Source organism: Silene latifolia, chromosome 10 (genome assembly GCF_048544455.1).
Source record: "Silene latifolia isolate original U9 population chromosome 10, ASM4854445v1, whole genome shotgun sequence".
Classification (NCBI taxonomy): domain Eukaryota; kingdom Viridiplantae; phylum Streptophyta; class Magnoliopsida; order Caryophyllales; family Caryophyllaceae; genus Silene; species Silene latifolia.
The window spans coordinates 162,165,034-162,230,550 of NC_133535.1; the positions used below are offsets into that span (position 1 = coordinate 162,165,034).

The 65,517-nt window shown below is 37.2% G+C and overlaps 2 protein-coding genes and 1 non-coding gene across 3 annotated transcripts; 2 read left to right on the forward strand and 1 right to left on the reverse strand.

Moving 5' to 3' along the window:
• The first annotated feature begins 18,035 nt into the window (after positions 1 to 18,035).
• On the forward strand, positions 18,036 to 18,740 carry LOC141606939 (cold-regulated 413 plasma membrane protein 4-like). The gene is made up of 3 exons (XM_074426322.1): positions 18,036 to 18,198; positions 18,308 to 18,378; positions 18,502 to 18,740. Exons 1-3 carry the CDS (start codon positions 18,071 to 18,073, stop codon positions 18,738 to 18,740), a joined length of 438 nt encoding a protein of 145 aa, XP_074282423.1. The 5' UTR covers positions 18,036 to 18,070.
• A 12,169-nt stretch (positions 18,741 to 30,909) lies between these two features.
• Positions 30,910 to 40,537, forward strand: LOC141606940 (uncharacterized). Its single transcript, XM_074426323.1, has 3 exons — positions 30,910 to 32,990; positions 33,097 to 33,119; positions 37,512 to 40,537. Exons 1-3 carry the CDS (start codon positions 30,957 to 30,959, stop codon positions 39,985 to 39,987), a joined length of 4,533 nt encoding a protein of 1,510 aa, XP_074282424.1. The 5' UTR covers positions 30,910 to 30,956; the 3' UTR covers positions 39,988 to 40,537.
• A 12,948-nt stretch (positions 40,538 to 53,485) lies between these two features.
• On the reverse strand, positions 53,486 to 53,592 carry LOC141609569 (small nucleolar RNA R71). Its single transcript, XR_012527492.1, has one exon. It is a non-coding gene; the product is annotated as a small nucleolar RNA R71 (small nucleolar RNA).
• Positions 53,593 to 65,517: the final 11,925 nt, after the last annotated feature.

Below are 65,517 nucleotides of genomic sequence, written 5' to 3' on the forward strand. Positions count from 1 at the left end.
CTCAACTTTGGCCCTCTCGGCCACTAGCAGCTTCTCAGCTTCCTCCTCACGCTTTCGGGCAGCAAGGAGATCCAGCTTAGCCTTCCCGGCTTCCCCCTTCGCAGCGGAAAGATCAAGCTTAAGCCGTTCGATCAATGGCCCAGTTTGGGCCATGGCCTTTTCTTGCTCCATAATGTGGGAGCCGGCTAGTTGAGTCCACTTCGCCAGCCTCTTGTAGATTCTCGTACCCTATGCCACAAGCTCGGTGGGGGGAATCTTCTGAAGCAAGGAGTCAGCGGTGGCACTTCTATCACCCGCCTTCTCAGGCTGCTTCTCTAATTGCCGCTCAGTGAGAACGGCAACTGCCGACGGCGGATCTACAAAAAATTTACACAGAGCATCCATGTCAACATGCATTGACACGTCAGAGAGTCTGTCATCGGGAATGTCCAACGAACCAGCTAAGTCTGAACCGCAAGTTAGATCCGTACCAGTCTGGACCCTCTTAAATGGAGGGCCGGCAGAGTCATTCTTCTCCCCGGCAACGGTGGAAGCAGACGGTGGCACTTTTTTCTTCTTTGGAGGAGGAGGGCCCTTGGCGACGGTCACCATCTCCTCAGTGATATCGACGACCTCCACATGTTCCTTCTGGACCGCTGGGGTTGAAGAGGGAGTTGGGACTGACGCCGTCGCCGACCTGGACGCTGCCTTCGGTTTCCTCTTCGGCATGCCTCCGAGAACCCGTGCTTGAGCCACCGCCGGATCCAGTGCCTTCAGCTGCTGATCCATGAGGTCAGTGGGAGCCGGTCTGCGATCACGAGTCTGGGCCGTAGGGTGCAAATTGACAACGTTCTTGTCCTTATCAAGCCCTATTCTCCCAAGGATATCCTCAGACAGATCCGGGCCAAAATGATCTGCAAAGGAAACGAAGCAAGAGTTAAGTAGTAGAAACAAATCAAAAGTTCAAAAAGACAGATTCACTAAAAGCAGAGATAGGCCTCACACCGACCCCACTCACCCTGTTCCAGGGCCGGTATGAGGCCGACATGGCAGAGCAGCTCATCCTGAAGAATGATCTGCGTCGGGGGCATCCATCCCTTCGGCGTCCCGTTCTTCTCAGCCTCAAACAGCGTCATCGCCTGTTTCTCATCCGCACTGAGATAGACTTTGGCGGCGTCCATTTTAAGGCGTTTCCGGGAGACCCATTTCTCACGCTCCCCATCGCTCTCACACCGTAAATTGACACGGTGTTGGAAGGACCGGGGCAGCGGATAATCCGCCGGCACTTCGACATACACCCACCGTCCCTTCCAGTCCTTGCAGGAAGAAAGCTTATCAACGGAGACGTAACCAGACTCCGTCTGCACGCTGTACCACCCCACTCGCCCAGCGGCTGACGGTTTAAGGTGATGAATTCGACGGAATAAGTTAACCGTAGGGGCCACCCCTTTGAAGAGACAGAGCCACACGAACCCAACTATAGTCCTCATGGCCAACGGATGTAGTTGGGCCACGGCGACGTTCATGGCTTTGATTATGGCCATAACGTATTCGTTCAAAGGAAACCGGAGCCCATACTCCAAGTGTCTGATGTATACGCCTATATGGCCCTTGGGAGGGCAACAGACCGCCTGACCCTCCTCAGGAATAACAATTTTGTACCCCTCACCGAAGTCAAAGTGGCCCTCGAAAAAAGTTTCCCCGGAACAGCTGGCGAACTTGTTGGTCCAAGCACGATCAGGCCCGCTCTTACAGGCGTCGCCGTGATCCAAGACATACGGCCTCCCCACATTAGGACGAGCCCTTTCGGCATCATCGTCGTCATCATCAACATCATCATCATCCTCCCAATCCTCCAAAGCTTTTGGATCGACTTCGGGAGAAGGGGACCTAGGGCCCCCAGACCTTATCGGGATGGCGTCTAGTATCTCCTCCTCATCATGACGCGACGGGGAACCCCCCGGCGCAGAAGTGCTAGTCCCGGCGTCAGCAGCAGACATGGTAGCAATAATTACGTAACAAAATAAGAGATTGAGAAAAATTTGTTTGCTTACCTTGAAGAAAAGCACTAGCCGAGGTAACAACTCTGAAGATTAGAAGAAAAAGAAGCCCTTGAAAGTTTAGAGAGAAGAAAATTTTGGAGAAAATGAAATTGGTGGCCAATTTCAGGGACTAACTGCCCTATTTATAGGGGAAAGCCGATGAAGAAGGACCAATCAGGGCACAGCCCATGAAGCGTCGACCAATCGAAAGAAACACGTGTCAGACATGCAACCACGGAATGTCAATCGTTGCAACAGTTAAACGTCAATCAACGCAACAGTGACCAAGCGTCTTCAACACACCCATTCATATCTCCTTGCCTATTCATCTTCCTCAGCAAATTCCTAAGTATCTGTTCTCCGCCGGCCACATGATCAACCAAGCTAGGTAGCGCCGGCCGGGGGCAATAAAAAACAACCGGCACTCTCAACCCTGGTCTCGGCCAGCGTCACTTCCTTTTTTTCCACATCGGATGTCTTTTACACATCCATGTGGAGGGGGGATATGGTACGGCCTAAGCAGAACCAAGCCGAGATAGAAGAAGCCGGGGCAGAAAAATTTTTTACTTACGCAGAATATACGCTCAACATACATCGGAGCCCATACCACGGCATAGACTACGCTGTGGGCAAATTGATGGGGCATATTCTGCACCCGCTGACCGAGTCACCATTTTGAGCAAGGTCAAAGATATCCACAGTAAGTCAACACCTTGGACGGCCTAGCCGACTCAGCTACGCCGGCCTATCACCTGGGTCTCGGTCAGGCAACCAGCCAGCCGGGGCACATATCTGCGTACTCATATCCAAGACCCCTCGGCCGACCTGCCATGGGTCCATCGGCCGAGGGTAGAACGGTCTTTCCGCCTGCTAGCCACTTGGCCACTTGGCCACTACGTGACAAAAGGTGAAAGTCTATAAATACTCCTCAACCCTCATTGAGGAAAGGATCCACAATTTTACCTAAGAACCACTATTCATCTGGTAATATCTTCCTTATCTCTCTACAAAATATACTTCGCCAAGTAACAACAACTTATCTCTTCAAGTTTACTGACTTGAGCGTCGGAGTGAGTTCGCTCGGCCCAAAGCCGAGCCCTCAGTTTGTTCATTGTTTCAGGAGACCGCAAGGAGGATTCAATCAAAGACGTCATTCTACAAGCACGGGTGGTAACAAATAAGCTCGCTGAATTACACCGGAACATATATTTAAGTGATATTTCTAATTTTTATATAAAAAATTATACATTTCATTTGATTTGTGATAACAAATGCTATCATTAGAGTATCGATTTCATATAATTTGTTAATATAAAAAATTGTGTACTTCTTAGTATGTTATATGTTCCACATTAAAACATAATCTAGTGTGATGAATATACTACATATATAAATAATAAAATTGTCCCACATCGAAAGATTAACATAAGAGGGTTATATGTTCCACATTAAAACATAATCTAGTGTGATGAATATACTACATATATAAATAATAAAATTGTCCCACATCGAAAGATTAACACAAGAGGCCGGGGTGATCCCATGATTATAAATAGGAGCCATCCTGGAAAAGATATTATATATAATGTATAAATATACGTGTAAATGATAATAAATCTATACTCTAATGGTAACAATTTTTTTACCACGAATCTAAATATATAATTTTCATAGTTTTTTTAAAGATACTTTTTGGTCAAATGAAATGAAAAAGCTTTTATTTAAAAATTATAAACTATCACTTGAGTATAACATAGGAAATACGTGTTATAATAATTAAAACATTCTCCACATTATTTTTAATATCATATTATGGAGATAATGATATAAACTCCTAAGAACTCTCTAAGATAATATTTCAGAGACTCAAAAGATTTTGGATTGATATCTAAGTTCAAAGGATGCCTTCTATTTATAATCATAAGTCCACCCACCTTTTGTTAATCCTTCAATGTGGGGCATATAACATACTTATGGGTGCCTGGTTGGCTAATATGGAATTGAATGGAATGGATTGAATCAATTCAAATGTTTGGTTGGGTGAATTTGGAGGAGTTGGATACTCAATAGATTCGAACTCCATCTCAACCCCTTGAAAACTCACATCCACCTTCTCCCCTTTAATAAACTTCATTCCTTCCCTTTACTTATTTAGATTGAATCAAATAACTTTGAGATGAAATGAAGTTGGAATCTCATACATCTATGATATCATACTCCGTTCCATTTCATTCCTTCATCTCGAACCAAACGACTCCTAAGAAATATATTATCTTTAATATATGCAAATAATATGAAATCCATACTCCAATAATAACAATTTTTTTACCATGAATCTAATTATATTATTTTCATAATTTTTTTTTACCATATCATATGATCACCCCATTTTATAGTAATTTTCGATGTAGGAAAATTTTACTCTTTATACATTATATATTAACAACACCTAAATTATTAATGTGGACAAATAACACACTAAGAAGTAAGAAGTACACCATCTTTTTTCGGACCTAGTTTGACATCCAACCCGATTAATACTATACTATGTTCATATTTTTTTTCTTTTTTTTTATCAATTAAAATATGTGCAGATGATAAGAAATCTTTACTCTAATGATAGCATTTTTTTTTATCACAAATCTAATTATATAATTTTCATAATTTTTTAACGATACTTTTGCAAATGAAATGTAAAAAATATAAAAAATATATATTATAATAATTAAAATATCCTCCACATTATTTTTTAAGTCAAAGTCATCTCCAGTTGTCAGCAATTTTGGTTGGTTTAAGACCTTTTAAGTTTAATTAGAAAGGTTTATAATGATAATGATATGACTACTAGTTTGGTTAGTTGCTCCTGTTAGGTAGAATAGTAGTATTGACTATAATCTTTATTGTTAAATAAAGTTTATGTAAGTTGCGTACACTCAATCCGTTTTGACTCAGGAACCCGTCAAGCTGACATTAGCATGTAAATTATTTTTTTGGTTGTCCATCAATTATGTAAGGAGTAATAAGGACTAATCCCCCCTACTACTAAGAGAATAAAAATTCTCTTAGTTTTCCCGCCTAAAGAAACTTCTTAATTGGGCCTATTTTTCTGGATACTACTAACACAACAAGATTTGATGGATTGTAAATTGTGGACCTTATACGTAGCCCACTTTTTCTATCTCATCTATCAAAGTATAAGTTATTAATAGCCCATAATTTTGGACTCTACATGTTATATTATAAGCTAGATGAGTGAATTTGATTTCGTATAAATTTAAATTTATATTATATTTATATGTTACCTCTTTTGGAAGAAATCATAATTATTTATTATGTAAATTTTTGTTTTAGTAATATGGACTATTTTTTGAAGGATGTAAAAACACTTATGTATTTTCTATTAGAAATAAAAAAGTAAAAACATTATTTTAATAATTCGTAAATTGTCCTTTTCGACGTGAGGAATAGTTTTTACTGCTTTTCGTTTAAAGGTCAATACGCTTTTTAATAAAATTATACAACTAACTTAATAATTGTACTATTAATGTCATAAATTAGTTGCATGTAACGGTATAAAATTATTGTGTTATTTTTAATAGTAAAAAAATAACTTAACTTAAAATGTCTTCTTATGGTAGTAATTTTTTTTTCAACCTCTTATTAATATTATATTTAGTAGATTATAACATTAAATTAAAAGTATACTTCATTTATACAAATAATTTAATTGATAATATCTCTTTATAAAATAAATCTAAAAAGTACCGTGCTATAGCACGGGAACTACACTAGTTAAACAAAATATGCACTACATCACCATCACCATTACCATTATCATTGTACGTTCGGAACAATGAGGAATACAAAATTAACTTGCCTACTGATTTTCTCCTTTATCCTTTTCAATACAAGATGGTATAGATGCAACGGGAACTCACCCAACAATAACTCAACCTTGAGGTGTAAGTCTTCTGAAAGAGCGGCCCTCCTAGCCTTCAAGCATATTCTCACCTATTTCGACATAGATGTTTCATCTTCGTGGGAAGGTTTATTTAAAAATCACTCTTTTATTCTAGAATTTGTGGTATGAGACCATCTTATTCTGGAATTTGTGGAGCTATATTAGCAATGTTCTACTACGACTAAAAAGTATTTTAATAGAAGGGAAGTTATATTAGGAGGCGTTTGTTTCGTGTACGGGTATGGGTTTGGAATCAGGAATCATACCCGGTGGTATGAGTTTGGAACTTGATTACTCGTACCTTGTGTTTGTTTCAATTTTGGGTGGTGTTTTAGCAGGATTTTCCTGATGGGATCCGGCTTAATTATATAGTGATCAGGGTATCTAGTTCTATAAGATTAGGATGGTATGAATAAATGACAAAGAAGGAAATAAGCTTAAAGAATAACGTTTTTATTATTGTTTTGATTGACCGGACACAATGTTGTATGAATATCTGATTGCTCAAGAGTAAAAGATAAAGTATAGATAAAATTAATTAATAATGAATAATCCCTTTACAATTGTTAAATTCTCCTCTTTATAGTACTCTACTGCCCTCCCAACGTTACAATGAATAACGTTATAAATGTATAACGTTCTCCCCAAAGGTAGGAGTTGTTGCCGGAATAATAGGGCATGCTTCCTATTAGTTCGCTTGACCCGTTCTCAACTCAACCAATCCTTAGCCTTTTCTCTTCTTTCCGTCCAGATTCATGGATTAAATAGTTTTAGGTTTGGACTTGGTCTTCCTTGAGAATAGGGCATGGTTATCTGGCTTATGCAATCGCATTTCTTGCTTATCTGCTTAATCCAGGCTGTTTTTAGTACTCCTGCAAGCTATGATATACTGACTATCAGGCTTCTTCTCCAGGAATTAGTAGTCTTCTTGCCACAATATTCTTCAACGACTAAATAGTGGTCGATTTGTCCTGGTTCTTGTCTTGATCAATCGCTTTGTTGAGTCGGGCCAGGTTATGGTCGGACCAGGCTAAAGCAACGGGCCTAACAATTGCCCCTTGACATTTTACCCGTCTTTGGATCCGGCCAGGGGTGAGATGTCAAATTTACCGGGTTAACTAATTAAGGAGAATCATATTCATTTAGTGACTCTTAGACTCCTATTTACCGTTGAACACCTGCAACGGCTACGTGACATCATGCTTGTGATTTTATAATTCCTAGGTTTTTCATGCCGTTATTCACTTCTCTATAAATACGGTATTTAGGGCAAGATCAATTTTCCTCCACTTTCTTTCTTTGAATATTCTTCTGAAACTCTTCTAAAATTCTTCCTGAATTTCTTCCTTCTTCTTAGTAATCTTGTTCATTACTTTGCATATTCTCGACGATTTCAATAAATCAAACAACCTAAAAATATGGGAGCCAAAAAACGCCCGCTTCCCAGAGAGTCTGCTCTCTTTGTTGAGCCTGAACCCACAGATATTCAAGAGGAGGAGGTAAGGGAAATTGATCCTCCTGCTCGGGCTGTGGCTTTCAAGTATCAGGATTCTGTATTCACTGCCCTTCAATCTTTGGATCCTTACTTTCCTGAAGAGAACTTGTTGAAAACAAATTATGACAAGGTATTAAGGGAGAAGAAAATAATTCTGAATCGACCGAGGTATGGATTCCTCGAGTCTTGTCCAGATTAGGGCTAATCTGGGTATCACCTGTTGGTTCTCAGTATTTTTGAATGGGCATTCAAAGCGGTATAAGTTACCTTTTACTCCCTTAATGATTGACACCATCCGTGCTATGGAAGTGTCACCTTTTCAAATTATGCCGATGGTTTGGAAACTTGTTCATTCCATAGAAAATTTATGCGCTAAACACAATCTTGTGATTACTCTCAATGATATTAAGGCATTATATCATTTTAAAAATCCTTCTGTTGGTCGTTTTAATTTGAGAATTAAGTCAAAGATGACTCCATTAATTACTAACCTGGATTCTGGAGATGACAAGAGTTGGGCAAAGACTTTCCTGTTTATCCGGACTGAGACTCTGGGATCAGGCTTTGATTACCTGAGATATCCTCCTTTGGAGAGTGGTAGGTTTCCTGTATTTTTATTTTGCAGTTATATTGAGCGAGAGTGAGGTATATAAATCTTACCTGTATATTTTGTTTCTGTAATGTTTGTAGCTCCTGATTGGAATCACGATTCTCTGGATGAAGAGGCTATTGCAAGGATAGATGCTTTCCTTGCCATTCCCGAGGAAGAGAGGACACAGCCACTGCTTGGCGGGGAATTGTTGCCCCGGTATATGAAGACCAAGCCGATCTGGGGTCGAGTACCCAAAGGCAAGCCTAGTTCTCTTTGCTCTTTCTGTCGTCTTACGCATGCTTTTATTTTGGTTTGTTGTCTTCTTGTCGCTTTTTGGTTTGATATTTACGTATATTTTTTATGTATCCAGTGTTTAGGTCTTCTGCTAGGTTGGCTAGCTTTTCTGCCAAGGATTTGAAGGCTGGGGTGGCTAGGATTCTTTGAACAGTCCAAGAGCCGGAAACTAGTGGGAGTGACAAGACTTTGGATATCCCGATTTCGATGTCCACCTCCTCAAGATCCGCCCGGGATAGTGTCGCGGAGGTCATACAAGCTCAAAAAGAAAGAGGGAGGATGATATTCGGAAGAGGAGGAAGGAGGGAAACACCTATCCTTTCGGCTCGGCCAATTAGGAGTATAAGGCAGGTGCCTGCTAGGATTGATGATATGGATGATGCCCGGGCTCGGATAGATGAGTTTTCTGCGAGGATGAGCGACCAACTGTTGTCTGCTAGTACCCTTGATTCATCTACCAGGGTGGTTTCTATTCTGACTTCTCTTGTAACAAGGGCTGCTGAACTCGCTTCCCAGGCTAGAGAGGTTAGTTGTAGAGGGATCTGGTTATAGTTTATATGCTTTTTGTTTTACCTTGTATTTGCCTAATTGATTTTGTATGTACGCGGGGGGTTGGATCTTTGTCTCTTTGCACGCTTGTCGGCTTAGGGACGCCAGGCCAAGGTTACCAGCTTGGAGGAAAAGCTGGATAGGCTAAACCATGACCTACACTCATCCAGGGGTAATGAAGTGGTGCTCCAATCTCGATTGACGGCTAAGGAGTCAACCAGGGTGCTATAGTTTGTGAGGTGGGCTGCGAAGAATCTTTGAGAAGGTCTGTCAGTGGAGTTGGAGGTGAGAAGCGAGCAATGCGGATCAATTGAAAAAGAATGAAGAGCTTGCTGCAAAAGGAGTTAGTGGAGGCGAGGTTGGGATGCGGCTCGGTACTTCTTCCGGAAAGGGTCGGGTTGATGCTATGAGGGACCCGAGAATCGACCGGCTGATTGGAATCCGGACCGAGATGAGACGACTCTGATGCTCGATATCCGACTTGGCCAATATGGGTCAAGAAGAAGAAGTGGATTCTCCTCCTTCCAAGGCAAAGTCCGGTGATCGGAGATGGTGGATGGTTGTGAGTCGATTCTTGGCTCAAAAATAACTTAGTTTTGTTTTTCTTTTGGGTTTTGGTCTATCCAGGGGGAATGTCCCTGGAATGAATATTTAGAGTATATCAGAAACTTTTTTGGCTCATCCAGGGGGGGTGTCCCTGGAATGGATGGTTATTGGGTAGGGCCAATTATTTTGGGTGAATAAATATTTGGTCTTTGTTTTGCTTCTTTTTGTATTTTGACAAAGTACTTTTGTGATGTTAGACGTGTCTTGGATCTGGCCGATTATACGATCGATCGAAGCCAATTTTTTCGATCGGATCGGCGATTATTCGATTGATCAGGCCGCTTATTCGACTGATCAGGCGTTTAATGTGTTATGGGTGGGGTTGTTGCACTGTCTGGAGGGCTTATGTCCCTTGCACATGCCTGGAGGGCTTATGACCCATTTATGTCATACTGATCTAGGAATAGATTTTCCAGGTTTGTATGTTATGTTGAGCTCAATATTTAAAGGCCTATTTTGCAACTGAATTTTGGATATCAGTTGGATATTTGGTGGGGGTGGCCCCCAATCTTTAAGATTTGTTTTTAAATAAGATGCAATATGTAAAACAAGTGTTGAAGATTTCACTAAGTAATTATGAGAGTATAGGTAAGTACTTGGGCACATAATTGGAAGAAATCATATACGGCATTTATTCATATGATTGCAAGTATCATACATGTAGTTTTCAGGCAAGAAGTATTTAAAGTGAAAAGTTATACCTGGATTGTGCAAATATATTCTATATGTGAAATAGTTTTAAGTGTGTAATATTCCAAGCTCTTGGGATCATTTCTCCGTCCAGGGTTTGTAGTCTATAAGCTCCCTGGCCGACTATTGAATCAATCAGATAGGGGCCTTCCCAGGTTGGGGCCAATTTGCCAAAGATTCTTCTCTTTTGTGTTTTGGAATACTTTCCTGAGAACGAGGTCTCCTATCCTGAACACCCTGGCTTTGACAGTCTTGTTGTAGCTTCTCGCAACTCTTTGTTTGGTATCTGCTAATCTGATGCTTGCTGCATCTCTTAGCTCTTCTGTTAAGTCCAGGCTATCCTCCATTAGAGGTATGTTGTTTGTTGTTGTGTTCGAGGCTACATCCGGCTGATGGAATGTCCACCTCGGCCAGATATCGCTTCACATCCATAGACCAAGGAATAGGGGTTTGGCCAGTGGATGTTTTAGGCGTGGTTCTCACAGCCCAAAGGACCAGGGGAGCTCTTCACCCATCTACCTTTTCTTCTTTCCAGCTTTTTCTTTATGCACCGATCACCACTTTGTTCTTGGATTACTTTGACCACCGTTGGCTTTTGGATATCCTGGCGTGGATGTTACCGTTTGATGTTCCATTGGGCACGGAAAATTTCTTGTTCTTTTTCCCACAAATTGTGTGCCATTGTCGCATACTATTTCGGAGGGGATGCCATATCTACATATGATATTATGTTTGATGAATGCTATGACATCTTTCTCCTTGACTTGCCTGTATGAATCAACTTCTATCCACTTGGAGAAGTAGTCAGTCATTGCTAGCATGAAAACTTTCTGTCCGGGTGCTTGAGGTAATTTTCCTACTATATCCATGCCCCACTTCATAAATGGCCAGGGTGCGGATATGGAATGTAGTTCTTCGATGGTGATGGATATATGGTCCGTGAATCGACGGGCCTTGCATTTAGAGCTAAAATCCAGGCAATCGGCTCTTAAGGTGGGCCAATAATATCCTGTTACGAGTACTTTGCTTGCCAGGCTTCTTCCACCTTTGTGATTTCCACAAATATCCTTCATGGATTTCGATAATATCTGCTCGCTTCCCCGTGGTTCCAGGCATCCGAGGTAAGGTCCGACTGCGATTTCTTAAAAAGCACGTTGTCAATAATAGTATACGAAGCAGCTTTTATTTTCAGTGCTTTGGCATCTTGCTTATTTAAGGGTAGGATTCCCTGTTGTAGCCAGTCATAGTAAGGTTTTGTCCAAGAATTAGCAATGTAGATTGGGAAACTTTCATCTTGTTTGTTTATTGCAGGTTCTAATAAATGCACAATGGGTATTTTGTCAAAATCAAGGGGACTAAAGTTGGACCCTAGGCCGGCTAAGGCATCGGCCTGGGTATTTAAGTCCCTGGAAATTTGGTCAATATTAAAGTTTTTAAACTTTGATTTTAGCATTTGAACAATATCTAGATAAAGCATCATTTTGGGGTCTTTTGCAGTATATATGCCATTTACCTGGTTGGAGACGAGAAGGGAATCAGTGCGTACCTTTAAATTTTGCACACCAAGATCAATACATACCTTTAACCCGGCTATCAGGGCTTCATATTCTGCCTCATTGTTGGTGGCCTCAAATGCACAGCTTATAGCCTGTACTATCTTATCCCCCTGTGGTGATTTTAGTACTACACCTAGGCCTGTGCCCCTTGTGTTGGCTGCTCCATCGACAAATAGGGTCCATTCTAGGTCTGTTTGGTCGTTGTCGGTTTTATTTACTTCTTTTATTAGGTCGGGTTCTAGGGTCGGACTAAAATCAGCCACAAAATCTGCTAGTGCTTGTGACTTAATTGTTGTCCTTGGTTCAAATGTTATATTGTATGTGCTTAGTTTGGTGACCATTTGCACATTCGTCCGGACAATTCTGGTCTCCTAAGTACAGATTTAATAGGAAGATTTGTTCTGACTATTATAGGGTGACTTTCAAAATATGGTCTTAATTTTGTGCAACTCATTATTAAAGCTAAAACATATTTTTCTAGTAGGCCATACCTGATCTCTGCATCCAATGAGACTTTTACTTACATAATAGATGGTCTTTGTTGTCCGTCCTTCTTTGACCAGACCAGGACTCGCACCGATTTTCTGTGGTGATCGAAAGTATATTGTCAGGGGTTCATCTTTGACCGGTTTAGCCAGCAAGGGTGGAGAGGATAGGTATATTTTCAGGTCTTCAAAGGCAGCCTGATGATCAGGGGTCCATTGAAAGTCCTTGTTCTTCCTTAGTAGGTTATAGAATGATTTGCATCTTTCTGATGATCTTGAAATGAATCTGTTCAGGGCCGCTATTCTTCCAGTCAGCTTTTGTATGTCCTTGACTGTCTTTGGTGGTTCTAGTTCCAGGATAGCTTTGATCTGTTCAGGGCTGGCTTCTATTCCTCTCTTTGTCACCATGTAGCCCAGGAATTTGCCTCTTTGAGACTCAAAGTGGCATTTTTGTGGGTTGAGCTTCATATTGAATTTTTCCAATATTTGAAAGGCTACTTCCAGGTCTTTGACATGGTCTTCTGCCTTTTTTGATTTGACTACCATGTCATCTATATAGACTTCCATGGTGTCTCCTATCTGGTCTTTGAACATCATGTTGACTAGCCTCTGGTAGGTTGCACCTGCATTTTTTAATCCAAAGGGCATAGCAAAAAGATAAACAATATATACCTCTTTCGGTGATGAAAGTCTGTGCTTTCTGATGGTCTGCTGGATGCATTTTTATTTGATTGAATCCATGGAGGCATCCATGAATGTCAACATTTCGTGGCTGCGCAGTGGCATCTACCATTGCATCGATGTGTGGTAAGGGAAATGGATCTTTTGGGCAGGCTTTGTTTAAGTCAAGATAATCTACGCAGACTCTCCATTTGCCATTTTTCTTTTGGACGACTACCACGTTTGCAAGCCGGTCGGGGTACATCACTTCCCGATCATTCCCATGTCCGAGGCTTGTCAACTTCTTGGTTGATAATTTCGTGCCTTTCTGCGGCAAATTTTCTTCTCTTTTTCTTTGTACAGGCTTAAAGGATTTGTCAATGTTCAACTTATGAGTAATAACATCAGCATCTATACCAGTCATATCAAAATGTGACCAAGCAAAACAAGACATTTTAGTTTTAAGAAAGTGACCAGATTTGGTCCGATTGAGTCGGGTGCATCCGACCCTACAAGTACTTTCTGTCGGGAATTCAGGGTCTAATATGACTTCTCCTGTTTCCATCTGTGTTTGTGCTATGTATTCTTCCCCGACAGTGACTTTAATTGCTATGCAAGAGACTTACCTGACTTTGAGGGTTTCAAAGCCTGAGTGTAACATTCCTGAGCGATCCTTTGTTCTCCTCTGATGGTGGTTATCCCCCATTCTATTGGAATTTTCACGCATTGATGGTATGTTGATGGGATTGCTTTGACATTGTGGATCCATGGTCTGCCCAGGATTACATTATACGAGGATAAGCAATCCATTACTCCAAATCTTTCATATGAAGCCACGCCCTCCACATAGGTAGGCGGTGATTTCTCCCAGTGTTTTTTTTTGTTTCTCCGCTGAATCCAACCAGGACGCTGGATTTCTTTATGATCTTGCTTTCGTCTATCTTCATAGCTTTAAGGACGTCAAGCATCACCAGGTTGATTGAGCTTCCTCCATCTATCGGGATTCTTGATACTTTGGTCGTGCTTGGATTTGCATTGTGATTACCAGTGTCATGGTGTAGACCGATATTCCTTGCGGATCCGAGTCATCAAAGGTGATAGCAGGCAATGACACGGGCTTGGGGGAGGTTGAAGTCCGGATTCCCTGGATATCCTCTTTCTTTCGCAGAGCTGGTCGGACCACGATTTCGATCCTCCATTTATGAACTTGACTTCATAGATGGGGGAGGAGGAGGAGGATCTCTGCTTTCCTCGGATCTCTCTTATTTTGTCCTTCATCTTTATTCTTTGATCGGGATTATATCTTTCAAGTAGCCTTTCTTTAGAAGATATGCCACTTGTTTCTGAGTGAATGCATTCTTCTGTGGTGTGTCCGATGTCTTGATGGAAGTCACACCATCTTGTTGGATCTTTCCTGGGGTTGTCGGATTTCTTTGGCCATCCGACCGTATCTCCCAGTTTCCCAGTGCGTTTGATTAATCCTGCAGTATTAATAGAGAAGTTATATTCAGGAATAGTTGGGAGGCTAGAAAGGTTACCTTTATGCTCTTGTGTCATATTGACTTGGATCGTTCGGGCCTGGAATAGGGTGCTTTGATCCGGGGATTGCCTCCTTTCTGGTATGAACTTTTCCTGTTGGTGTGTCCATAGCCTTGCTTTCCTCCGGATGAGTTCGTCCTGAAGTTGAGATCTTCTTCTAATCTGACATGCTCTAAGGCGATGGATTGGACAGTGGCAAAGGTTGGACATGCTTTCTTGGTTAGATCTGCATAGATGTCACTCAGCGGGACTCCTTGTCTGAATGCTTCTACTGCTGTTTCTTCATCGCATCTTGGAATGGCCACTTTTTCTTTGACAAATCTGGCCAGGAATTCCTTGAGAGATTCTTCAGGAAGCTGCTTTATCCTGAACAGGTTGCTTGGTCTCTTGGCCATATCTCTGCTACTTGCGAATTGTTGATTGAAGGCATTGATCAATTCTGCAAAATTCTTGATACCTCCATTTGGGAGATTGATGAACCATTGTAATGCGCCCCGATCGGGGTTGTGCCAAAGCCTTTGCACATACGGACTTGCACGAGTTCACTGGGTATTGAGGCAACCAACATTTTTTGTTTGAATATGGCAACATGATTTTGTGAATCGAAGTTCCATCATAGGTTCTCATGGATGGGACAATAAATTTCTTGGGTAGATCAATCTTTGCAATTTCATCTGCAAAGGGTGAATCCGCAAAGTCATCAACTTCTACTTGACCACACGTGCCGTACTCCGGGTATATTTTCTATTTTGTTGTGGAGTTTTTGGATTTCCTGAAGCATAGCCATCATTATTGCGGCTTCAGTTTTGTTTGTCTCATCATTGGGAATAGTTGGAGTGCTTGGATAATGTATCCTTCTCCGGGTTCCAAATTAGAGAAGTCTATGTTTTTGATGATGGAGGAGAATGGGGTTCCTGGTTCGAATCGGTCCTGGAGCCCGGCCCGATTTTCCAATTTCTTCTTCGAGCTAGACTCGATTCCTTCACCTATTGATTTACCTTGACTGAGCTTTTCTCTTGGATTGTTTCCAATTCCTTGATTTTGGCCGGAGCGTAGCTAATTGTTGTTCGTGAGTGAGTTCCACCATTTTTGTGTGTGAATATTAATTGAAAGATAATAAGGAGAATTTTATTGGTTGAAGAACTAGATGCCCCACGGTGGGCGCCAATTGTTTTAGCAGGATTTTCCTGATGGGATCCGGCTTAATTATATAGTGATCAGGGTATCTAGTTCTATAAGATTAGGATGGTATGAATAAATGACAAAGAAGGAAATAAGCTTAAAGAATAACGTTTTTATTATTGTTTTGATTGACCGGACACAATGTTGTATGAATATCTGATTGCTCAAGAGTAAAAGATAAAGTATAGATAAAATTAATTAATAATGAATAATCCCTTTACAATTGTTAAATTCTCCTCTTTATAGTACTCTACTGCCCTCCCAACGTTACAATGAATAACGTTATAAATGTATAACGTTCTCCCCAAAGGTAGGAGTTGTTGCCGGAATAATAGGGCATGCTTCCTATTAGTTCGCTTGACCCGTTCTCAACTCAACCAATCCTTAGCCTTTTCTCTTCTTTCCGTCCAGATTCATGGATTAAATAGTTTTAGGTTTGGACTTGGTCTTCCTTGAGAATAGGGCATGGTTATCTGGCTTATGCAATCGCATTTCTTGCTTATCTGCTTAATCCAGGCTGTTTTTAGTACTCCTGCAAGCTATGATATACTGACTATCAGGCTTCTTCTCCAGGAATTAGTAGTCTTCTTGCCACAATATTCTTCAACAGCTAAATAGTGGTCAGATTTGTCCGGTTCTTGTCTTGATCAATCAGCTTTGTTGAGTCAGGCCAGGTTATGGTCAGACCAGGCTAAACTGGGCCTAACAGGTGGTATGAGTTTGAAACTCAATCAAGGTTAAAATGCATAAAATAAAATACTTCAAATAATAGTTTTTAATATTATAAAATCATGAAAATAATTATTTAATGAAAAAGTATATAAAAAATTGGATTTACAATATGCCATATTTTGTTTTCAGATATTTGTTCATTCTAATTTGATACCCATGGGTATCAATCTCATACCCACCTCCCTCCTTGGGTATGAGAAACCCATACGTCATGGGTTTGAGGTATGTGTATAAAATCCTTGTATTTGTGAAACAAACACTTGGTATGGGTTTGACTCATTCCAAACCCATACCTCATACTTTTTTGTGTGAACCAAACACCCCCTTATTTCCTAAGAGACTTATTATTTGATTTATTTGATGAAAATGTTCTCCTGTATGAACAAATTGTAGTTACCGATTTCAATTAGATGAAAATCAAAATAAATTAAACGAGAAGATGGAATCAATCAATGTAAGTTTGCGTCGGATAGGAGAGACCGAACAATGAGAAATATTTTTCGTCCAAAAAGTATATGAATGTGAATTATTAAGGTGGGTATACTATTAGGAGTCTTTTGGTTACCCACTAAAAAACACAGGAAGTACAATTCATGTGAATTGCAAAATGGGTAACTTGTTTGGTTACCCCAATTCACATGAATTGGAACTTCCCATGAATTCTAATTCCTCCATAATCGAGGAAGTTGCTTACCTAGGTCCCCTAGGTGAGTGAGAATGCCTACATGAATTGCAATTCCTATATGCAAGTATGCAACCAAACAACATTTTCTAATTCACATGAATTCTAACTTCATGTGATCTTTCACTTCCTAGGCAATGGAAATTCATGCATACAACCAAACGACTCCTCAGTTTTAGCATACCACTCTATCCTTTCATCATTGTCAAAGTGGGGATATTATTAGTTTTAGCTTAAATATATATATATATATATATATATATATATATATATATATATATATATATATATATATATATATATATATATATATATATATATATAGGTCGAGATCCTATGAGAACTACCCATATAATGAGAACCGTGAGAACCACTCACAGCCTTTAGATCTTAAACAAATGAATGCCTGAGATCCTACCAATGTCATTTAAACAAATTTCGTCCAACCCTGTGTCATTTAACCAAATTACGTTCATTCTCTCTCCAATTAATCTCTATATCCCCATCATCAAACTGCTTCCTAGAATCGAACTATACTTCACTGTACATCAAAATTCAATGAGGTTTGTTTAATTTCTCTTAATTTCCCTTAATTTTGAATTTATGTATTTCGAATTTGTTAATTCGTCAACAAATTAGGGTTGACGAATTGTTGATTCGAGTTTGTACACATATAATTGGGGTTTTGAATTGAAATTGGTGTTGTAGATTAAGAAATTGGGTTGCGAATGAGTTAATCTTTTGTTGTTGGCTCTGTGCCTTCTCATGATTTCATTATCCAACTAGTATATGATCTGAAAATTATGCGCAGTTGCAGCTAGGCAGCTAGCTTGTTAGTATTAAAAGCGGACTGCCCTCTGTCTGGCTGTCCTCTGGAATTTGATAATTTCCGTGATCAAATGATTACTAAACTTTGTTAACTTAAGATGGAGTACAAGAGAACAAGTTATGCACTCTGCTAATATTATTAGCTAGTCATTTCTCTTGCTGTAGATTAATTAAGTGTCCAATTATTGAGCATTGTCCATGTCTCATGCATGTTGCAGTTATTTGCTGATATTGGATCGCACAAATTGGAAGACGAATATTCTGACAGGATTGTTGGTGCCTTACCTCTTCTTTAGTCTTGCATTGGTGTTGTTTGCCTTCTTCAGGTACGGGTTTTGGTTCACCTTAGAATTCCTACTTTCCTAGTAATCAGAAGCTAGCTACATTCTACTCGAATAATTTCTGTAATCCCGTATTGGTTGCTTTGAAATGCAGGGGACAGCTCGGAATGTGGGTTGCTTTCATAGCAGTTGTACTGCGCCTTTTCTTCCCACGTCAATTCCCTGGTATGCATCTTCCCGTCCACATTTCTAGTCATCTTAGGCTAGGCTAAGTGAGATTGCGAGTTTTGAACTAGATGGACCATATCACTTTGAGTATGCCTGAGACTTATTATCTTTGTGCTGCAGAATGGCTAGAATTGCCAGGTGCGATAATTCTGATAATAGTGGTGGCTCCTGATTGGATTGCCGACACTCTTCGAGATAACGTGGTTGGGGCAACAGTGTGTTTAGTGATTGGGTGTTACTTGTTGCAAGAGCACCTTCGAGCTTCTGGTGGATTCAGGAATTCATTCACAAGGGCAAATGGCATATCAAACTCATTCGACATTGTTCTTTTAATGGTTTTTCCAGGGATTGTATGCTAATAATGTTCGACAGTGACTCTGAGACCGACCTTGAGAGATGGTTGTGGGTGAGATGCAGGTCCAGTAAGGATCTCAGCTTATCAAGATCAGGTATTGGGCCCGAAAGAGAGTTGCTAATGAGATCCAATAGGACTGGAAGTTGATTCAAGATTCTTGAGCTCTGTCGGTATCTGTCCCGGATAAGTCGTCGTGACTCAAGTTCAAGCTCAATAAGTTGCCACAATTCCCAACTACGGGTATACTTCCCGACGAATTGTTGGCGGATAAATCAAGAAACTGTAAAGACTTTAACTTGCTTATCCAAGCAGGAATGCTACCATCTAAGTGATTATTTCCCATGTCGAGGTTAAATAACAGCTTCAAATTCTCATTCTTATTCCATCGTTCTTTGCAATTCTAACTTGGCTCTCCTGTCTGCTTCATATGTAAAAAAAGAATCCAAAAATATTTTGCTGTCACTTTCTTGATGTCGTTGCTTTTCGAATAAAACACCCGAGCTCTTAATTCTTCTACGTTTTACTTATTTTGAAAGCCAATTAGCTCAAACGGAAGAGCATTGTGCAAATCACAAGATGTGAGTCCGACTCCCATATTGGCCATGAAATATCAAATCTTTCTTTTACTCTTAAGAATGAAAAATAGTGTAATTGGTAATCCCATTTAATTCAAGTATGGCATATATGGTAATAATTTTGGTATATATAATAGTCTTTGAAATGTTTGTATTAAACTTTTGATAATTGCAAAGCTATTTCACGAGCTCAATGCCATTGTTGCTGCTCGCCAGCGCCATTGCCCGAATATGATTATATCCTACTAAATAATTGTATTGTATTGCTTGCATCATGAAATGTTCCTATCGTTGGATTTGCGATTTAATAGGCTATATGGGACTCAAACCCATACCTTTGTGCACAATTTGCACATTGCTCTACCATTGAGCTAATAGCCTTTAAAATACGCCATACAAATACGATTATGAAATAACGGGCGTTTCATATTATGGCAGCCTAAATAACTGATATAAGGACACTGAAATGTTTCTCACATAGTAAGATATGTAAGAGATACATAAAATGCCTTGTAGTTACATAAAAAGACCGGTAAATACATTAAATCTCTTCCACCGTCATTTCCCTTATTTTATGTATATAGAACCTTATTTCATGCACATAGGATCTATTCATGCCCATATAAAATTAATGTCCTTAACTAACAGTAATTAGTATCATAATATAACCAACTAATGCAACTGAAGAACTTTTTAATGCACATAGAACCTTTTTTCATGCACATAGAACCTTATTTCATGCACATATAATTTTATTTCGTGCACATAGAACACTTATTTCATGCGCATATAATTTTATTTCATGCACATAGAACCTTATTTCATGCACATAGAATCTTATTTCATGCCCATAAAATTAACGTCCTTAACCAAAAGTAATTAGTATCATAATATAACCAACTGTAACTGAACAACTTTTTCATGCATATAGAACCTTATTTCATGCATATATAACCTTATTTCATGCACATATAATTTTATTTATGCCCATTTAACACTTATTTCATGCACATAGAACCTTATTTCATGAACATAGAACCTTATTTCATGCACATAGAATCTTATTTCATGAAAATAAAATGTCTTAAAAAAACTACTCCATAAAAGAGCAACTCAAAAAATACTTGGAAGAAACTCAAATCACAACTGAACTGATGCTGGAAGTTTACTTATTGTATTGCTTGTTAAATGTTAATTTCAATACAGACTACCGGTAATTAGCTAATCACAAGCGAATGAACGTCAAATTAGCCAAAGACGGAATTAGGGGAAAATGTGAAACCACAAGGAAAAAAATACGTTGTTAAGCATTACCTTCCCTTCAAATCCGAAAGGACTTCATCAGCTTCTTCTTTGTCTTGAAAGAAACAAAACCATAACCAGATGATTTTCTTAAAGTATCCTAAAATATGACTTCAGCTAAAACAGGATCGCTGCGACTTGTTTGAAAAATCCTTTCAGGTCTTTGGCTCTTGCTTCAAATGGTAAATTTGCTACAAATAGTTTGTATACAACAGGCGGTCTTGATTTCACAAGGGTGTGAGTTTTCTTCTTCTTTGGCTTAGCATATGAAATCTTTAGAGTTCAACCTTCGTATTCCTGAGAAAAAAAATCGGTACTTTCATACAAGAATCATGGTAAACCACGAAGAACAGAATCTAGAAAGAATCCAATTGTCATAGACTAAATAGTTTAATATTCGGCCAATCCATCTCATACAACACAATACAAGAAGAGATTTTACCGATGCTCTCGTTAATTAAAGTTTCATCAGCAATATGAAGAAACTCAAGACCTACCAAAAGTTACATCCCTTGAAAGCCGTTAATCTCCAAATGGTTGAGGCCTAATAGATGGTTTTATACCTAATTAATATGCAGAATACTCTTTTACTAGTCCCATATCGTTCGGACCATAATATCATATACATCAAAGATCTTAATTTTCTATTCTAATTTGAAGCATGAAAATTACAAAAAATGAGGAAAAACAAAGAACAAGGGGAAATAGAGAAATTACCTAAATGTAGATGAAATTACAGAGAACGAAGAAGGAAACAAGGTTGAAGATGGTCGAGTAATGTGCTTAAAATCCTATATATGGCGGTAGATCGTCGAAAATACTTTCATTGAATGAAAACATCTTGCAACATTTCATAACTCTGAAATTGGATGCAGAAATAAAAGTTGAAATAAACAAACAGGCAACAAATGTAAAAAGTGAAACCTGAGATGTAAGTCTGTATGTCATCAAATCGAAAGACCCGTCAGGAGGAATAAAAGATATTGTTCTGTCATTCTCAAAGCGGGCCAAACGCACGCACCTGAAGGTGAGATTCAGCTGTTATAACTTAGAATAGACAGATCGAACAGATGTCTTACTAAAATGGCTTTTGTTTTACGAAGAAATTCAATGGTGCAGTCCTAAAAATTCAAGAAGCCAATATCAAATGAAACAATGAGACATACTGATGAAACTTGATATCCTCCATATCAATGGCTTTGCCTCTCGTTGTTTGACCTTGAGTTTCCAAAAGAAGTCTGTCATTTGGGCCAAGTTTACATTCGGGCATACCACTGCATCAAATATAAGTGGTTCAATATATCCGGCCTGTCCTATGATCTAATTAAAAAAAATTCCTGTACCGAAATGATTGAAAGGAGATGAAGAAGATGAAGAATGAGTAGTGAGTGTACCGAAATGATAAGTTTGGGTTCAATTTCTTTGAAATTAGGTAAAATTTGGGGAAAATAATTACAAAAATGACAAATTAGGGTGGTGATCGTCTCACCGGCAATTTCTGTCGCCGTCGGCAGATGAGAACGATGATTGGCAATTGGAAATGGAGCATAGAGATGCCACTAATCGTAGAGAGAAAGAAAATGAGGAGTGAGAATGTGTTTTGGTAAAATGGTTTTGCTGGGGGTACTTGTAACACCCCGGCCCAAACCGGGTCGGGAGCGGTTACTTAAGATAGCTTACCAGGCTGTGTACATGGCCCACAGATCAACACGGGTCCTTTACAGCGCATTTTGTCCTCACTCATGCGCATCCTGGAAACCTTCCCAGGAGGTCACCCATCCTAAGACTACTCCCAATCAAGCACGCTTAACTTTGGAGTTCTTTCGCATGGATGACCATAAAAGAAAGTGCACTTTGCTGATATGAGTAGTATTTCCAATCCCTTTAAGCACTAGTCATTTAAGCCTATCACTGGACCTCTTCAATTACCGTGGGGTGTTACAGTCACCCCCACTTGAAGAACGCAACGTCCTCGTTGCACCTGGGAGCATAACCGCTAACCCAGAATCCTCCCCCGCTAAGTGTGTGATCACAATGGAGCGTATAACCACTGCCTCCAGGAGCATATAACAACTGCCTCCGATCACCACACGGTCGCAGGGTTGCTCTGATACCACTTGTAACACCCCGGCCCAAACCGGGTCGGGAGCGGTTACTTAAGATAGCTTACCAGGCTGTGTACATGGCCCACAGATCAACACGGGTCCTTTACAGCGCATTTTGTCCTCACTCATGCGCATCCCGGAAACCTTCCCAGGAGGTCACCCATCCTAAGACTACTCCCAGTCAAGCACGCTTAACTTTGGAGTTCTTTCGCATGGATGATCATAAAAGAAAGTGTACTTTGTTGATATGAGTAGTACTTCCAATCCCTTTAAGCACTAGTCATTTAAGCCTATCACTGGACCTCTTCAATTACCGTGGGGTGTTACAGTAGTTCTCATGGTTCTCATTATCTTGATGGTTCTCATAGGATCCCGAATCTATCTATCTATATATATATATATATATATATATATATATATATATATATATATATATATATATATATATATATATATATATATATATATATATATATAGAGAAGGGTTCTTATAAGGCCCTTGCATCTTATGAGTCCCTAAGTCCTTATAAGGACCTTAGGATGGAAGGGATGGAGGGATGAGATTACATCTTGATGGAGGGCCACAAATATCCCTCACTAATCTCCCTCACTAATCCTGTATAACTCTTTCTTAATTTGTATAACTCCTTCCTCATTCTAATTCTCCCAACTCACTCACTCACTCATTATTCATTCTCCCACATTCTCTCATCCCTCTTTCTCTCTCATTTTCCTCTCATTCTCTCATCAAAACAAAAAAAAAACCCAAAGAAAAACAAACTAAAAAAAACCAAAAAAAAACCAAAATTATCGTGACTTCTTCAATTCATTTTACTACTACTCGTAGTTGATTCACACATGATAAATTGATATGGATTAATTTATTGTGGGTCTATTCCTTCTTGAATAAATCTAAGATAGAAGTTTGGCTCAACTCCTAATACGTCTCAATATCAATGATTGTCACAAATCCTCCATCAAAAACCAAAAAATAAACACAAGTCCTCCACCAAAAACCAAAAAATAACAACAAATCCTACACAAATCCTCCACCACCGTCCTCCTTCTCGGTGACCACCACCACCGTCCTCCATTCGAACCGCCACCGCCACACTGACGACGCACCAACACCGCGATAACAACCGTCCTCCCTCCTTTTTTTGTGTATTTCAGATCTGGGTATGGTAGGTTGTTGGTCGATTGTTGTTGGTTGTTGCGGCCGATGGTGTTGTTTATGGCGGCCGATGGTGTTGTTTTTGGAGTGTGTTTATTTGTGTTGGTTTTGTTGCTTTATTTTTTTTTATTTTTATTAATTTCAGATTTCGTAAATATTATTTTTTTGTTTTTGATTTTTTTTTGTTTTTTCAGTATTTTTTTTAGTATTTGTGTGATTTGGTTTTATTATTGTTATTTGTTTTTTTGTTATTGTTATTGTTATTTGATTTTTTTATTATAGTTATTTGGTTTTTGTCATTGTTATTTGGTTTTTTTATTGTAGATCTAGTTTTGGGCAGTTTTAGGGTTTTTCTTCTTTTTAATTTTCAGATCTATATAGGAAATTAATTTTTTTTTTAAGTTTCATATTTTGGGTTAAAGTTATACAATAATCAAAATAGAGTTATACTATTAATGTCTAAAGTTATACATTGTATAAATTGAAGTTACACAAATTTGTTATTTGATTTTTTGGACTAAAGTTATACATCTTGTCTATTAAAGTTATACACTGCGTGCACTAGAGTTATACACACGATATTTAAATTTGGTTTTGTTATTTGGTTTTTTTTTTTAGATTTTAGATTTGGTTTTTTGTGATTGTTATTTGGTTTTTTGTTTTGTTATTGTTATTCAAGTTTTTTTATTTGTTTGATTTTATTTGTGTTATGTTTTGATTTTATTTTTTTTATTGTTTGGTTTTTTTACTATTTACGACTAAAGTTATACATTTTATGACTAAAGTTATACATTTTATGACTAGAGTTATACATTAAATGCCTAGAGTGATACATTATATGCATAGAGTTATACATATTATTTTTTTTGTTTTTTTGTTGTTATTTTTTTTTTTGACTAGAGTTATACATCAAATGCCTAGAGTTATACATTGTATGTCTAGAGTTATACAGATTGTGACTAGAGTTTTACATCTTTTGACTAGAATTATAAATACTGTGACTAGAGTTATACTTTAAATGCCTAGAGTGATACATTATATGCATAGAGTTCTACATTATATCCCTAGAGTTATACATTATATGCTAAAAGTCATGGTTTTTTTCTGTAATTATCCAATGTTTGGACTAAAGTTATACAACTTCGGACTAAAATTATACAATTTTGGACTAAAGTTTTACAAATATGGACTAAAGTTATACATATGAAGGACTAGAGTTATACAAAAATGGACTAAAGTTATACAATTATGGACTAAAGTTATACAATTTTGGACTAAAGTTATACATTTGGACAAAAGTTATAAGTTTGTTGGATTAAAGTTGGATTTTGGACTAAAGTTATACATATGAAGGACTAAAGTTATACAAATAAGGACTAAAGTTGGTTTTTGTTATTATTTTTTTTTTTTTTTTTTTATATTTTTCATATTTATTGTTTGATTTTTTTACTATTTACGACTAAAGTTATACATTTTATGACTAAAGTTATACATTTTATGACTAAAGTTATACATTTTATAACCAAAGTTATACAAAAAAAAACTAAAGTTATACAAAAATTGGACTAAAGTTATACAAAAAATTGACTAGAGTTATACAAACTGTGATTAGAGTTATACAGTGTGACTAGAGTTATACGTTGAATCACTAGAGTTATACAAACTGTGACTAGAGTTATACGTTGAATCACTAGAGTTATACAAACTGTGACTAGAGTTATACATTTTATGACTAAAGTTATACATTTTATGACTGAAGTTATACTCTTATGTAATAAAGTTATACAAAACGAGATTTAAAACACGAAATCTTAAAAAAAAAAGTATAACAAGAAGAGATTTAAGAAAATGACTAAAAAATGATAACTAAAGTTATACAAGAATGGACCAAAGTTGTTCAAAAATGAACTAAAGTTATACAAGAATGGACCAAAGTTATACAAAAATGGACTAGAGTTCTACATCAAAGGCCTAGAGTTATTTTTTTTTTTTGACTAGAGTTATACATCAAAGGCCTAGAGTTATACATTGTATGTCTAGAGTTATACAGATTGTGACTAGAGTTTTACATCTTTTGACTAGAATTATAAATATTCTGACTAGAGTTATACATTAAATGCCTAGAGTTATACATTATATGCGTAGAGTTATACATCATATGCATAGAGTTATACATTATATGACTAAAGTTATACAATTTTAGTCCATATTTGTATAACTTTAGTCCATTTTTGTATAACTTTAGTCATATAATGTATAACTCTATGCATATGATGTATAACTCTAGGCATATAATGTATAACTCTACGGATTTAATGTATAACTCTAGGCCTTTGATGTATAACTCTAGTCAAAAAAAAAAATAACTCTAGGCCTTTGATGTATAACTCTAGTCCATTTTTGTATAACTTTGGTCCATTATTGTATAACTTTGGTTCATTTTTGTATAACTTTGGTTCATTTTTGTATAACTCTGGTTCATTTTTGTATAACTTTAGTCCAATTTTTTGTGTAACTTTAGTCCAATTTTTGTATAACTTTAGTCTTTTTTTGTATAACTTTGGTCATAAAATGTATAACTTTAGTCGTAAATAGTAAAAAAATCAAACAATAAATATGAAAAATATGAAAAAAAAAATAATAACAAAAACCAAAAAAACTCATAATAACAAAAACAAAAAACCAAATAACAATAATAAAACCAAAAAACCAACAACCCAACCAAACCCGAAATCTAAAATAAACCAAATAACAAGTTTTAAAACCCGAAATCTTAAAAAAAAGTATAACAAGAAGAGATTTGAGAAAATGAATAAAAAAGGAGAAGTAACAAAATAAAAGAAAATAAAAGACAACAACAAAAAATGAATTGAAAAAACAACTCAAAACATGAAAATAAAGACCAAACGAAAAAAAAAAAAAAAAAAAAAAAAAAAAAAAAAAAAAAAAAAAAAAAAAAAAAAAAAAAAAAAAAGACGGGGGCCGTGCGGTGGCGGCGGTAGCGGCGGTGGTGGGCGGTGAGTTGGTGTCGGGTGGGATAGTGGTGGGTGGTGGTGAATGAGGAAGAGAAGAATGAATGATTTATTTGGGTTTTTTGATTTAATTGGATTTTTTGGGTTTTTTGATTTAATTGGATTTTTTGGGTTTTATTTATTGATTTAATTGGATTTTTTGGGTTTTTTGATTTAATTGGATTTTTTGGGTTTTATTTATTTATTTGGGTTTTGGGTTTTTTATTTATTTGGATTTTTTGGGTTTTTATTTTTTGGGGTTTTAGAGAGAAGATGAGTTGTGTGATATATGAGAGAAATGGATGAGAGGAAAAGAAGTTATAGTGAATTAGTGATTAATTAGAAGGATTAGTGAATGAGGAGAGAATGAGTGATATTAGTACATAAACACACTTTTGGAGGTTGATCTTGGCCATCCATCTCCCTCCATCCAATGGCTCACAATAGGACTTATGGACTTATTTTATCTATGGACCTTAGTTGATCCTTCCTCTATATATATATATATATATATATATATATATATATATATATATATATATATATATATATATAGAGTGAAGTTCAAATGAGTCCACCTAAATATTTGAGTCCCTAAGTCCTAATCTAAGCCATTGATCTTCTAAGATTGATGGTTGAGATTTTGAAATTTTACGATGAAAACTTTAATGTTTTATAAATGAAACTTTAATTTATGAATGTAATTTTAATTCTTTAGAATTATAACTTTAATATTTAAGGTTATTTTATAAATAAAAATTTAAAATTATGTTATAAAATTTTATTTTAAATATATAAAATTGATTTTTGAGTGTAATTTTAGTGTTACGAGTGAAATTTTAATGCTAAATTTTGAAACTTTAATTTTTTTAGACAATTTTTAATATAAAAATTTGAATTTATTTAATTTTAGTAATTTATAAATGTAACTTTAATATTTTACGAGAGAAACTTTAATACAAAAAATTGAAACTTTAACTTTTTTAGTCAGTTTTTAATATAAAAAATTTGAATTTATTTAATTTTGCTAATTTATAAATGTAACTTTAATGTTTTACAAGTAAAACTTTAATACTAAAATTTGAAACTTCAATTTTTTTTACATATTTTTTAATAAAAAAAATTTAAATTTCATTTATTTTACTGATTTCTAAATTTTATGTAAATATTGTCATTTCATAGATGTAACTTTAATGTTTCACAATTGTAACTTTAATCATAATTTTTGAAACTTTATTTTCTTTTAGGATTGTAACTTTATACTAACTTGAATTTATGCAACGTAATTTCATTGGTTTATGAAATTTTAACGTAATTTCAATGGTTTATGAAATTTTATTCTCTTAGAAATGTAACTTAGTCCATGTCTTGTGAAACTTTAGTCCATATGAGTGAAATAAATTTTAGTGATTATCAAGTGAAACTTTAGTCAACATTGGTGAAACTTTAGTCAATATCTTTGAAACGTTAATCAATATCACCACGTTATTACCACCAAAATGACCCCGCTGCGACCTCTCCTCCACCACAACCAAACCACGTTATAAATGTAACACAAACCACAACCACCAATCTCCCCAACCACCACCACCCCATGTTGGATCTGAAAAAAAATGAAGAAAATAAAAAATAAAAATAAAGGAGAGACGGCAGCCCTCACCAACCGCCACCAACGACGACCAATGACTTAATCCACCAACAACGCCGTTACATATGACAAATCTGAAAAAATAAAAAAAAAAGGAAAACGAAGCCCAGACCCCGTGACTACCCTGCTAGGCTGCTACCACCACCGTATCTAAAGAAAAAAAAGCACGCTGAAAAAAAAACCGAAAAGGCGGCAGAAGCCCTCCCCAACTGCCACCAACCCTAACGGCCAACAACAAGGCGCCTATATCGACACATTTAAAAAAAACGAAAGGAGAAAGGAAGTGGCGGCAGATCTTAACAAAAAAAAAGAATGGGGAGAGGCGGCTGATTGGCGGCAGAAGAGGAGTATTGGCGGCGGGTCTGGTGGTGTCATCAGTGCTGCCGGGGTTGTTGAATAAAGGTGGGAGGAGAGGAGCTGCTGTCGTGTGTGTTGGTGGGCGGTGAAGGTGGCTGAGGTGACGGATGGAGGCGGTGGTGGTGTCGGGAATATGGCTGAGGGAGGCACGGTGAGAGAGGGAGTCACGGTGAGAGAGGGAGGCTGTGGTGGTCGACGGCAGATGGCGACTGTGGCGGACGACAGGTGGCGGCTGGCAGATTTTGAGAGAGACGTGGCAATATAGAATGATGAGAAGGAGAGAGATGTGATTTTTGTTTTAGGGTTTGTGAGATTGATTGGGTAACTAGGGTTTGGGTGCCTTTTATAGCTTAGTTTTTTGTTTTGTTTTAATCTTAGCCATTGAATTTTCAAGATCTAAGGGTGTAAAATAGGACTTAGGGACTCATCTATAGAGGGTGGACTTAGTTGATCCTAATTATATATATATATATATATATATATATATATATATATATATAGAGAGAGAGAGAGAGAGAGAGAGAGAGAGAGAGAAGGACGAAGACCGTTTACCAAAATTCATTACTTTCTATATTTATATGGCACAATCTATAAAAAATAAATATTAGACGTGTTTTCAGCAGGCACACACAACTTAAAGTCATCATATATTTCAAGTCAAGTCTTCGTCAAATATTTTTAAGTCAAAGTCGTCTCCAGTGACCACTTATTGGAATTTTGGTTGATGAGAAACGATAATGATAATAAAGAACAAGAGTTAGCTCGAGTGGTAATAGATAAAAAGTTTTCCTACTCCAACGGTGATGTCGATTCTAAAGAAAGGGTAATCATAATGATATGAGTTCATAACAATATTTCACTATATATTGCTTCTCCATCCCACTTTTATTGTCTTTATTTTCTCCTTTCAAAATTAATCCCAATTAAATTGTCCTCTTTACGAGTTCTTCAATCGGACAAAGTTTAGTCGTTAAAGAAAGTTTAGGCATACATTCATAAAATGTTTTTTTTTTCTTTTTCAAAATGACCGTCGTTCCGAGATTTACGATTTTAGAAAAACATATTGTGGCTTAATAAACTCGTGAATAAGAGATATATGAGCCACATAAATTATTTTTGAGAAAAGTAGCGACATTTGGGAAAAGAAATGTAAACCTTAACCATATCATGAGAATCAGTGGTGGTCGAGTTTCCTTACACACACACACCCCCCGCGAGTTCCAATAATCCTTCCTCCGGAAAGAATTATCCGTGTAATGAATGTATGAAAATATCACAGTATGAATACATTTCTAACCTTGAATAGGCTTTGAATTTTGTCATTTGTAATGGCTAACGAGTCACACAAATTTTGAAATTCTAATACTACGCAAAATACATAGTGAAATTCTCTCCTGGTCTGGTGCTCGTGATTTTTTTCCATTTAAGAATTTTTCCACGAATAAATCTTTGTGTCATGTCTTCTTTTATTATTCTTTACTTTTAATTTATCTCTTTTACTTTATAATAAAACCTTGTAAAGGTATGACCACAATACCATCATAATAGGATGATATTAGTTAACCTCACCATAATCAACCCTGACCGGAATACCCTGAAATAGCCTGGGCGGATTCCAGGCTGCGTAAAAATCGGTCAAAACAACTCCCTATTCCATTCACAATCTCTTACATTCTTTAATCCTAGTGCCAAAAATAAATGCGACAATTCCTAAGGTTTGGAAGCTGTAAGATATTTACTCGTACAAAAGAAATATTAAAATTTTTAGCTCCAATGCGTTAGGATGAACAAATGTAATCCACTAATTTTTCAAGAAAACGAAGGTTTTGTTGCCACATTTTCCTGGCACCCGCCACCAACAACAGACGACGACTTTCATACTTTCATACTTGCAACGTGTAATTTTGGTTTGTTTTATATATACTCCCTCCTTTTAAATGAATTTTATACATTTAACTAAAATCTACTCCGTAATTCATTTAGGTGGGGATTATGCGTTTAACTAAAATCTAATTCATCTATTCAATTACCACTGTTTCTTCATACCAATGGGAAACGTAGTAATAACATCTCTTCTCATTTTCACATTTATATTTTTCAATACAAGATGGTGTAGCTGCAAGGGGAATTCACGTAACAGCTCAATCCTAAAGTGTAAACCTTCTGAAAGAGCGGCCTTGCTCAACTTCAAGCACAACCTCACCTATTTCGACAAACACGTTTCATCTTCTTGGAAAGGTGTGGAATGCTGCAATTGGAGTCGGGTGGGTTGTGATAACACAACTGGCCATATTCTCAAGCTCCATCTTAATGGAGATGACTCTAATAACTTACTTAAAATGGAGAAGCTTGAATCCACGGTGTATTTGCTTGAGCTGAGACAATTGGAGAGCTTGGACCTGAGCTACAATGATTTCAGTTATAGCTCAATTCCGATATTCATGGGTTCGATGAAGCAACTCAGGTATCTCAATCTCTCATCTTCATCTATTGGTGGGTTAGTTCCGTATGAATTAAGGAACCTTACTAACCTACTAGTCCTTGACCTTTCTCAAAACAACTTATCGGGCGCAATTCCGGCATCTCTAGGAAAGCTATCTAATTTAAAGAGCCTAGATATTTCCGATAATAACTTGAGTGGAGAAATATCCTACTTTAGTAACCTCTCAAGCTTGAAAGACCTAGACATGTCTGAGACCATGCTTACGCTCAATCTGTCTTCTGATTGGGTGCCTCCTTTCCAACTTCAAACATTCGCAGCCAATAACATCAACGGAGAAATTCCTCCATGGCTTCAAACTCAAAAGAATCTATCACTTCTCAGTTTGTCAGATGCAAATATCTCAGGGATCATGCCAAGATGGTTTCATACAATGCAACAACTTTACTTTGTGGATCTTTCTAACAACAATCTTAGTGGTCAAATCCCCAATTCTTTGTGCCAACTTATATCGTTGAATTTTCTAGATATTAATAATAATAGTTTATCAGGCAAAATTCCAAATTGTTTCACCAATTTTTCTCGTCTTTCATTGTTACGTCTCTCGTACAACAAGCTCGAAGGACATATTCCCTGCTTCAATAATCGTGATTCCTACTATTCTTATTTCGGCATGGGATTTTATTTGCATTTGAACGACAACATGTTGAGCGGAGAGATCCCTTCATGCTTGAGCAATCTCACAAGTCTGGTTGTTTTAGACGTTGGCAGAAATCAGCTCTCTGGCAAAATGCTCAAATGGTTTAGTGCTGAAAAATTTAATGAACTACAAATACTGAAGCTTAGAGGAAACAAGTTTACTGACACTATTCCTAGACAGATATGCTGCTTGCCTCATCTCCAAATCATGGATCTTGGACATAACCATTTTACGGGATCCATTCCTAATTGCTTGAGTAACCTTACAGCCATGACTTCACCTAATGCATCGCAAATTACCGATACAATTGATCCTATTAGTGAGGTATTCCAAGGAATAGAACGTTCGTATACGAGCACGCTATCATATTTGGTGGATATAGATCTCTCCTTCAATAACTTGGTGGGTAGCATCCCCGATGACATGACAAAGATCTCTGGCTTGTTGAGCCTCAATTTGTCGTATAATCAGTTGTCAGGAACCATTCCTCAGAATATTGGGGGTTTGGAGTCATTGATATCACTAGACCTGTCAAAGAATAAACTCACGGGTAGTATCCCAACAAGCATGAGTGAACTATATAGCTTGAGTCACCTTAACTTATCCTACAACAATTTATCAGGCCAAATCCCGCCTGGGAATCAGCTTCAAACCTTATCTGACCAAGCCTCAATTTATGCCGGAAATCCTCATCTTTGTGGTGATTTTCTGCCTAACAAGTGTAAAAGCAAAGTGGTCGAGCAAGATAAGGGTAGGAGCAATAAAGGCAAAGGTGATATTAAGGAGAAGCTCGAGAAAATGGAGCTGGGCCTGGCTGTGATGTCAGGATTTGCTACTGGTTTCTGGGGTGTTGTTGGGGGTTTGGTGTTGAATAGGAGGTGGAGGCATGCAGTTTTTCGGCGTGTGGAAGATGGTTATAACTGGTTGTATGTGATAGTTGCTGTGAGAGTGGCCAAAACTAGGAGGATCAACAGGAGATGAGATGGTTTATTTGTTGATGTAGTCATGTTGTATCGTTACTTATCTTTGCAAACATTTTCGTTTCTAGTTGTACACCAAGTGTGATTCACTGTACTACATTATATTGCAGGAGTATATTTTTATAGAAGCAGAGCGAGTTTGATAATTTCGGTAATCTTGATAAATGAGTGTCAATATGATGTTATTGTTTTTGCACCACTCTGGCGCCCCTTATCTTCATTTTAAGGTGCAATCAAATCGTAATTGTTAGTAAATGATTTGGAGTAGTACTAATTTATTTGCTTTCTGATTTGGAGTATATTTTTATAGAAGCAGAGCTGTACTTACTTTGCTTTCTGATTTTTTAATTAGCCTATTGATTGATTGAAGTAGTACTCATGCATGTGATTCTTAAATTGTGAAATAGCACTCGAAGAAATTCTCGTTACAAATTTCATTGTTAGGGGTATGGCTGCGTACATAAGATGTCCTTACCCCCACTGTGTTGCAGCCTCTGAGGCATCTTGGTGATCGATCAGTAATCCTCAGTTTTCCTTCCCTGAATCATAGGCGAGAATAATATTTGTTTTCTACACTCCTAATTTATTCTTCTAATATCAACTCTCGTACATGCCAAATCCTAACGAGAATTGCTATCTACCTTCTCTTTTCTAACTTCCCTTCCACCTTCTCGTCTCAAATGTCTTGTCTTCCACAAACATGTGTTTTAGGTTTGTCTGTTACTTTTAAGGGAGGGAGGGACAGTGGTCACAAGGACAATAGGTAAGAATAATCCATTGCATATGCTGGTCCGGTTGCGCACTATATTTGTATTTGTCAAAAATAAAAAATGATGCTCTATGACTTCTTGGTGACCTGAGCAAGAATATTAACTAATTTAGATCTTGCCTTATAGATGTACATATTTGTGTAAATAGTTTCATTTCTACTCAATTATTCATTAGCCATACACTTAAGGCTGGACAAAAATATACGTTACGGTTTTAATATTTGGTGTAATTCCAAATTGCTGACCAATATTATTTCAACTCTTTCATTTGTACGGCTTTCTTACAACAAGCTTAAAGGACGTATTCCCTACTTTAATAAAAGATTCTTACAACATGCCGGAAATCCTTATCTTTGTGGCGATTTTCTGCCTAAAAAGTGTAAAACCAAAGTAGACGAGCAAGATAAGGGTAGGAGCAATAAAGACAAAGGCGATAATAAGGAGAAGTTCGAGAAAATGGGGTTCGGCCTGGTTGTGATGTCAGGATTTGCTACAGGTTTTTGGGGTGTTGTTGGGGGTTTGGTGGTGAATAGGAGGTGGAGGCATGCAGTTTTCCGACGTGTCGAAGATGGTTATAATTGGTTGTATATGAGGGTGACCAAAGCTAGGAGGATCAAGAGGAAATGAGATGGTTCATTTGTTAATGTAGTGATGTTTCCAAGTAATTGACTTGCACAATATAATAGGGGCATTTGCCATGTACTGTTTTTCTAGAAGCTGAGTGAGTTTGATAAGTTAAATAATCTTGATAAATGAATGTCGATATTGGTGTTATTGTTTATGGAGTTCGTCAAGCAAGTTAATCGCGCACATAAAAATTGTTGAACGAACCAGAAGTAATTCTTGTTTTCAGGCTGGTTATAATTAGTCAGTGAGTTGTACAAGACGGTCTCCCATGACTTGTGAGACCAACCAATTTAGTTATGTGTTCCTCATTTGATTGTAAGAGTTAGGGGGATCAATAGAGGATGAGTTGCACAACATGCTCCGAGCCTCCGACTGCAGGAGTATATTATTATGGAATGTGAGAAAGTTTGAATGATTTAAGTAATCTTGATAAATGAATGTCGATATTGATGTTATTATTTAAGGAGTTTGTCGACAACTACGAAAATCAATTCACTACTATGGCGCCTGGTATGTTTAATTTGAGGCTAAATGGTGTAAATCTGATTTAATCTTAAATTAAGCTACTGTAATGATGTATCTGAAGTATAGCGAGCTTTCAATTTCATACCTAATTAATCTTAAATTAAGCTACTTAAGTAACTGAGGTTACTTATCCGACCTGTACTCGTTATGACTACTCGACCCCCTGACCCGAAGGATGAATTGGGGATGTCAATGGGGCGGGGTGGGTGCGGAGGAGGGGTAACGGGTAACCCGCACCCGCATCCACGAACTATAATGCGTACCCACACCCGCCCCGCGACCCGCAGTGGGTTGAACTTTTCAAACCCGCCCCCGCCCCGCGGGGACCCGTTAACCCGCCAAATTAACTATCTCCTCACAAAAAAAATTTTAAAAATATAAATCTTGAATCTAAAACATACTAGTCTCGTACTCTTGTACATCTTATACAAATAAGTTTCCGTAAAATAATCTAACATTTAATTAACTAGTACACAAGTTTTTTAAACCACGAAACAGTTCGAGGATTAACGTTTTTTTTTTTTTTTTGGGTTTATGTTGTTGGGTATTTGGGTGGGTAAGAACTAAGAAGTAGATTGAATTTGTCTACGTTTATGAAAAAAATGGTTTAACCTTTTTATCTAAGTTATAAATTTTATTTTTATATAGTACAAATTTGTCTAGGTTTATGAGCAAGGCGGGTATAAACGGAGCGGGGACATGCGAGGCGGGGCGGGCGGGGCGGGGTGGGTCTCACGTGATAACCACACCCGCCCCACGACCCGCGACGAATGACACTTTTGAAACCCATCCCCGCCCCACGACCCATCAAATCATTACCCGCACCCGCCCCAAGTGGGGCGGGTGTGGGGCGAGACCCGCCAAAACCCGCCCCACTGACATCCCTAGACTTGCTCAGCTTGAAGCACAACCTCACCTATATATTTCGATAAGGATGTTTTAATCTGAATATAAGCTACTGTAATGATATTTCGGATGTATATTGAGCTTTCGATTTCATACCTGATTATCCGGGTTTTTGAATTGTTTTTGGACTTACCTTACAAAGGATCTTAGGTTTGATTGTCCTGTAATCAAATATTAGAGATAACTGATAGGGGTGTTCAGAATAAACCGAACCGCAAAACCGAAAAACCGTCCATTTTTAAGGTTCGATTAACCAAACCGTTTCGACAAAGCGGTTCATTGAACCGAACCGTTAACTTTATTATGGAAAAGGTTCGGTTAAGGTTCGCAATTTTAGATAACCGGTTAACCGCGAACCGAACCGTTTCACAAAAAAGTAAGCAAAAATTAAAATATTATATAAAAAACTGTTCTTTCGTTTAATTTTCTTAGTGTATCCAAATTTAAAATTTCTTAAATTGATTAATGTTAAAGTTTAACTTATAGACTTTATTATTGGGTATAATATATAATGAAAATTTAATTAAACTATTAGAAAAAATTAGCGAAAGCTGAAAAAAAAGTAATATAGAACGATTACCGGTTAACCGGTAACCGAACCGCTAATAATCGTTTAAAGTGGTTAACCGAACCGTTTATAACCGTTTCTAACGGTGCGGTTTAGGTTCGGAGTTTTGCCGAACCGAACCGAATTAAATTAGAGGTTCGGTGAACCGAACCGCGAATGAACACCCCTAATAACTGATGTTATCCAACCTGTACTCGTTATCACTACTCGACCCCCTGACCCAAAGCACCCGATGTTATCCAACCTGTATTCCTCTGTTAAGAGGCAGAAATCTTTCATTTTCTCAAATTCATATCTATGTACCATAATTCCATGTGGTTTCACCAGGCACACACAATTTATTAACGTCATCACATATCTCAAGTCAGAGTCTTCATCACATATTTTACGTCGAAGTCATCTCCAGTCGTCGCAAGTTCGGTTGGTTTAAGACTTGTAGGATTAGGTTGATTACTTGATTAGATTAAAAACGCTATTGATAATGATATGAGTTGATAACAATAATTATAATCTTTGGATCAGAGAAATTACAATTGTTATTCTATATTTATCCTCTTTAGCTTTTTTCTTATTTGATATCACAGCTTCTATGCGTACGAATGTGCCTCCACCACTCCGTCACATTAGTATGATATTGTCCGCTTTGGGCATAGCCTGCACGATTTTGTTCTTAGACTCCTTCCCAAAATTCCTTGTAATAATAAACAAGGCAAGACTCTTCTATTTCTTCCCAAAAGGCTTGCACCATTATTCCATACTTTATTTTTGATGACGAGGGGATTGAATCCCCCTCGGGCCCATGCATTCCCACACCACCACATGGACCATGTAAGCCACCCCCTTTGGGGGCTGCAGTGGCCAAGTGATCATCGCCCCAGTTGGTAGTCGAACCCGGGACCTCTCAACTTCTGCATTTCTGCAAGCTTCAAGGTTTAACCCGGCTACCACTGGACTAACACCACTTGATTGTACATTCCATACTTTTCAACTCACAAAATGATGTAAGTTGCAATCAATCAATAGATGATACTGACAGTAGCATGTAGGCTATTTATTCCTTGTCCATGAGTTGTATAAACTAAACAAGAAATACATACTACATTCAAAACAATGGGAATATTGTAAAAACTTGCCTACTGATTTACACATTCATCTTTTTCAATACTACTAGATTCTGTAGCTGTAACTCCTGTAAGGCGGGTAACTCGGCCAACCACTTAACCGTGAAATGTAAGCCTTCTGAAAGAGCGGCCCTGCTCAGCTTCAAGCACAACCTCACCTATTTTGACAAAGAGGTTTCATCCTCGTGGGAAAGTGAGGAATGTTGTGAATGGAGACGAGTGAGTTGTGATAACACAACCGGCCATATTCTCAAGCTCGACCTTAATGGAGTCAACAATAATCACTTGCTAAAAATGGAGAAGCTCGAGTCCTTGGCTTACTTGCTTGAGTTGAAACAGCTAGAGCGCTTGGACCTCAGCTACAATAACTTCAGTTATAGTTCAATTCCGACATTGATGGGTTTGATGAAGCAACTCAGGCATCTCAATTTCTCGTCTTCTTCTCTTGGTGGGTTAGTTCCTTGTCAATTAGGTAACCTCACTAACCTGCTAGTCCTTGATCTTTCTTTTAACAAGTTATTTGGTGAGATTCCAGCATGTTTAGGGAATCTATCAAATTTAAAAGAACTAAATGTTTCCCAAAACAATTTGAGCTCTATAGCATCCTCTCTTAGGTGGCCATTAAACTTGGAGTTCTTAATACTTAATAATAATCAATTGAGTGGCCAAAAACCAACATCATTAGGAAAACTTTCTAAGTTGCGAATATTAGATATTAGTTACAATTCATTGGAAGGTACAGTTTTGTCTGAACCACACTTCGTTAACCTCTCAAGATTGACGTATTTATACATGGATCATGCCATGCTAACAATCAACCTGTCTTCTAATTGGGTGCCTCCATTTCAACTTCGATCATTCGTTGCCAATCACTGCAAAATCAACGGACGGCTTCCACCATGGCTTCAAACTCAAAAGAACCTATCATATCTCGATTTGTCTAATGCAAACATCTCCGGGGTCATGCCCAACTGGTTTCACACAATGCAACGACTTGTCTGGTTGCAACTCTCTAACAACAAGCTTAACGGGTATCCTATTTTTCCCATCAACTTCAGTTGCTTTAAACTCTCTAATAACTCGCTCTCTTGGGAGTTTTTGTCAAACTACAATAAAACTGAAGTCTATCATCAAGCGCAAGATTTAGATCTCTCACATAATTTCATTTATGGGCCGTTTCTAGAAGGTTTAAGTCATACGATGCCTAACTTGGAAATACTCTACTTTACCAATAATCAAATTACTGGTCGAATCCCCAATTCTTTGTGCCAACTTACATCATTGTGTGAGTTAGATATTCAATATAATAGTTTGTCAGGGGTAATTCCAAAATGTTGGACCAATATTTCAACTCTTTCATGTGTACGTCTCTCGTACAACAAGCTCGAAGGACATATTCCATGCTTTAGTAATAAAAACATAAATGGGTTTGACCCTCATTTTTATTTGCATTTGAATGACAACATGTTGAGCGGAGAGGTCCCTTCATGCTTGAGCAATCTCACATATTTGAGTGTTCTAGACATGGGTGGTAATCCGTTGTCTGGCGAAATATTCAACTTGTTTAGTGTCGACAAATTGAAGAAACTGCAAATACTTAGGCTTAGAGGAAACCAGTTTAGTGGCTCTATTCCTAGGCAGATTTGCTTTTTGCCTCGACTTCAAATTATGGACTGTGGACATAACCATTTTACGGGATACATCCCTCGCTGTTTAAGTAACATTAAAGGCACGACTTCACCTATTCCACTGTTGGATTTCGCTCGTGGTGTCGTTAGTGAGGTAATGCAAGGAATAGAGCGTTCATATACAAGCTCTCTGCCATATTTGGTGGATATAGACCTCTCCTGTAATAACTTGGTGGCTAACATTCCTGGTGACATGACAAAGATTTCCGGCTTGTTGAATCTCAACTTGTCGTATAATCAATTGTCTGGAACCATTCCTGTGAATATTGGGGGCTTGAAATCATTGATCTCACTGGACTTATCAAAGAATAAACTCAGGGGAAGTATCCCTACAAGCATAGGTCAAATATACACGTTGAGCCACCTTAACCTGTCCTACAACAATTTCTCAGGCCAAATCCCGACTGGAAATCAACTACAAGCCCTCTCTGACCAAGCCTCGGTTTATGCCGGAAATCCTTATCTTTGTGCAGAATTTTTGCCTAAGAAGTGCAAAAGAAAAGTTGAAAAACAAGATAAGGGTACAAGCAATGAAGGCAAAGGCCGTAATAAAGAGATACTCGAGAAAATGGGGTCGGACTTGGTTGTGATGTCGGGATTTGCTACTGGTTTTTGGGGTGTTGTTGGGTGCTTGGTGTTGAATAGGAGGTGGAGGCATGCATTTTTCCGCCGTCTTGAGGATGGTTATAACTGGTTGTATGTGAGAGTTGCTGTGAGGCTGCGAGCAGCCAAGGCTAAGATTAACAGGAGATAACATGGTTCGTTTGTGTTAATGTAGTGATGTATCCAAACTACGCGCATCTGTCATGTTTTATCACTTGTGTAGTTATTGTCAATGATCTATATCCTTGTATAGTTGTACCGTTTTCTACTTTCTTATTTTCAAAAACATTTTCGTTTCTCGCTGTACACATTACGCCTTTTTCCAAGATTGAATTGCATCTATTGATTATGTAACTGAAGGTGAAAAGAGGTATGCCAGAAATGGGATGCACTTGGGGAATGATGAAGAAGTCCGGCCAGTATTCCCGGACTCATGGTTAGTTCTTCTGATTACTACAAGACATGTCAAAACAGCTACCAAGTTTGTTACGCTAGCGGATAGTTATATAGCGAGCCTGGGCTTAACGCATGATTTAGCGACTTATTGCCTCACGCAGTTGTGTAATTGATTACCTCGCTGAACCTGACATTGTGTATCAGGTCTGTCATTATTTGTAATTCTACTCTTCTTGCTTCAACTTGGTTTAGCCTCTTCTCGGCATACCAGGTATGCTATTTTATTTCGTCCAAAAAAATTTTGTAGCTCTTTCGACAGACCTGTACCTCGACCAAAAAAAGGGTATTACCTCGAAACTATTACCTGTTTTTTTTTCCCTACTCATATGCCTATTGAATATGATGAGGATTAGCAAAGTGCAGTAGACGATCCACTACGATTAGTAATCTATCGAAGATATACATATTGTGTAAGTATATATGTAGGAAACCTTAGACATGTGTTGAGGGCATCGCATAATTCATCAGTCATCAGTCATTAGTCATCGCATTTTTATGTCAAGGTCTAGTCTGGTTGTCGTATTTTCGCTCACATCTGTGCCTAACGTGTAGTAGGAATTCGAAACGCCTAGGAAAATTGAATGCCTACATTTTGCCAAATAATTGACAACCAAACACTCTCCCCCTTTTATATTTCATGGAAATTTCCAATTCCCATTATTTACAAAGGCAACCAAACAAAGTCTTTCAATTTTCTCGCCCAAATACGCTAAAACCTTAGAATTCGGTCTAATTTGTGCAATCTATTCAGTAGGTATATGTAGGAATTGCTAATTGGTTTGCCTTCTTTTTACATTAAAGGACCGTCTCACACCGTGAGACCGTCTTCCACTATAATTACTGTAAAATTAAAGTAGTGCATGTATAATTATTATGCTTCACATTGAATTTCAAATTATAATTCAGGTAAATTTTCCCAAATGAAAATGTAAATGGGGGAAAATCGAGTGACTAAACATGGCATACTGATCCGACATATACCCAATCCCGATTGACTCATTTTCCAGGTTTATTTGTTACGGTTTATAGTTGAGTTGAATTGTAATGCGTTAATATTATTTTTGAAGATATTTAACTCCTTAAGAATGAACAATCAACGAGGTATTTCATTATCTCAAATTCATATGTTTGTAAGACACTTACTAGACGTGTTTTCAGCAGGCACACACAACTTAAAGTCATCAGATATTTCAAGTCAAAGTCTTCATCACATATTTTTAAGTCAAAGTCGTCTCCAGTGACCACTTATTGGAATTTTGGTTGATTAGAAACGATAATGATAAAGAACAAGAGTTAGCTCGAGTGGTAATAGATAAAGAGTTTTTCTACTCCAACGGTGAGGTCGATTCTAAAGAAAGGGTAATCATAATGATATGAGTTCATAACAATATTTCACTATATATTGCTTCTCTATTCCACTTTTATTGTCTTTATTTTCTCCTTTCAAAATTAATCCCAATTAAAATTGTCCTCTTTACGAGTTCTTCAATCTGACAAAGTTTAGTCATTAAAGAAAGTTTCACTACTACAGATACAGCCTATAACAACGGGTAAAAACCGTTGTAAAATCAAAAAGCGGACGTTGTTAAAGCGGCCGTTGTAGAAGGTATTTACAACGGTTTGCTTATTTAATGAAACCGTTGTCTAAAGTATTCACCACGGTTAAAAGCCGTTGTTGTTGGGTGTTCTCCGTTGTGGAAAGTGTTTCAAAATTTTAGAGGGAATAATATAACAACGGTTGTCGTATGTATAACCGTTGTTGTAACTTTCCCTCCAAAATTGTGAAGTGTTTTGACAACGGGTTTATGGTACATACCCGTTGTTGAAATTTTTAGTAACAACGGTTCTTTGTTTAATACCCGTTGTTGTAATTTTACCTCCAAAATTGTGAAGACTTTTAACAACGGTTCTTCGATTAAAACCTGTTGTTGAATATTATGCACGGGTATTTGTGAATGTCATTCACAACGGTGTTATTTTTATTAACCGTTGTGAAAGGTATTCACAACGGTTTTTTTTAGTAACCGTTTTTATTACAAACGCCTAATGTTTTGAAAAAATAAATTGGTTTCATGCCATTCAAAAACCTCGCATATGTCACACACCATATACCAAAGACCAACATAAATCACAAATTGGGTTCATCGAACTCAATAGATTCAATTCAACCACAACAAAGAATGCATCATCATATATACTTACAAGGAGTTGAATTTACATGAACTAATCATTCCCTAACTTCAACAAAAAATTTACTAATAAGTTGATCTAAACTCTGAGTATCATGCATTTCTAATATATTCTAAGACGTAGTTGCCCCACATGTCTCTTACCTCGTCTATATCTATATTTGAGTACTTTGCTCAACTGCTCGATTACGACGGGTTGATTGCATACTGCGGAAAAAACAAAGAGAAGACATTATGGTATATATAGCGAAAGCAAGACAACATAGCAACATCATGGTATATATAGCGAAAAGCATGACAACATTAGCTCTAATTTTAAAAAAGTAATAAACACATTATTAAATTACTAACCTTTGGAGGAATAATGATATATCTTCGCCTAATAATCTCCAACATGAACCGGCAAGCGTAGTATCCACATTGTATGTTATCTGGCTGGCGAGGGGCCTATTATTACATAAAAACAAACAGACGAGAGAAGGCTCACATCAGAATCTTGAACTTTAGGTATTGTATTAGTATTAAACACAGATTTTGCACTTAATGTTATTGTAGTTGAGCACGTACCCCTGTTATCGTAATAAAATCGGGGCCAACATCAGAATCTTTCGTGGGTTGATCTTCGTTTGCTCTTTTCTTCTCAAAGGCCCTTTTTTTAAAAAATAAAAAAGGAGGCAGAAACTCATTTTTTTAGGGGCAAAAATGAGCTTTTTTCTATAAATAAAAATTGAAACTTAATGTTATTATAAATAAATCAGTATTATAAACTTACATATTAATCAAGCGCTTAAAAGTCTCGCTTGGTTGATGATGTAAAGAGTCCAACCGAAAACTTTATTCTTTGTCGGCATGATGGCCGCTAGCACCCAATGAGTCCTACATCAAGAGACATCATCATTATTAACAAGTACATATATTAGTTATGAAAATGCAATTGTAGGGGGAAACGTAATATTAATTTGTTTATTACCCTTTTTCATTATAAGCGCCAAAAATCACTTCTTGGTTGTCGCCAATTCTTTGAGCAATATAATCTACCCGTTGTTCGAACGAGAAATCCGGAATAAATAAAGATAAAACATAGGGGCACAGGAATCCGTATTGATCAGATGGAATATTCTTCTCGGGGATCACTCTCAATTTCAATATCCTACATTATTACGGTATTAATTCCGGTATTTAAAACACTATCTAGTAGTCGAATATTATTAGACTATGAAATTATTTATTAAGAAACTTACTTCATCCAAACAAATATGTGTGCTATATCAATTTGGTCTAGGCCAGCCCATACGGCTAGCAGATCCCATGATAGATGTGCTTGGCGCTCAGCCCCTAGAATATCCTCCTCGAGCGGAATAGCTATCAATTGCTCGTTGGCTATGCGATGGGCAGCCTCCTCATGAAGTTTCTTCATCGTCACCGTTCTTACTTTTTGCATGTAATCCTTCCCTTTATATTGTGTGGAGTTTAAACTCCTAACTACTTTCAGTCCGGAAAGAATGAGTCTTTGATTTTCTCGCTACTACCACCACCTACACATGTAGTAGATAATTAAAATAATAAAAAATCCAAAGGTAACATATCCTAGCAGTTGGAGTAATAAAAATAAAAGCGTACTTAATTAAATACCTCGTCAACCTGCTCTTTCAATGATGAGGTAGTAGTAGCAGGTAAGACTGGAGACTTAGGCTTATCAGTCTTTTTTGTCCCCTACACAAAATTACCATGCTTTTTATAAACAGACAAAATATAAATAAAGGGAGCGAGGTTTTTAAAAAAATGGAGAAGTTAATTAAATACCTCATCAAGTTGTTGTCTCGACGAGGTCGTTGGCATGTCTGTGGACTTAGGCTTATCCGCCAAAGCCGGCTTTTTTGTTCCCTACAAAAAAAAATAACATATAAATTTAACATATAAAAACATTCAACAATTAAAAATTTTAACATATATATATAAAGGTATTTCTTCTAACCCCAACTGCTTTCCGCTGAGGCTAAGACGGCCGAGCCAAGTAGATGTGAGTAGAAGGCCATTGGATGAAACTTCCAAGCGCATCTCCCAGAATGGTAATGTCGTCACGAACTGGGACAGTGACGATTGCAAGTTTTCATGGCCTGGTAAGACTGTAGTTATCTCTACTTTGGTATGATTCGCAAAAGTTTTTCGCCATGAACTACGATTTCATTGCTGCAGATTTGGTGTGATCACTTTCTACGAGACCCCGCCAACACGCACATGTGGCTTTTCGGATTTAGGGTCGCAAGAATAATCGGCGTCTTGTTTACGGCCTAAAGAATATACACATACATTATTATATCTTTGCAAAAACGCTTCAAATTCAAAAGATCTTGCAAAACGCTTTCTGTCTCGGGCCGATTTTTGCACAAACTTCAAAGATTCATATAAATTTAACTAATTAAACACTTCATGCATACCTTACTCAAAAACAGGAACCGACTTGAAGGGGATGTATCTTCGTTTTCCATCAGCCGTCTTCTCAAGTTGCATCTCCTTTTCGGACCCATTATTTACCTAATAAAATTAACCAATGGCACGATGTCGGTTATAGCATTAGAGCCGGCAGGGAACACACCCCCGATCTTACCCAAAAAAAAAAAAAAAAAAAAAGAAAAATAAGGAAGTATTAGGTACTGATCGGCTTCGGTTGTTACAACTTCAGAAGCATTATTAGGTACCGATCTTTCTGAATCTCTCGTTGACCGATACTTCCTTGTCATGTATTGCCAAGGTAGTAGCGGCCTCTTGACCAATCTGTTGTACCTTATTATTACCCCCTTTAGAAATGACATCCTCCATCATCTTCACTTCTTCTTCGAAAGCTTACCTCCAGCATTCAGCTTTTAGTAGTACGGATGTCATTAATCAAGTCGCTTGCCAAGAATGTAATGTGTCAGCAATTTTTATCCCAACAATAACATGTGAATTGAACTTAAATGAAAATAATAGAATAAATGTTACCATGTCGGCGTTCTCGGACTTAGTCTTCCTTTTCTTCTTTATCTCGGGCGTTTTCCCATAATATTTCGTTACTCCAACCTGTAACGGGACGCCCCTCAAACGACCTGGATGTTCGGGTCGGCCGATCGCTCTAGCAAGAACGTCATTACGACCACTGGGAGTGAATTTCCCTTCTTCTACCTCTTTCACTACGTTGTCCTATAATATATTAAATAAACTTCAAATTATATTTGTGACTAAAATAATAAAGTTAGTAATGAACTCGTCTTAATAAAATAATGATTACTATGTTGGCCAAAACTTCCTCATCATATTTGTCACGCGACGACCGGGATCCTTTAGGCGTGTGCCCTGCTTTATAAGTTACATGCCGATCCACCTCTTTCACTCCCTTTGCCACCTACACATTAACATGGTAACATTTATACACGTAAATGTGTATCAATGCAAGTCCAAGTGTGATTAAAAAAATAAAGTTTCACAGGGGAATAATGCATGCTACTTACGAGGTCATCTTCTATCTTTCTGTAACCGCCTCGAGAACCATAGAATTTCCCCTTCTTGCATGAAATGTTAGCACGATTTCTTCTACTAACGGCCTTCAAATAATTATATAAAAGCGCAAGTATATGAGATAATAAAAAGATTATATAAAGGACTCATTAATTAAAAAAATGATAGGTAAATCGTTAAAAGGCGAGGATATTTAACCTGAAACTTCTCAGTAGTTCTCATCTTTTTGAAAAGATCCCATTCTTCCTGCTTGATGGTGGAACACTTGTTTTCCGGTGGGCTCTTACGCATCTCCCCCGTTGCCTTGTCCACATACAACCAATCCCTAGCAACGCCACACCTCCACCGCTGTGGACATCCGCGGCCTTATGCATTAAATACTCATCATGGCTTTTATCGGGTATAATAAAGCCTTCCTTTACACGAGCCAAGTATAACTCCGCCAATTTTGGATTCAAAGTTCTAACATCATCTAAATGGATAGGCACAAACTGTCTTGTGCAAGCACCAATCCAACCGGAGAAAAGACCCGCATTTGGACCAAAGAGGGAAACCCATCTCACTCCATGTTATTTGGAACAACTACTGTTTAGCGGCTATAGCTGCAAGGACTTTCTTGCACTTCGTAGCACCCCTCTCACCAGGCTTATTATCACCAGACTCATTATTCTTTTGACTTCTTTTACGTTTTTCACCCATGATAATCCTAAAACCCAAATATGAATGATATAGCTGGAAATGAACAACTTAACAACGTACATGCAGAGTATTATCTAAAACCCTAAACCCTAATAGGAATGAAAATTTAAAACAACAGATTGAGCTTCTAAAATCCTAAACCCTAATAAGAGGAGTAAAGTAGATGATGCGGGATGATAAAGATAACAAAGAAGACGAAAAACAAACAGATGCATGAAAAAGAAACAAGATGATCGTCTTAAAACCCTAATGACGAAACACAAAATTAAAGTGAACATACCTGTTGATGATGATGATAAAGAGAACGAGCAAGATGATAAGGGAAGGCAACGGAATAAGGGTTTCGGAAACTGGGCGACGGCTGGCGACGAGAATGTAAAAAGCGAGGAAGTGAGAAGAATTAACACAGGATACCAACGGTTGAACTAATAATGTTGTGTGTGTTTGCGTATGGCATGCTGTATGGGTTTCTATATTAGTTTTTTATTCAGACAAACTATTGACAACGGGTGCTCAAAGAAGAACCGTTGTTATATGTTAATAACAACGGGTCAATAAAAGTAAACCGTTGTCAAAAGTTTATTACAACGGTTAAAATATACCCGTTGTAATATATTTTCACCAAATTTGCGCCAAAATGAAATATGTCAAAAAAATAATTGACAACGGGTAGAGGTACTACACCCGTTGTTGAAAGTATTAACAACGGGTAATTTATATAACCGTTGTTATTGTTGAACCTCTTTTTTTTAAAAAAATTACTGTAATTCCATTACAGTCCAAACCTGTAACAATACATATTGTAACAAAGAAAACACCATATACTTTGCAACATTATTCAAAGAATTTCAACACCAAAGATCCACATCTAATAATAAGATCAAGAAAATAAGACAACACCAAAGATGCATGCATACTTGTGTCCTGATGAACTATCTCGGGATCGGGGCGTTTCTTGGATGTCATAGTTTCTTCGTTAACCCAAATACCTTCACCATGGTCATCACGCATATAGATGCTTTCAGTGTCCTCATGATCAGTGTCAACATCGTCGAAATAAGATACAGTGGTAGACTGATCCATTCCCTCAAAAACGACATCCTGATCATCATCACCATTATCGGATGGACTACTCCTTCTTTTCCTTATAGACAGTACAACAGACCACTTCTTATCCATAGGATCGGTGACATAGAACACTTGTTTAGCTTGAGATGTCATTATGAAAGGATCATCCTTATTATTGCCAACCTTACCCAGATTGACCAACGTAAATCCCATCTTATCCTTTCGGACACAATGGATGTTGTTATCAACCCAGTTACATCGAAACAAAGGCATTGTGAAATCAATGTAATCTAGTACCAATATTTCTTGAATAACACCATAATAAAGGCATTTTCCCCAAATAGGCTTTTTATCTTTTGAAGTAGCAAAGTGCATTGCCTCAAATTCAGAACTCACACCACTATTTTGCATTGTGCTCACCTCATCTTGCTCGCGGGTGTAAAAAGTATATCCATTAATGGCAAAACTGTTGTAAAAGGTGACCCTGGCTTGTGGACCTAAAGCAAGACGTAGTAACCTAGGAGAGATGTCATCACCAGTTTGATCAGTACACTGTAAGACAATATTCCTAAACCACTCTGGAAACGTCTTCGTATACTCGTTCACAATCCACTTCTCGGTCTTGTTTTGGTGATCGTATTTGAGCTCATCTTTGTGTTGTTGAATATAAGGTTGCACCTCATCTTCGTTGTTTAGCACATACATGTGTGCTAAATGCAACATTTCACGTGTCACAATTTTTTCAACCCGGCCCCTAATACCTTTTCCGGTCATCCAGTCACTATGACGATTCTTAGGAACGCCAATCAACTCCTCAGGGGAGAGATGAGCGTAACAATATGAAAGAGCTTCATCTAAAATAGCGCGTTCAACAATACAACCTTCCGGGCGATACCGATTAGATGTATAGTCCTTGTAGACTTTCATCAATCTTTCGAAAGGATACTGGTATCTCAAGTACACGGGCCCAAGTTACAAAATCTCCCTAACCAAGTGAATGGTCAGATGAATCATGATAGTGAAGAAAGAGGGTGGAAAATACATTTCCAACTGACAAAGAGAGGTTACAACGAGGTCCTGCAATGAATCCGCGTCATCGGGATCGATGACTTTCTCGCATATGGACTGGAAGAAGAGACAGAATCTAGTTATAGCATATCTTACCTTTTCAGGTAAAATGGAACGAATAGCCACAGGTAGTAATTGTTGCATCAAAGTGTGACAATCATGTGACTTTAACCCGGTGAGTTTTAGGTCTTGCATCGATACTAGGCTTTTGATGTTCGACGAATAACCATGTGGCACTTTAATTCCATTCAAGCATGCACATAACTCTTTTCTCTCATTCCGTGAAAGGGTAAAAGTCTGCTGTAAAAATGTACGATTACCTCTCTTCCGTGGTGCCAACTCTAGCCTAATACCCATCATTTTCATATCTTCCCTAGCTGCGGCGTTATCCTTTGTTTTACCAGGAACATTAAGAAGGGTATTGATAATATTATCACAGACATTTTTCTCAATGTGCATGAAATCGAGGCAATGCCCGACCTCCAGTCGTGGCCAATATGGAAGTTTATCAAAAAATATGGATCTTTTCTTATACCCACGAGTAGACAATTTAGAGCCGCTCTTCTTCCCATAATCTATCTCAATATGCTTTACTTTATGATAAACTTCATGCCCACTGATAAATAGTATTTTAGTCACTTTTTACCCCATATTTAATCTTATTACGACTCGATTTTGTGTGCTTAAATGTCTAAAAAGCTCATTTAATTACTAATTTATAATAATTAGTCATCCTTGCTATAATTAATAATTAGTGTGATTATTGTATAATATTAGTATTAATATCATTCTAATTTAATGTTAAGGTGAAACGAGAAAGCAAGGCGCAATAATGAGACGGAAATTGAAAAGCAAATCGAGTTGAGACGGAATTAAGGCGAGTTGAGTAATCATGTAAAGCAAATGATGCAACAAGCCAACAATAGCCAAGTCAAAGTCAAACCAAACCTTGAAAACCCAAACAATTAAAATGAATCCCCTGCTCCTTCGTTCTTTCCCCAATTTTCCAACAACCTCCATTAACGATGGCAATTTTTCATTCATTCATATCACCAAACAAAGCTACCATCATCATCAACTATTCAGCTACCATCCATCATGCGCAAACTCGGAATCGAAACCCGAGTATTTCTCAACCCAGATTCGACCACCATCTCACTCACCATCCTCTACCTCAATCACCGAGCTCCTCAACCTCGTCGCGGTACCGAGTTCGACGACTCAGGAAATGATGCAGCCAGCAGCTCGCATTCTTCAACTCGGGACTGAAATTCAAGCACCAGCCGACAGCACGGCCGCCGGCCAACCGGCTGCCACGACATTCCTCCCTCCTTGTTCACGAATGAGAAATAAACAAATGCCCTGAGCCGACCACACGGCTGCCGTCCCACCAACCGGCTGTGAAACATCAATTTCGTCCATTTTCTTGAGGATTCTCGGCGCCGTTCAAGCCTCCGGCCGCCGGACTGCCGGCCCTTGGCCCCTGCTGCTATTTTGCATCCGTCCTCTTCCTCCCTTGTTTGTCTTGTTTTGCTTTTGTTTTGGGTTTTGGAATTAAGGTGTCGTGTAATTAGAGAGTTTTAGGATTATTATTATTATTATTATTATTATTATTATTATTAAATTATTGTTATTATTACTAATCCCCCCTACTACTAAGAGAATAAAAATTCTCAAAAGTTTTCCCTCCAAACTCCACCTATTTATATAAGGAAAGAAATAAAATTTTCCAATTAAACTATAATTTTTTTCTTAAAGCATGATTTTTTTTATTAAATTCTAAATTATAATTATAAATAAAAGGAGTATAAAATTATAAAATACAGAATTGTTAATTTTTTTCTTCGAAAATGACTTAATACATACTTAAACTATATAAAACAATAAAATAATATTATTAGCTACGTGAAAAAAATTCATTAAGATAATTTAAGCAAAGTTATAAAATAAAATCATTAACTTTATGTTAAAAAAAAATTCATGACATACTACGTTTTTTTTTCTCATATTAAAATAAATTAGGTGAAATATAAAAATTTGAAGGTATAAAATTTGGAATGAATCCTCCTATATACTAATTCTCCAAAGTTTTCCTCCAAAAGGTATCAAGCTAAATAAGAAAACAAAAATACTTCTTTCTTTAAATTATTATCACTTCATCAAAATATAACCTTTTAATCAAATCAAATAATAATATTTTCTTTGAAAATCTAAATTATAATATTTTAATTAAAGAAGATAAATTCACTATAATTTTATAAACTGTAAATTTCTAAATTTTTGTTATGTATTATTATATATGAGAGAATGACTTGACACATTTTGTATAAAACAAAATATTAAATTGATATAATTAGCTTCATCACAAAAAAAATAAAAAATCATTAACATAATTTGAGAAAATTTATTATTTGTAATCATTAGTTTTATGTTAAAGAAAAAAATCATTAAACATATTTTATAACTTTACTAAATTCTCTTGATTAGTTCATAGTTCATTTTTTTCTCATATCGAAATTCGATGAGATATATGAAAAATATGAAAAATTAATAATGTATCAATTTAAAATATTTAAATAATAACTAAAAATAAAACCTCTATATATACCGCAAATGTGCGGGATTTACAGTTTTACACTATTAAATACCAATAGTATAATTGTTACATTCACTAATATCCCTATCTAAAAAACCGCACATTTGTGCGGGATCTATACTAGTTAGACTAGTATAAAGACTACACCCCTACATTGGACACCCATTACTTACCTTAGAAATTAGATGGGAAATTAGTCTCTCTTACTCTCTCAATATTTGTAGAACCCTAAATATTTCCCTTTCAATATTTCTTCAATAAAATTGGTAATCATTCCTTAATTAGTTTAATCAATCTCTTGTTTATCCAAGTTCTTCCATCAATTCAAAGTTTCCATGTTGTTGGTATAATTCTCTCCTTTAAATTTCATTTGTTTACATTTACCTTCTTTTAAGTTTTGTTTAATTGTTAATGTTTGAATACTACTTCTTATTGTTTAATTGAGGTTATTCTCTTTCTTGTTCATCTTTTCTCTATTCACCATTGTTGTTTACAAGATTGAATCTTTGATTTCTCATGTTAAAGATTGAGTCTTTGTGTTTATTGACTTAAAGCTTGTGCCTTTAAGTTTAATCTTCATTGTTTCTTGAATTAAATTGTCTTTCCTTGTAATTTGAGTTGGGTATTTGCATGATTAGTAATAGAATTTACACTTCCATCATGATTATGCATAAAGAAACCATCTTTGTTATTTTTATTGCTCTTGGTACCATGATTAGTGAGTAGTCTTCCACTAGGACTCGGTTTGGCCCAACATGAGTAATTTCACTAATTAAATCTCATAAAGGCTAATTATTTGGGGAAATTGGTGAGGGTAGTTTGGAGGATTGATTTGGTTTATGGGTTGATTTTGGGTAGTGTCGATTTATAACCCTTGTCCACCAACGAGAGTTGGTTAGGTTGTGATTTGGATATCCGGGACTTGACCCTATTGTTAACCTGGGTTGAGACCGAAAGGGAGAACCGGGGTAGGACACCTCTACACTAGCGTTTGAAATCGACCCTCGAGAGAGGGAGTTGGATGACCCGGAAATTGATGGGGCTTAATGACCTTGACCAAGTTCTTGACCTCCTCGGAAATATGCATGTTTTTGGGGTAGTCGGGTATTGAGTTAGGGATTCCGACCTTCGAACCCGAGAGGGGGGTTGGTGGGTAGTACTAGTGTCCTATTTCGAACCCGAGAGGGGGGTCTTAGGCGAATTAGAGACATCTCCTCCTTGCCCGTTTACCTAAACGATTAGCCTAGGGAATTAGTATGTGGAATTACGAATTGTTGTGGGAGAACCGAGTTCTAGGCCTTTTAATTATTTGAATTACAACTTAGTCCTTCTTGCTCATTTTACATTCTCTAGTTAAATTGCATTTCATTTTGTTTAGTCTAGTTTTTAGATATTTACACTCATCATTTATTGTCGACTTAGCTAAACAAAAGAGTTAAAACGATTAGTAGTCTTCCTAGCTCCTTGTGGGATCGACCCTCAATTTTGCACAACGATAAATCGTGCACTTGCGAGGTATTATTTGATAACCATCAAGTTTTTGGCGCCGTTGCCGGGGAGCAAAGGCTAGATATTAATCGTTTTATTCTAGTTTAGACTAGGTCTTTCTTTGTTACTAATCCCTTTCTTGAGTAGTGAAAGGTGTTTTAGAAGAACCGGGCCCTTTTGAGTTTTTTGAGATTCCATTTGGAATTCCCGAAGAACCAACAATGGCCGCGGTTCCTATGAGGGATAATTTGGCTCCGAAGAAGGTGGTGAACCCAAGTATTGTCAAGCCACCTATTCAAGCCAATAACTTTGATGTGAAGGCTACTTTGTTGCAACTAGTCCAAGGAAACCAATTCGGAGGGGGAGCCACCGAAAACCCCAATGAACATCTTAATGAATTCTTGGATAGTTGTGACATGTTCAAAGCAAGTGGAGTGTCGGAGGATGCCATCCGCCTTAGACTCTTTCCTTATTCCTTGAGGGGGAGTGCTAAGGAATGGTTGAAGAGTTGTGAGCCCGATTCATTTAGAACTTGGAATGATGTCTCCAAAGCCTTCTTGAACAAGTACTTTCCACCACAAAGGACCGCAAGAATCAAGAATGAGCTCCAAGGCTTCACCCAACATGATGATGAGACCCTTTACGAGGCATGGGAAAGGTATAAGGGACTCCAAAGGTTGTGTCCTCACCACGGGATCGGAGATGATGAGTTGATCAACAACTTTTATGAGGGGTTGAGCAATGAAATGAAAATGAACCTAGATTCCGGCTCGGGGAAGGGGGCATTAGACAAAATTGATCACAAGACGGCTAAGGAGCTTATAGAAGAGATGGCATCCCGTACTTTTCATTGGAATAATGATCGCCACAAGAGGAAAGGGAAGTCCAATGTGGAATCAACAAACAATGTGGAAGTTAAGGGATTGATAGAAGAACTCAAGCAACAAATTGCTTTGTTGAACTCAAGCAACACCTCTAGAAACTCTTCATCAAGTAGGTCTCAAGTGTATTGTTGTGAGATTTGTGGAGATCAAGGGCATCCTCCAAATGAATGTCCTTTGATGATGGGAGAGACAAATTGTATGGAGCAAGTGAATGGAGTGTGGGAATCAATTCCGGCTAGACAAGCCTTCAACAACAATCAATACCATCCCGGAGTGATATCCCACCAAAAATTTTCCCATGGCTCACAAAATGTCCAAAACCCCACTTTCCAACAAAAACAACAATTTACACCAAATATCCAAGCCCAAAAGCAAAATCCCACCTTTCAACCAAGACCACCATTTCAACAAAATTCTCAACCATTTCAACAAAATTCTCAACCCTTTCCACAATCCACCCAACCCAAATCAAACATGGAGCTCATGATGGAGCAATTGATGAATTCTCAAAACCAACTCGTCAACACTCAAACCCAATTCATCACTCATTCCAACCAAAAACAAGAGGAGACAACATCCTCTATCAACCAACTAAGGACTCAAATGCAAGCCTCCCAAAGAATGACGGATAATCAAATCTCTCAATTGGCTTCTCAAATAAGTCAATTTCAAGCCTCGAATGGAAAATTTCCGGGTAAAACCGAGACCATTAATGCTATACATTTGAGGAGTGGTAGGGAGTTGGAAGACTGGGTGTTCGTAAAGAGGAAAAAGAGTCGCAAACCGAAAGTTGTGGTTGAACCACCAAAAGTGGTTGAAGATGATCTTGTAGAGGTTGTTGTGGAAACTCCCATGGTAGTTGATGAACCTACCAAAATTGTTGAAGAACCCAAGGAACAAGTTGTGAGAACATATGTGCCACCAATTCCTTTTCCTCAAAGGTTGGCAAGAGCAAAGCTTGAGCAAAAGTATGGGAAATTCATGCACATGATGAAAGGTGTGAACATCACCATGCCTTTTATTGATGCCATCAAGGAGATACCCGCATATGGAAAATTCTTGAAGGAGTTGATTTCCAACAAAAATTCATTGGGTCCAAGTACCATGGTCAATTTATCACAAGAATGTAGTGCTATCCTATTGCACAAGATGCCACCAAAGCTTGAAGATCCGGGTAGTTTTTCCATACCATGCACAATTGGGACCGTTCATATTGAGAGAGCCTTATGTGACTTGGGGGCAAGCATTAGCCTCATGCCTCTCAATATCTTCAAGAAATTGAAGGGTTTTGAACTTTCACCTACAAGAGTATCTTTGCAACTTGCGGATAGATCGGTGAGGTATCCAATTGGCCTTGTGGAAGATGTCCCACTCAAAGTGGGTAAACTTGAATTTCCTTGTGATTTTTATGTGATGGATATCCCCGAAGATTCTAAAATTCCAATCATCCTAGGACGCCCTTGCCTTGCTACGGGGGGTGTCTTGATTGATGTGAAAAATGGCAAACTATCTCTTCAAGTTGGTGATGACAAGATAGAATTCTCCTTGGAAAACTCCATGAAATCTCCTTCTATGAGTGACTCTTGTTGTAGAGTGGATGTGTTGGAGGATTGTTTGAATGAGCATAATCTTGAGCCTTCATATTTGGACCCATTTGAAGTTTGTCGAACCAAGGAGGGGGATGGAGTTGATGATGTGTTGGGAGTTGATGTGAAGGAAGATTTGGGTGAATATGATTCAAGAAAAGATGAATTTGAAGACCAAATTGATGATGAGATTGAATTATATTTGAACTCTCCGGATTCATTTGTTCTAAGCTCTTTTGAAGGTGAACCTTGGTTGGATAACTCTTCAAGTGATTGGGAAGCTCAAATCGATGCCTTGGAGGCGGCTCTCAATGGAAATAGTTCGGTTCAAAAAGAGAGTCAAGAAAATGGGGATAAAAATGACAACATCATGAACCTCAATGTTGAGAAGTTGACTCCTCCACCTACTATTCCCTACCATTTTCCTTACTTTGGTGACCAAGAAGAGAGTTGCCCAACAAGTGAAACTTATGAGATTCCGTTCCTCCTACCACCTAACTACCATTCCAAGTTTAAGGGTTCTAACCATCAAAAGGACCCTAGAAAGGAAGCCAAGGAGGGTAAGAGGGACTATGATAAGAAGTGTTGGAAGAGAGGTCGGGTGCGGTTTGCTATAGCTTGGCACTACTTGTGTCTAGTTGAAGGTTTTGATAGAGCATTTGACCGTCTCCTCCGTGCCTTGAGTGACATGGATCATGCTACTTGGAATTTCAAACAACAAAATTTTGCATGAGAGGTTTGGTGGAGTCCCTCAAGAACCACTAAATTGTATGTATTCTCTTCCCTTACTTATACTTTACTTGCATTTTTGTTCCCCCTACATTTGTTCTATTGAGGACAATTTCATGTTTTAAGTGTGGGGAGGGGATTCATTACATAAAAATCTTAAAAAGTTGAAAATTCTAAAAATACCAAAAACATGTTATTTATTTTCAAATATTCAAAAAAAATCCAAAAACATGTTCTTTAATTTTGGAAAATTCAAAAACCAACAAAAATATGTTATTTATTCTTCCTATTCTCTCCCTATACTTTGTTCCATTGAGGACAATGTAAATCTCAAGTGTGGGGAGGGAAATATCCACTTTGTGCATATTGTTTATATTTGTATATATTTGCTTGTTAATTTGAGAAAAATACAAAAATGCCTAAAAATTGAAAAATTTCAAAAATTTCAAAAATATTGCATTGTTTATATTATATATATTGCATTTGTCCTAACCATTTTGATAGGCAACACATGAATCATCGGAGAAGACGCTTGGTAAAATTCTTCCAATTCTTTTCTCCTTTATCCTTCCTTTTTCTTTTTGTATATAAGCATGGAGGAGGACGGGATATGTGATGTGGGTGTTCCTTTTGGGAACCGTTTTGGATATGCGTGTGTTGTTGATGTGTTGTTAGGACTAGAACTTGTATGCATTTAGATTAGACATGTATATATGTGTTCACTCTTGCATTCACGTAGTTTGTTCATATGTTTAGTTGCATTTCATACACGTTGCATCTCGTATGTAAATAGTTGCATAGATGGTCTAAATGTGGAGGGTATATGTCGTCAATGATGATAATTGTTTTGCCCTTGTCATTTCCCTCTTGATAGCTCGTGCCTTTTGATGACACATGTTAGGGTTTTTGCTTGCAAAAACCCGGATGTCTAGCTTAACAACCAAGTTGCGACCACCTTGTGAGACCGTATTAGGCCCGAGACTTGACCTAGGCTCGACATAACTACTAAAATGTGAGGATAGAGCCTCCATATGGCCGGTCCATCAAACCGGTCCCGTTTAGGTTATGAGAGTAGTTCTCCTTACGTGGTATGTCATGTCAAAACGCATAAGTATGGAGCTCATTCCTTGATTCCGTAGAAGTGTAGATGTGCATATTGAGACAACTTTGTTCAAATAAAGTAACCTCACAATAGCCAAATAAGCTTTTGTTATGCCCTTGAGTCAATTGTTTCCTTTTGTTAACCCATTTTGAGCCTAAGCCTTATCGTTTTTATTGCCAACAAAATAACTACATCCCATAAACAACTCACCTTGGTTGAGTAGTTCGTCATTGTGGTTCTTTTGTGGAGTATATTTGGGTTGAAATTTTGACTCTCCTTGAGGTGTATGATCTTAATGCCACATGAGTGAAATGCAACTTTGGCTACTTTTGTTTAATAAGAGGTGAACAAGTCGTGAAAAATGCAAGAAATAAAATCAAAGAAGAAAAGAAAAAGAAGAAGAAAAAAATGAAGGAGAAAAACAAATAGAAAAAGAGAAAAATGAAATGAAAAAGCAAAAAGAAAAGAATGTATATTTTTGAGTCAAATAAAGGGTTAGTAATATGCAAGTTGAATTTATTTTGAAGATGATTGGACAATTTTTGAAATGACAATCTTGTCATATTTTGTGAAGAAATTCATTTGCATTGGTAGAGTTTAGTGAATTGGTTAGATGTGGCGACTACTCGATCTTTAGCCCCACATTTCCTAAAAACCGGTGCTTGCACCAATCCCTTTTTACCTAACCCAAGCCCCATTACAACCTGATTGTCTCTTGTATGTGCATCATTTGACATTTCTCTTGCGGATATTGGATGGAGTACCATATTAGATTGCGGGCATGCTTCGCAAGTCGAGTTAGGAGAGTGACTTTGGTTACTTTTTGTCACAAAAATCACCCCGTTCTTTCATTTGAGTGACTAGTGAAACCCGTGAGAGTCGGTCTTTGGTCTCCTTTTGGTCAACGGTTTGATATGGAGTCGAATCTTGCGTGTGTCGTGTCATTCTTGGAAGTATAGCGAAGTACTTCCCCTTTCCCGCCTAGAATTTGTTTCTTTGGCATCCCGTGTTGTCAATTTTGGTTACTTGAGCTAGAATTAGGGAGTCGGCACCTTGGTAAGACCCGGAGACGACATCCTCCACTAATGACTCTTTGTTCGGTTTTTGAAAACCAAAACGGCCGCTTAGATGAGGAAAGCGGTTTGATTTTTGTGATGCATCATATATGTTGACTTGTGCTTAATTGAATGATTGCATCAAAAATTTTCCGCAAGCCCCCACTTGCCTTGCAAAGGAGCACATACCTCATTGTGTTTCATTGTGAGTTGAAGGGACGGAGAAGGCCCGTTAATTGTCTTTCATAGGATATTATTAGTTTAGCTAGTCTCTTATATTACGGGTCTTAGTTTATTTAATGAGCTTACTCGAGGACGAGTAAGGACTAAGTGTGGGAGGTTTGATAAATAGTATTTTAGTCACTTTTTACCCCATATTTAATCTTATTACGACTCGATTTTGTGTGCTTAAATGTCTAAAAAGCTCATTTAATTACTAATTTATAATAATTAGTCATCCTTGCTATAATTAATAATTAGTGTGATTATTGTATAATATTAGTATTAATATCATTCTAATTTAATGTTAAGGTGAAACGAGAAAGCAAGGCGCAATAATGAGACGGAAATTGAAAAGCAAATCGAGTTGAGACGGAATTAAGGCGAGTTGAGTAATCATGTAAAGCAAATGATGCAACAAGCCAACAATAGCCAAGTCAAAGTCAAACCAAACCTTGAAAACCCAAACAATTAAAATGAATCCCCTGCTCCTTCGTTCTTTCCCCAATTTTCCAACAACCTCCATTAACGATGGCAATTTTTCATTCATTCATATCACCAAACAAAGCTACCATCATCATCAACTATTCAGCTACCATCCATCATGCGCAAACTCGGAATCGAAACCCGAGTATTTCTCAACCCAGATTCGACCACCATCTCACTCACCATCCTCTACCTCAATCACCGAGCTCCTCAACCTCGTCGCGGTACCGAGTTCGACGACTCAGGAAATGATGCAGCCAGCAGCTCGCATTCTTCAACTCGGGACTGAAATTCAAGCACCAGCCGACAGCACGGCCGCCGGCCAACCGGCTGCCACGACATTCCTCCCTCCTTGTTCACGAATGAGAAATAAACAAATGCCCTGAGCCGACCACACGGCTGCCGTCCCACCAACCGGCTGTGAAACATCAATTTCGTCCATTTTCTTGAGGATTCTCGGCGCCGTTCAAGCCTCCGGCCGCCGGACTGCCGGCCCTTGGCCCCTGCTGCTATTTTGCATCCGTCCTCTTCCTCCCTTGTTTGTCTTGTTTTGCTTTTGTTTTGGGTTTTGGAATTAAGGTGTCGTGTAATTAGAGAGTTTTAGGATTATTATTATTATTATTATTATTATTATTATTATTATTATTAAATTATTGTTATTATTACTAATTAGACTAGTATAAAGACTACACCCCTACATTGGACACCCATTACTTACCTTAGAAATTAGATGGGAAATTAGTCTCTCTTACTCTCTCAATATTTGTAGAACCCTAAATATTTCCCTTTCAATATTTCTTCAATAAAATTGGTAATCATTCCTTAATTAGTTTAATCAATCTCTTGTTTATCCAAGTTCTTCCATCAATTCAAAGTTTCCATGTTTTTGGTATAATTCTCTCCTTTAAATTTCATTTGTTTACATTTACCTTCTTTTAAGTTTTGTTTAATTGTTAATGTTTGAATACTACTTCTTATTGTTTAATTGAGGTTATTCTCTTTCTTGTTCATCTTTTCTCTATTCACCATTGTTGTTTACAAGATTGAATCTTTGATTTCTCATGTTAAAGATTGAGTCTTTGTGTTTATTGACTTAAAGCTTGTGCCTTTAAGTTTAATCTTCATTGTTTCTTGAATTAAATTGTCTTTCCTTGTAATTTGAGTTGGGTATTTGCATGATTAGTAATAGAATTTACACTTCCATCATGATTATGCATAAAGAAACCATCTTTGTTATTTTTATTGCTCTTGGTACCATGATTAGTGAGTAGTCTTCCACTAGGACTCGGTTTGGCCCAACATGAGTAATTTCACTAATTAAATCTCATAAAGGCTAATTATTTGGGGAAATTGGTGAGGGTAGTTTGGAGGATTGATTTGGTTTATGGGTTGATTTTGGGTAGTGTCGATTTATAACCCTTGTCCACCAACGAGAGTTGGTTAGGTTGTGATTTGGATATCCGGGACTTGACCCTATTGTTAACCTGGGTTGAGACCGAAAGGGAGAACCGGGGTAGGACACCTCTACACTAGCGTTTGAAATCGACCCTCGAGAGAGGGAGTTGGATGACCCGGAAATTGATGGGGCTTAATGACCTTGACCAAGTTCTTGACCTCCTCGGAAATATGCATGTTTTTGGGGTAGTCGGGTATTGAGTTAGGGATTCCGACCTTCGAACCCGAGAGGGGGGTTGGTGGGTAGTACTAGTGTCCTATTTCGAACCCGAGAGGGGGGTCTTAGGCGAATTAGAGACATCTCCTCCTTGCCCGTTTACCTAAACGATTAGCCTAGGGAATTAGTATGTGGAATTACGAATTGTTGTGGGAGAACCGAGTTCTAGGCCTTTTAATTATTTGAATTACAACTTAGTCCTTCTTGCTCATTTTACATTCTCTAGTTAAATTGCATTTCATTTTGTTTAGTCTAGTTTTTAGATATTTACACTCATCATTTATTGTCGACTTAGCTAAACAAAAGAGTTAAAACGATTAGTAGTCTTCCTAGCTCCTTGTGGGATCGACCCTCAATTTTGCACAACGATAAATCGTGCACTTGCGAGGTATTATTTGATAACCATCACCCACTCAAAATTCTAGGAGGTTGACGAAGTTCTTGTCTTCCATTGAATGCTTTCTGCATCTTGCGATAACAATGGTCATGAGACAAGAACCTCCTATTTCCCATATACACATACTTACGAGAAGACTTCAAGTATTCAGACTCGATATCCTCCCCACACAATGGACAAGCCTCTCTCCCATGAACTGTGTGCCCAGAAAGGTCGCCATAAGCCGGATAGTCAGTTATTGTACACAATAACATCGCTCTCAAATTGAAAGTTTCGTTCTTATATGCATCAAATACTTCTATCCATTTATCCCACAACAATCGCAAATCATCTAGAAGAGGTTCCAAATATACATCTATATCATTTCCAGGTTGTTTAGGGCCGGAAATTAACAACGACAACATCAAATACTTTCTTTTCATGCACACATATGGAGGTAAGTTATAAATAGCCAACACTACTGGCCAAGTACTATGTTGGCTACTCATGTTTCCGTGTGGGTTCATTCCATCAGTGGACAGCGCTAGACGTAAGTTTCTAGGTTCATTGCCGAACTCGGGATACTTAGCGTCGAACGATTTCCATTGCTTACCATCTGCCGGGTGTCTTAGCTTTCCATCATTTATTTTTCCTGTTTCATGCCAAGTTAACATTTTTGCATCATCGGGATTCGCATAAATCCTTATGACTCTTGGTATCAATGGAAAATACCACAACACCTTAGCCGGGATCCCTTCCTTATCCTTATAACGCCACTCCAAACATTTAGGGCAATTGGTTAAGTTTTGATATAATTTCCGATACAATATGCAATCATTTGGACATGCATGTATTTTCTCATATTTCATACCCACTCCTCTTATTAGTTTTTTCGCCTCATATGTCTTAACAGTAGAACATTACCATCAGAATCAACTCCTTTATCAAGGCTAAAAACTAGTGAAACACGTGTCACTCACCCCATTTGCCCCCTTGATATTATACAACTTCACCACAAAGTAGACATTTTTGTGAACTTACAACCAGGATACAGAGGTGCTTCTGACTCACACAACTTCTCATACATGTTGTTAAGGTCATCCCAATTACTAGTGTCATCACCTACATCTTCAAAAGCAATGGACTCATCATCATTCTCTTCATTATCTATAGACCCAACATTCAACTTCTCTACTTCCAACTCTTCCAACTCAAAAAACTCGGCAAACTCAGGATCATCAGTTAGCCTTTCGTGTACCTCAACATCATCTTCTTCAGAGTTATTCTCTTCCTCTAATAATTCCCCATGAAAAATCCAAAGTGTATAGGATCGACTAAATCTACACTTTTCTAGGTGTATTTTAACGTCCGGAAAAGCCATATAGCTAATATTATCACATCTTTCACAAGGACATGCAATACTAGAAGAACCTTTCAAATTGTTCGAAACGAATTCATAAAATTCAGCTAAACCATCCTTGTAGGTGCGGTCACTCATATTTGCATCAATCACCCAAGTTCGAGTAATTATTCTACATTCGTAATAATAGGCAACTAATTCAGAAAATACAATAATAGGCAAACAAATAAACGAAATTCAGGAAAGCAATTAAGCTAAATTATCAACAAATTAGATAATAACCCAAAAAATCCTATATCTATAAGCGTTGCTAAGAAACATATATATACCTGATTGATAAACACGATGAGGGAGAGAAGACGTGACAACAAAGGACGGAGATGAAGACAGAGAGACGATCAGGGAGGAATGGAGGATGATATAGTAGCAGTATTAGCTTGTGTTTGTGTTTTGTAGCGTATAGCAGAATAAATCAATATGTCGTTCTTAAGATTTTCATAATATTAATAACAACGGTTATTGAGTCTACAACCGTTGTTAAAAAGTATTAAAAACGGGTTCTAATATAACCGTTGTGATTACTTTTCACTAATTTGGCGCCAAACCATTAACAACGGTTAAAATTTAACCGTTGTTATTAGTTTTTTCATTAACAACGGTTGTTTAAGTATGACCCGTTGTTAAAACCAATAACAACGGTTAACAACACAGAACCGTTGTAATTAAGTTTGGTAAAATTCGCGGAATCAATTCTACAACGTGTTTTGATGATTTTCGTGAATAAGTGTTGTTAAAGGGCCGTTGTGGTTGCCTGTATTTGTAGTAGTGTTTGGCCATACATTCATAAAATGTTTTTTTTTTCTTTTTCAAAATGACCGTCGTTCCGAGATTTACGATTTTAGAAAAACGTATCGTGGCTTAATAAACTCGTGAATAAGAAATACTAGGTAGTATCCCGCGCTTCGCGCGGCCTGTTTTAAAATTTTATTATTATAATTGAAGAAAAATAATATAATTCGTATATAACCTTTAATATTTTTACCTATAAATAAAAATAAATTAATTTTTTTTCTCAAATTTTATTTTTTTAGGTTTAAGTTCAGTGTTTTAAAATAAAATAAATATAATTTTAATTAAAACTAATACTAAGTTATACGGAGTAGTTAATTACGCATGATCAACGTTTTACAAAAAAAAAAAATTGTAACTGATCAAATTATCACATTAATTAAAATAAAATTTATTCGAATAATGCAACAATCAACATTAAGGTATCAAATTATATCATTTCACGATATGTTATGTTCCAAATCAGTTAAAAGATTTATTCAAAATGATGTGAATATAATTTTATGCAATTTTTAATTTTGTATGTATAACGTTTGATATTTATGCATCAAACATATATGGCCCAAACTAAACTTATTCAAATGTTTTGGTTGTGTCTTACATGTGCTATGTGTCAAACATATCTATCAGAAATTTGCACCTTTTTTTTAACAACTATATATAACGATGTTTAAGAGTTTACCGTAAATAAAATAGGTTGAATTTTCTCAAATATCATTTTTATAAGCTAACGTATAAAATATTTAAATAAAAGTAATATCTAGTTAGTCATAACTAATGTTTTGTTCTTGACGTATACATATTTAACTAAAGATATTAAAGAAAAATCTAATGTGTATTTTACTTTTTTCATGTTATTTATATAATAGGGTTTTTCTACATGATACCCTTGTACTTATTCGAATTCTATGTGATACCCCTCGCTTTTCAAAAATACCTGTGGTACCCCTAAACATGATAAAAACATCTTAAAATACCCAAAATGCTCTAATCCGCCTCTTTAGAATGTTTAATTTATACATTTTATATTGATTTTTTTGGCAATAATTTGTCATGTCATTAACATAAACATCGTCTACTCAATTGTAAACATATTTTCTTTACAAAATATAACATATTTAAACGTGATTTTTAGTAGATTGGGTATTTTTAGAACATTTTACTACATTTAGGGGTACCACTTATATTTTCAAAAATATAGGGGTATCACGTAGAAAAACCCTATATAATATTATATTACTTAATAATCATTACTTTTCTTTTAATTATTCAAACTCATTCGTGATCACTATGTACATACATACTCGTTATCACAATATTTAAACTCTCAAAATCTCATATGTATTCATTTTGTCGCAATATAGTTTTTTCGTTCCCACACTATAAAAACTTATATCTTAGTAGTTTTTTTTAAGTTTTTTTTTAATATATACAATGACTCTTTAAAATATATTTTTCTTAATAAAATTAATGGTCTAAGTTTTATAACTTTCTCAAAATGCTTTTTTTTTTTACATAAATGTGAAACATTGTAAGATGCTCACTTTAATCATCTCTACATATCAAATTATGTTAATAAATATAATGAAAAGTATACTCGATTGAAAGCATTTTTTGCAATGAACGTTTTTATTTACAATTTAGAATTTTTATCAAAATATTTTTTTTAATAAATTTAGAATCAAATCAACGTAATTATTTAATATAATTTTATAATAAAATTTATTAAATTATAATTAATATTTACTTAGATTTATGCTGCATTTATTATGTTTATATTTAATGTTCAGCTGTAATTAATACTTGTATTTAATGCTGGGTTGACACGTGTCGCATCCACAGCGTTTCAACCCAGTAAGATATGAGCCACATAAATAATTTTTGAGAAAAGTAGCGACATTTGGGAAAAGAAATGTAAACCTTAACCATATCATGAGAATCAGTGATGGTAAAGTTAGGGGAGGGCTAGAGGGGGCGCTCGCCCATGCCAAAGGGCAAAAATTTCAAAGTTTTTTGTTGAAATTTTTGAACTTTTTTAGAGTTGCCTTACCACCACCACCACCACCACCCCCCCCCCCCCTCCCCCGCCCCCCGCCCCCCGCCCAACAATCCTTCCTCCGCAAAGAACTATCCGTGTAATGAATGTATGAAAATATCACAGTAGTATGAATACATTTCTAACCTTCAATAGGCTTTGAATTTTGCCATTTGCAAAATACATAGTGAAATTCTCTCCTGGTTTAGTGCCCGTAATTTTTTTTCATTTAAGAATTTTTCCACGTATAAATCTTTGTGTCATGTCTT

What these genes read in the sequence shown, in the direction of transcription:
- LOC141606940 (XM_074426323.1), top strand. Translation starts at nt 30,957, where the DNA reads ATGGGAAACGTAGTAATAACATCTCTTCTCATTTTCACATTTATATTT. An exon ending in GGTTGTATGTGATAGTTGCT is followed by an intron (nt 32,991 to 33,096) that starts GTGAGAGTGGCC and finishes TTTCGTTTCTAG; the next exon opens with TTGTACACCAAGTGTGATTC. An exon ending in TACACCAAGTGTGATTCACT is followed by an intron (nt 33,120 to 37,511) that starts GTACTACATTAT and finishes AAACTAAACAAG; the next exon opens with AAATACATACTACATTCAAA.
- LOC141606939 (XM_074426322.1), top strand. Translation starts at nt 18,071, where the DNA reads ATGTCTCATGCATGTTGCAGTTATTTGCTGATATTGGATCGCACAAAT. An exon ending in GTGTTGTTTGCCTTCTTCAG is followed by an intron (nt 18,199 to 18,307) that starts GTACGGGTTTTG and finishes TTTGAAATGCAG; the next exon opens with GGGACAGCTCGGAATGTGGG. An exon ending in CTTCCCACGTCAATTCCCTG is followed by an intron (nt 18,379 to 18,501) that starts GTATGCATCTTC and finishes TTTGTGCTGCAG; the next exon opens with AATGGCTAGAATTGCCAGGT.